Source organism: Oncorhynchus masou, chromosome 14 (genome assembly GCF_036934945.1).
Source record: "Oncorhynchus masou masou isolate Uvic2021 chromosome 14, UVic_Omas_1.1, whole genome shotgun sequence".
Lineage (NCBI taxonomy): Eukaryota > Metazoa > Chordata > Actinopteri > Salmoniformes > Salmonidae > Oncorhynchus > Oncorhynchus masou.
The window spans coordinates 803,718-875,806 of NC_088225.1; the positions used below are offsets into that span (position 1 = coordinate 803,718).

Genomic DNA, 72,089 nt, shown 5'->3' on the forward strand with positions numbered 1-72,089 from the left:
GCTATGTGGCGATGCCTCAGGTCAGTGGTGGCCTGTCCAGATCAACAACAGACGACAATAAGAACATTGGTAACAACAACGGCAACAATGTCGTCATCATGGTATGGCCCAAGTCAGAGCTCCTCCCACCCCAACCTAGCTCTATGTCCACCTGCTCACCACTCAGTGAGAATGAAGACCCTCCTCCAGCGTACATGCCCACCACCACCACCCCCTTCACCTTGCCCCCAGTGGACCCTACCCTACATACCTCTGGGTACTGCTTCCTCCCGGCTCTACAGGCACTTGGGGGCTGGGGCCATGTGCAGTCTTCTGGGCCACCTAAAGGGGGCAGTCAAGAGCAGCAGGCAGGAAGGAGAGAGAGGAGGCAGGAGGAGCAGTGCAAGGAGGATCCCTATGTCAGACTGTCCCAGCTAGCCACTTAGCTAACCCCATCTAATGCTGGAATACATGCTCAGGACATGAGGGCCTCTATAGGCCACTGTTCTCAATATTTGATCCATTCTAACACTAACACACCTGACTCAACTATTCACAAGAGCTTGATTATTAGTTGGGCTAGTTCAATCAGGTGTGTTAGTGTTGGAATGGACCACGTGTAAAACTAGTGATTTGTGGTCACCGAAGACTGTGGCGCCTCATACAGTAGCCTCCCTTGATTACTCACAATGCCCAGCAGATGGCAGCACTGTACTTAGGGGACTGTACTTGTGTATCTGTTGAACTCAGAGGTGGCCTATGGATTCTACTGTAAGGACTAACTACAAACACAGAAGCATAGTGCAGTAAGCCATTCCTCTCTGGGTGGTAAGGTGACTCAGGGCCAGAATCCCAGGTTTCCACCACATCACATGGATGGTACATGTGTAACAGGGTGGCACTGTTGAGTTGGTGAGCGCAGCCTTAAGCCTCTGTCAGTGCCGGTGGCTGTTCCTGTCGTTCTACAGCAGGGGTCGGTCCACGGGCTGCAAAGTGTTGTGTTACAGAATTAAATCAAATGTAATTTGTCACAAGCTCCATAAACAACAGGTGTAGACTTACAGTGAAATGCTTAATTTACAGGTCCTTCCCAACAATGCAGAGAGAAAAATATAGAAAGAAAATAACACAAGGAATAAATACACAATGAGTAACGATAACTTGACTATATACACAGGGTACCAGCACTGAGTTGATGTGCAAGGGTATGAGGTAATTGAGGTAGATATGTACATATATGTAGGGGTAAAGTGACAAGGCAACAGGATAGATAATAAACAGTAGCAACAGTGTTAGTGCAAAGAGGGTGAATGCAGATAGTCTGGTTAGCTATTTGGTTAACTATTTAGTATGGCTTGGGGGTAGAAGCTGTTCAGGGTCCTGTTGGTTCCAGACCTGGTGCATTGGTACCGCTTGCCATGCGGTAGCAGAGAGAACAGTCTGTGACTTGGGTGGATGGAGTCTTTGACAAATGTTTTCCTCTGACACCGCCTGGTATAGAGGTCCTGGATGGCAGGACCATACGCACTACCCTCTGTAGCGCCTTGCAGTCTGATGCCAAGCATTTGCCATACCAAGCAGTGATGCTACCAGTCAAGATGCCTTTAATGGTGCATCTGAAGAACATTGAGGATCTGAGGGCCCATGCCAAATATTTTCAGCCTCCGGAGGGGGAAGAGACATTGTCGTACCTGTAGTCCACGATCAGCTCCTTTGTCTTGTTGATGTTAAGAGAGAGGTTGTTGTCCTGGCACCACACTGCTACATCACTGACCTCCTCTCTATAGGTGGTCTAAGCAGCCTTAATGATGGTGTTGGACTTGTGCACAGCCAAGCAGTCGTGTGTGAACAGGGAGTACAGGAGGGGACTAAGCATGCACCCCTGAGGGGCTCACATGTTGACGGTCAGTGTGGCAAACTTTTTGCTTCCTTGGTTAAACGTGAGGACACATTTCAAAAATCGAGGGGAAAGATATGACAGGGTGGAACTGTTGAGTTGGTGAATGCAGCCTTGTGCCTCTGTTGATTGTAATTACGGGTGTGGCCTTCAGTATTTAACATGGCTGTTCTTGTTGTTCTACATAGTCGCATTACCATGAGAAGGTTGGCATGCGCAGGGAGGATGGGAGTGGCAACATTGGGCTAGTCCAAATTCTGAAGTATATCCGGGGATTTTGTAAGTGTGTATGGCAAGAGTACCCATATGCCAATTTGACCCACTCTCCTTCTCCCCTTGGCATTCCTTCGTGAGAGTATTGTGCAACATGTTCTGTGAACACGAGTAATTGATCTGATCTGTGTTATGCCATAGCTCAGGCATATATTGAATAGAATTGAGGAGTTGTCTGTCCCCTAAAGTTTTTTTATGTCCTGTGATAGGGAATCAGTACGAGCTAGAGCTTCCAAGGAACATGTATGCCTGGAGCTGAAGATGAAATTATGGTGTCAAATATTTGTGGGTTGTTCACTATACCTCTGTCTATTATTCCCATGCTCCACCCCCTGATGTTGGAGAACCTGTGTGTTTCAGATTAGTTCCGAGGACCTCCCCTCGTGTATAGAAATGTGCCGTACTACCGACTACAGGAATAGGTAGATATATGTAAATCCCTTGTGTTACACATCAGAAGAGGGCACACAGTAGTGAAGGCTGAGTCCCAAATGCCTCCTTATTCACTATGTAGGGAATAGGGTGCCATTTGGGACTCAGACTTAGTGTATCCTCCTCTGAAAGGTTATCATAGCGGGGATAGTTAGGAGAGACCGGGGATGGTTGTAACACAGGACAGTTGTAACACTCTCAATATCTCTAATCAGGAACAAGCTAGAATCATGTGACTCACTGTGCACTATTTATTATGAAGAAGCAAGACCCTGTGATAGACTGGCGATTTTATTGGAAAAAATATGATTTTGAGGTAGGAAATGAAACAAATTGACCAAATGTAACGGTTTTCTTGAGGTGAAGGAGAGGCGGACCAAAATGCAGCGTGGTGGTTATTCATGTTTAATTTAAAAAGACACTATACATGAATAAACTAACAAAACAAGAAACGTGAAACCTCAAACCAGCGCTAACTGGTGCAAACACAGAGACAGGAACAATCACCCACCAACACGGTGGCTACCTAAGTATGATTCTCAATCAGAGACAACTAATGACACCTGCCTCTGATTGAGAACCATACGAGGCCGAAACATAGAAATACCCAAATCATAGAAAAACAAACATAGACTGCCCACCCCAACTCACGCCCTGACCATACTAAATAATGACAAAACAAAGGAAATAAAGGTCAGAACGTGACACCAAATGTATTTTGCAGATAGCATCACCTGCTTTGTCGTTCACCAAACTTATCAGGTTTATAACCAGTGTGTTATTATATTATATATTATATGTACGCTATCAATGCTAAAGTTTGATCATGTGGCTAAAAATTGAAGATAGCTCATGGCTGCAAGGGTCAGGGTTAGCCTAAGGAGGTCTGGGTGCTGGGCATGCAAATTGCCCCAGGAGGAATGCTGCCAGACATTTTGGTGCTGCAGAAAGATCACACCTCAAATCCAGTGGTTATGAGGTCAAATCCCAGGTGGAGTTATATTTTAGATGAACAGCTTACCATTTATTTTAAAACCACCATACCATTACTTTATTATAATGGTTTGGGATCATCTGGGACCATCGTGACGTCCTGACGACTGGTAGAACAAGTGTCTTGAGAACATCCACTTGCTTAATCTATAGTATGTCACTTTTGTTTTGAGCCAACTTCGCCGTGGGCGTTGAGCGGGGCACCTGGTTCACGCCCGGGAGGCAGCCCGGTTCTAAACCAAATGCAATGACTTTTTACCCAGTGCAAACTCCTGCCGGGGCAACCTGTGTCAGATAATCAAATGTCCCTTCAATATCTCACATGCTCACGTTGTCACATTTTATCACATTAACATCACAGAAAATGACACGTGATCACACAAGATCACACGTGTTCACTTGTGGAATTCATGAGGTGTTTTTTTACATAAGGGACACCACATTCAGTTGTTTAGTCCAGATGTTGTTGTTTAGTCCGGATGTGGTTGTAGTGGTTGAAAAGGGCCAGTTAATGGAACGTAAAAAATAGTAAACATTTTATGATTTTTATTATTATTTTATTATTTCTGCTGCACAAAATGTTACCCTCTATGGGATCGGTGTCCCCCCCCACAGGACGGTTGAGCTAATGTGCGCTAATGTGATTAGCATGACATTTTAAGTAGCAAGAACATTTCCCAGGACATAGACATATCTGATATGGGCAGAAAGTTTAAATTATTGTTAATCTAACTGCACTGTCCAATTTACAGTAGCTGTTACAGTGAAATGTTTTTTTTCATTGTATTATCTTTTACCAGACCTAATGTGTTATATTCTCCTACATTAATTTCACATTTCCACAAACTTCAAAGTGTTTAGTTTCAAATGGTATCAAGAATATACATATCTTGCTTCAGGTCCTGAGCTACAGGCAGTTAGATTTGGGTATGTCATTTTAGGCAAAAAAATAATAATTTAAGGGTCTGATCCTTAAGAGGACGTGGCAATGTTGTTCTCATGGTCTCAGTTAGCCTTTCAATATTTCGTTGCATATCATGATTTCTGCATTTTTTTAACTGTTACATTTCACCCCAGGCCCTGTTACAACTGACCTGGGAGTTGACATAAATTGTAGCATTTCACTCCTTGTTTGTTTGATTTAGAGAGATAACACCTATACCTATTGGTAGCAGACCAAGCCGTTCTTATCACGTGTTTAATGTAGCGTAGCAGCTCAAACAATCTCTGAGAAATTGACAAAAATGCTAAAAGTGTTAGAACCATCCCCAGTCTCCCCAAAGTTATGAATTCTTCACCAGCACAGAGCAAATGTTAGTCTTTGGCACACTATATATGCCCTGTTGGATCATCTGGTGCCCTTAACTTTGTGTTAATGATTTGTCAGTCCTATTTATTTCTGAAATATTCAATATAATATACATTTTATATTATGCTTTTTTGAGATATGATAAGTAGTTTGATATATGAAAAATTGTGCCAATTGTTTTCCTGTTTTTGTGCTGATTTTTCCTGATTTTGTGCTGTAGGCCTATTTCTAGGCGATCATACAAATAGATTATGTTGTGAAACAAGCTTTCTGTCACACCTTCCTTCCCCAAATGCTCCATTCAAGTAAAGAAAAATGTCACCAGATGGATGTGCTATGATGAACCCCCCCTCTGTGTTTTTTCTGTATAGTGATTCTCATTGTGCCTATCCTAATATTATCAGGTTAATATCAGAGGTTAATGTACACATTTATTATTATTTAAGAATAAAATGACTATGGCTTTGGATATGACCTATATGTCACATACAGTACCTTCAGAGAGTATATACATTTTTCCACATTTTGTTACGTTACAGCCTTATTCTAAAATGGATTAAATAAATACAAATCGTCATCAATCTCCACACAATACTCCATCATGACAAAGTGAAAAAAATAAAAAATTTAAAATTTAGCTCATTTATAAAATATCTAAAACAGAAATCTTATTTACATAAGTATTCAGACCCTTTGCTATGAAACTTGAAATTGAACTCAGGTGCATCCTGTTTCTATTGATCACCCTTGAGCTGTTTCTACCACTTGATTGGAGTCCACCTGCGGTAAATTCATGATTTGGAAAAGCACAAACCTGTCTATAAAAGTTCTCACAGTTGACAGTGCATGTTAGAACAAAAACCAAGGAATTGTCCATAGAGCTCCGAGACCGGATTGTGTCGAGGCACAGATATGGGGAAGGGTACCAAAAAATGTCTGCAGCATTGAAGGTCACCAAGAACACAGTGGCCTCCATCATTCTTAAATGGAAGAAGTTCAGAACCACCAAGACTCTTCCAAGAGCTGGCTGCCCTGCCAAACTGAGCAAATGGGGAAGTGCCTTGGTGAGAGAGGTGACCAAGAACCTGATGGTCACTCTGACAGAGCTTCAGAGTTCCTCTGTGGAGATGGGAGAACCTTCCAGAAGGACCACCATCTCTGCTGCACTCCACCAATCAAGCCTTTATGGTTGCATGGCCAGACGGAAGCCACTCCTCAGTAAAAGGCACGACAGTCCGCTTGGAGTTTGCCAAAAGGCCCCTAAAGGACTCACAGTCCATTAGAAACAAGATTCTCTGGTCTGACGAAACTAAGATTAAACTCTTTGGCCTGAATGCCAAACGTCACGTCTGGAGGAATCCTGTCACCATCCCTAAGGTGAAGCATGGTGGAGGCAGCATCATGCTGTGGGAATGTTTTTCAGTGGCAGGGACTGGGAGACAAGTCAGGATCGCTGCCAAAGATGCTTCAACAAAGTACTGAGCAAAGGTTCTGAATACTTATGTAAATGTGACATTTCCATTTTTAATTGTTTATACATTTTAAAAAATGTATTAAAAACCTGTTTTTGCTTTGTCATTATGGGGTACTCTGTATAGATTGAGGGGGAAAATAACTATTTAATCAATTTTAGAATAAGGCTGTAACGTAACAAAATGTGGAAAAAGTCAAGGGGTCTGAATACTTTCTGAATGCACTGTATAAGCCTACAGACCCGCTAGGGGAGGATGGATCATGATAATGGCCGAAATGCATTGAATGAAATGGTACCAAACACATGGCTATCATCCATTCACTCCATTCCAGTGGAGCAGCCTCCACTGCTACAGACACATATCATAGAAAATATACATAACGTACAGTACATGCTTGGATAATTCAAGCCTCTTGTGTGCCCTTGTCTCTGTGGCCACTCTCTCTGACATACATCTGGAGTGAGAGAGAAACAGCTGTTCATACACCCCATCAGAGATTTATAATCACTCTAGTCAGGGCACTCAGCACTACCTCTTTCCTCCCTTCCCTTTTCCCCCCTTTCTTTTTCAACCATTTACTTATGTTTTATGATGTGCTTAACCCACCTTCATGCTAGAGTAAGAGTATCTAACTTTCGCTCACTCTCTTGTCACCTTCCTTTCTCTGAATTATGCAGTCTCTTTAGAACCTTGCTCTTTTGGGAACTTGATCCTACCCATTACACCTTATATCATGGCTGGATTCGAGCCTAACCAATAAAGTTGGCACCTTACTTTACTTCTTCCTTTTAGCTCCTATTGAAGCAAAGGGCCTCAACAATGCTACTCGATTGGACCCGTTTTTTGCTTTTCTTGGCATCATTCCAGAAAACCTGAAAAAGTGGAGTAGAGATGAGGGCTACATCATGTAGTTTACAGAACATCAAAAATATTGAGCACTATAGGGAATAGGGTTCAATTTCGGCCGCACATTGAAGATAGGTTTTCCGTCCAATTTGCGACAGATTTTCATGCAAATCTTCTAAAAATCTGGATAAAATAATATGCTCATTTTCCCACCAGAGATGTTTCCATCAAACGGACTTATTGCAGATAAAAGTAGTGCACATCAAAATAAGGTTTACGTTTTAATTCCCATGTACCTCCGAATGAAAAGCACAAGTTAAACGGTTCCCATCACATGTTCATCTCTACTGATGGTTTCGTCACAAAAACTGTTGAGCGATATTCTTTTTATTTGTCAAATGGCAGCCACATCGATCATCATGTCACCAGAATAAGTATTATATCAATATTTTGCGCATAAATGCGTTTCCACGCAACTTCCCGTATAATACATAATACAATACCGACACAAATAGATCTCAATGTCCAACGAAAAAATCCGTCGTCACTTTTTTCATGCGTCAGGCAGCGTGTATTCATGTCTGTCAAGGGAAATCTGTGTTTCATAATTTTCCTTCAACTCGCAAAAGGATATGTGTATTTTACAGGAGAATGCATGCGAGCCCTTGACAACAAAAAAATAATAAAAAAGTCGTCAATCAGCGTTGACAGAAAAACTTGAATTGTTGTCCGCCGGTGGTTAGCTAGCTAACTAAAAGTGGCCCTTTCCGAAATTTAACATAGATGGAGATAGGGTTTTGAACTTTTTAAATGTTTTAAAACTTAATTCTCAGTGCTGGCCAATGATTATAATGGCGATTCTGATCAAACCATTAATTCATACATTGTTGTGCCCTCTGGCCCGAGAGGATGTTAGGCTAGCGAGATAACATTTTAGCCAAGGTATCCAAGGACAAGTAGTAGCCAAGGACAACAACAAATAAAAGTGTGTACTGTATGACAGAGTGACAGACTGTTTCGTCAACATGAAAGGGAGGAGGATGGCATTGGCGTTTCTCTACAAGTTGGGTGAATCAACATATTTGCCTACTTGCACGACTGCACGCACACACATGCACACATAAATCAGAACCATGGACAGCCACATCACATTCAGTTTACTTTGATTGGACTAAATAGTTGTTTGTATATTTTAATTGTCACTGTATTAGACTAAGCAGAAGAGATTTGATGATGTTGAAATGGTGATGGAATGGTGGAGGCAGCTCCTGTTTTCTTTGCGACTCTCTGTGGTCCTAAAACAATAGTTGTTAATAAGTGCTCCGAAAATGTCGAAATCATTAACTTGGCTGACCATGTTGTAGGTCATGTAACTTTTATGATGTTACTGTACATACAATATGCTTTGTGGACTTCACTGGACATTGGTTGCTATCAGTCAAGAAATTAATCTGCATTAAATGGTTTGGATGTAAACCTGGTTATAGAGAATTCATTTTACTGAAGTATAGTTGAATTGAAATTGGGCAGTGTCACTTACTCGGTTTTGCGAGAAGTTATGAAAAACATATTGGTATGAACATATTTAGATTTTTTTTAAATGTAAATCTTGGTTGCTCTCCAGCCCGTGCCTTTTTCTGCTTATAAGTGCTATGTCTCCAGTTATTTGAATATTGTAATTTGGCTGACTGTCTGTTGGCAGCTAAAGCCTGGCTCGTGGGAAATATTCCTGTGTCTGCAGTTCTGAATTACTTATCTTCAAATGTATGACCGTGTGTATCTGCTCATCCAACTAACCATTTTTTGAACTGTTGTCAGTATATGAGAATTACTGTACCATGTAGTCATGGTTAATATCTCAGTGGCCCTTAGTGTGGGTGTCGTCATTTGTCATTTGTGTTGTGTGTGTGTGTGTACTTGTGCGTGTCTTGGTCTGCGCAGAGAACACAATGCAAAAATTTCAGGCATGATGATATGAACTTCCTGTGTTTTCAACCCATCACAAGGTACTACTTCCTGTTTGCAAGGTACAGCATCCTGTCTTCTGGGGTTTAGTTTAGAGACGTTTGTGTATGTTTGTGTGCATGCGTGTCGGTCAAACTGCCCCCAAATTTGCTCATGTAGTGTATATTTTTTTTAGTATTGAGATAACGGCCTTGACCGTGGCTTGGAGGTAAAGAGGTGATTCATTTTTTCCAAACATTCCAGACTGGTTCAGATGCTGAAATGAAACTGCCCCAAAACACTCACATTCCCCCGTCCCACATTCCTCTGTCACCACCACAGTTCTATTGTTCGCAGAGAGAGGGGGGGGGGATAAAGGGAAATAGACAGAGAGAAAGAGAGAGAGAGAAGGCGGCTTGGGTTGACGTAGAGTCGGTGATGTTTGGGGTGGGGATTTGGGGGCTTTTCTGTGTACAGTCTGTCCCCATCCTTTGTCGTAAATAAGAACAGGAAAAAAGTGAAGAAGGTGTAGGGGGTGCGTGGCGCCACACAGATACTTATGCAAGGGCTTGATCAAAATATTTTGTTCTATTTTCGACAGGATCAATTCGTCTAGGTCACCCTCACCGCTGACAGGTGGGAGCCACCAGGTAGTGCCACAGAGGACACCCCTCACCCCCTCGAAGACTTTATACAAATTAAAAAAGGATCACAATTGAGGAGCGTTAGGCTTGAATATTCCAAACAACACTTTCAAGTTACAAAGCCTACCGAAAACATAAAACGAGAAGAGCCAAGACCGGACATGTTTCAACACATAATTTACCCACCATAGCAACTACAGGAAAACCCAAGCACAGTATGCTACCTCTGTCTTTAGATCAGTTCTGAAGCTTAGGCCTACACATACCTACACTGCAGTGGCGGTCAGTGCTGTTCAAGATTATGGAGGGTGATATTTTTTTTTAATGAGCATGACCTGATTTCTATTACAGCATATGACTGGAACGAACTACAAAAAGCACTGAAACTGGAAACACTTATCTCCCTCACTAGCTTTAAGCACCAACTGTCAGAGCAGCTCACAGATTACTGCTCCTGTACATAGCCCACTTATATTTTAGCCCAAACAACTACCTCTTTCCCTACTGTATTTAATTTATTTATTTTGCTCCTTTGCACCCCATTATTTTTATTTCTACTTTGCACATTCTTCCATTGCAAATCTACCATTCCAGTGTTTTACTTGCTGTATTGTATTTACTTTGCCACCATGGCCTTTTTTTGCCTTTACCTCCCTTATCTCACCTCATTTGCTCACATCGTATATAGACTTGTTTATACTGTATTATTGACTGTATGTTTGTTTTGCTCCATGTGTAACTCTGTGTCGTTGTATGTGTATGCTTTGCTTTATCTTGGCCAGGTCGCAATTGTAAATGAGAACTTGTTCTCAACTTGCCTACCTGGTTAAATAAAGGTGAAATAAATATTGGATGATTTTAATTTATTTTCCATTCACCCAGCTCAATTGAACATCAATAGGTTTAGGCTACTACATGATACTCAAATGTTCCCTATACCCATCATGAGGTTGCTACCACCTAGCCTACAAATGAACTTTTACAACATAGGTCGAGAGAAACATTTGAGTAATCGAGGTGACAGACAGTGACACATTCAATAATGCCTTGCACGCTCTTGCCTGCATCTAGCTGATCTAGGGTTTAATCATTAGTCCAAACAGTTGCAAATGAGAGTTTCTATTGGACAAATTCAGGTATGTTCATCCCCGTTTCATTCCATTTGCTTCTGTTTAAGAAACAATTTTCAACAGAATCAGAGGAATGAATACACCCCTGATCATCCCCAAATATAGTTCACTTTCATAGCAGCCACATACAAACAGCATGATCACTCTGCTCATTTTCTGATTACTTCTCGCATCTGTGAGCTATTTTGCGACCTGCCGAAAAAACCAAAGCCAAAATGTTATACCATAACCGCTAACCGCTAGACAAAACAGGGCACCTGCTCATCGAGAATCTCATTCCAAAATCATAGGCTTTAATTTGGAGTTGGTCCCCCTTTTGCTGTCATAACAGCCTCCACTCTTCTGGGAAGGCTTTCCACTAGATGTTGGAATTTTGAGACTTGCTTCCATTCAGCCACAAGAGCATTAGTCAGGCACTGATGTTGGGCGATTAGGCCTGGCTCGCAATTGGCATTCCAATTAATCGCAAAGGTGTTCGATGGGGTTGAGGTCAGGGTTCTGTGCAAGCCAGCCAAGTTCTTCCACACCGATCTCGACAAACCATTTCTGTATGGACCTCGCTTTGTGCACGGGGGCATTGTCATGCTGAAACAGGTAAGGGCCTTCCCCAAACTGTTGGCACAAAGTTGAAGGCACAGAATCATCTAGAATGTAATTGTATGATGTAGTGTTAAGATTTCCCTTCAACGGAACTAAGGGGCCTAGCCCGAACCATGAAAAACAACCCTGGACCTTTATTCCTCCTCCACCAAACTTTATAGTTGGCACTAAGTATTCGGGCATGTAACGTTCTCCTGGCATCTGTTAAACCAGATTCGTCCGTCGGACTGCCAGATGTTGAAGCGTGATTCATCCCTCCAGAGAATGCTTTTCCTCTGCTCCAGAGTCCAACGGCGCTGAGCTTTACACCACTCCAGCTAACGCTTGGCATTGCGCATTGTGATCTTAGGCTTGTGTGCCGCTGCTCGGCCATGGAAACCTATATTATTAAGTTCCCAATGAACAGTTCTTGTGCTGACTTTGCTTCCAGAGGCAGTTTGGTATTCGGTAGTGAGTGTTGCAACCGAAACCAGACAATTTTTACTCGCTACGCGCTTCTGCCCTCGGCGGTCCTGTTCTGTAAGCTTCTATAGCCTATCACTTCACAGCTGAGCCGTTGTTCCTCATAGATGTTTCCACTTCACAATAACAGCACTTACAGTTGACCCGGGCAGCTCTAGCAGGGCAGAAATTTTACATCCTACTGTTTCATGTTGAAAGTCACTGAGCTCTTCAGTAAGGTCATTCTACTGCCAATATTTGTCTATGGAGATTTCATGGTTGTGTGCTCAATTTTATACTCCTGTTACCTGTAATAGCCAAATACAGTCATTTGAAAAAGTGTAATATTGTAGCTACTAGAACTAATGCGTGTACAGCAAACAGTGTACAGCAAGCAGTGTAGCAGTTACATTGGAGGGCCCCGGTGGCAATAAATTAATAAAACCTTACCTTGACTTGGAAGAGCCATATCTAGCTAGCTATCGTAGCATCCCTCTCTGTTTGAGCTGGGTGTTGAGTAGGATAAACTAGCTAACTGTAATCTCTATCTCGCTGTAATATGTAACTTTCACATAGAATTGCATGATATAGATCTGTCAATATCATTAAAAACAAGTCTAAGGAGCGGTAGATCTGTTCTAGATGCGCTATTTCTATTCTTCCCGTTCTTATGTTTCGTTTTTGCGTCTTTTACTTTTGATTTGTACACCAGCTTCAACCAGTTGAAAATACAATATTTTTGATTTAGAAGGTACAATGATTCTCTTTACTATACCTGCTTGTTTTGTCACATAAACTGAAATTAAGCAAACTATTAGAATTTTAGCAACCAGGAAATGTTTGTGTATTTTTAAGTGAAAGTGTAAAAAATATTCATTATAGCTAGCTCTCTAGCTGCAGTCCAAACATGTTATTTTTTCCCTCAGCCCTCGCACTAGACACTTTCCCGAAACCGGATGTAGTTTAATTGTCATCTTAATCGGAGGTCCAATTTACTAACGTTGTACCCAATTTAGTTTAAGGGTTAAGAACTTTGATCACTTGTGGGGTTGATATGACCCACAATTCAATGCAAACTGTACTCACGTGTCATACTCCAGTGGCTGCGAAGTGTCAAATTTAATCAACAAGGACTGCCTTATCGGCATGTCAGATTATGAAGCTAGCTTGCAAAAAATATATATAGATGACATTGATTTTAGTGTTGGCAAATTGGCTTAATTTAGTAGTGAGGACCCTATAAAACGTAGCTAGCTTCAAAACAAGTTAAATAAAAAATAAATGTAAAAAACATATTGGGGAATTCTGAAACATATTGGAAAAAATGACCAAGCTATAAAACTATCTAGTCAGCTGTAGCTGGCTAGGTACCTGACAGGAGTGCTAGCTAGCTACGTGAGCTTGCAGGGTACATTAATAACTTTAGGTTGATTGTTTTTAAGCTCAATTTCAAGATTTCCACCAAGGATGTTGTGCCTCTGATCATCACTCTCCCTTGCTTGGGCAAGGGACATTTAAGGTACACTTGGATGTGACGATGTAAAATGTAATTCAAGGGCTGAGGGTTTAGGCCCGAGGGCTGTCGACTTTGAATTGGGACTGCAGCCTCTCACTCTTGCTTCTCCTTCATTTTTTCAAGAAATGTATTTGTTCAAAACTGTTCAACTATTGTCTTTCCCTACTCACCACATTTTATGCAGTGCAGTGCTAGCTAGCTGTAGCTTATGCTTTCAGTATGATATTCATTCTCTGAGCCTTTGATTGGGTGTACAACATGTTAGTTAATGCTGCAAGAGCTCTGATAGGTTGGAGGGTGTCCTTCGGAAGTTGTCATAATTACTGTGTAAGTCTATGGAAGGTGGTGAGAACCATGAGCCTCCTAGGTTTTGACACAAGTTTTGTCAATGCGACATTGGGAACTCTCCCAATTAAGTAAGCAACAGTAGGCTACAGGTCATCTGTAGTCTTCATTTAGTACTGGGACACACGACTCACACAGTCGCACAGGGGCAGACACACCCACACAATGGATATGATCCTTATCTTTCCCTGCAGCACAAGGGCTCTTCCTGTTATCTTATTCAGGCATGATTTCTTCCTCGTGTGTGTGTGTGTGCAGAGAAACAACTTTCACTGGGGATGGGGGAAACATGACCCCTCCCCCACATTCTGAAATTGCATTTTTGTCACCCCCCAGTTTTATAATTGCACTGTGATACAAAAAGAGGCATTGGTGTGATTTAGGACATGCGGACGCCTCACGTTAGCAAGGTAGCTAGCTCACTAACTGTAGCTATTATTTTTGCCTCAATCACACGAGTCTAGACCTGAATCAAATGATGAAACCAGCGGTCAAATGATTGAAGACTGATATTCTGATGTTTTTTGACAGCGCAATGTGATTTTTGTTGTTGTTGTCAGTATAACAATGTAATGTTATTGATAATGTTATTGATATGTCCGTTCCCCTAGCTAATTCCCTACTTTTCATAGTAACATGCTTCTACAGGCTTCATTGTCATGGTGTACAGTCGGTACACAACACTATGCTCATCATGTCTTAGCAGGATCAGATGATGATAGGTGTCCCAGCAGGGTCAAACAGCCAGGTAAGACCAGTCTTCAAAGCTCAGGTGAATGTTGCAGTATATTATAACAACCAGTGAATGGGATACAAAGTTTGATCTTGAGTTGATGGGTGGGCTACTGTCTCGGGTCTGGGATCTGGGAATAATGGTAATTTTGATTATTGAAGCATTTATTCTATTCTTGGATAATTTCATGCATAAATGTACACCAAGGTAATTCTTTGTCATGCCTCATCTGAGAATGATCAGATGGTGACTGGAGTCTCAGCAGGGTCAGGCAACCAGGGAAGTCCAGTCTGTGATGGAGCTGAGATTAACTTTTGCAGATGCAACACTTGATTCACTTTGTGCAGCAAACACTGGCAAAGCCAGAAGCTTCAAAGATTGAAACTATATTAAGGCAGTCTGACAAACCTCTAAAGTTGATTTCCAAACTGTATGAAGGGTTGATAGAGGCTTTTCCCGATGACACAAAACATGTTAAACAAAAATTTATGGAAGACCTGGGAGACACTCTTGATGAAGATGAATGGATACAGATGTGTTTGAATGCCCAGTCATGTTCATATAATCATAAATTACTGCAGTTTAAGACCATCCATAGAACGTACTAGATGCCAGTGAAACGGAATATCATGGACTCTGAAATGTAATGTCTCTGCTGGAGGTATAAAACACAAGAGGACATATTTGCATATATCATGCTCTTGTGAAGATTGGCTGTATTCTGGCAAAGAGTATGTTCTTTTATCTCAGCATTTTTACAGATTCTTCCTTGACTGTTTTTGTTTGCTTGGAAATGTTGATCCTGGAGACTTATCTGAAGAAACTGTGTAATCTAGCATTTATAGTGGCTAAGAAATGCATTGCCATTAATTGTAATGTTGGTTAGCCTTCCACTATGTCACAATGGATGTCAGAAATGTCAAGTTATGTATCACTAGATTTGAGTTTTACAAGAGTAAAGGTATACAGTGTAACTTTCATAAGGTCTGGATGCGTTGCATGGGATACTGTACGACAAAAGGATTCTGTATTGCAAACATGCCCACGTCAGGGGAGATACCTATTTAGGCAATCCCTAGCTGCTGGGCTGCCCAGTCCCGGCCCTGGGGTTCTGCCGTACTAGTTGTCACTCTAGACAGAGGCCTAACACACCTGAAACCAATAATGAATGTTTCACTAAAATCCTAAAGCTGAGTGAGGTGTGTTGCGGGGCTGAAGGGTGGTGGAACCCTAGGGGCAGGACGGGTTGATCCAGCTATATTGTGTGCAAGTAAAAAGAGCTCTACAGTATGATAGAGCTCTAGGCCTATGATATGAATTACAGTGCCCTCTGTAGTTATTGAGACAGTGAAGCATGTTTTTATACACCAAAAGTGTGGATTTAAAACCAAACAATGACTATGAGGTTAAAGTGCAGACTGTCAGCTTTAATTTGAGCGTATTTTCATCCATATCGGGTGGACATTTTAGAAATTAGACCACTTTTTGTACATTGTCCCTTCATTTTAGGGGAGCAGAAGTATTTGGACAAATTCACTTGTATGTGTAGTAACAAGTATTTGGTCCCACATTCATAGCACACAACAACTACATCAAGCTTGTGACTCTACAAATTTGTTGGATGCGTTTTAGATTGTGTTTTAGATTATTTTGTGCCAAATAGAAATTACATATTGTCATTTTGGAGTCACTTTTATAAGAATAGAATGTTTCTAAACACTTCTACATTAATGTGGATGCTACCATGGTTACAGATAATCCTGAATGAATCGTGAATAAGGATAAGTGAGAAAGTTAGACGCACAAATACCATATCCCCAAGACATGCTAACCTCTCACCATTACAATAACAGGGGAAGATAGTATTTTTGGGGGGGGGTATGCTATTTGTGTGTCTATAACTTTCTCACTCATCATTATTCACGATTCATTTAGGATTATCCAGAATCATGGTAGCATCCACATTCACGTAGAAGTGTTTAGAAACATATTCTATTCTTATTTACGATAAAAGTGCCCCCAAAATGGTTTAGCTTTAGGGAGGACACCCAGGCCGCAAGGTTATGTCCCTCACACTTCTAAAACAAATGTTGCGCCACTGTGTGTGTGTGTTTGCTTGCAGAATACTGTATATATCATGCCCAAACATAGAAAACTGTGAAGACACCAGGAGATGTCTAAGAGTGCTATCACCAGCAGAACCATGGGATCTATCACCTATCCTGTCTATGCCACAATCACCTGCTCCACTCAAGTCACCATTGAATAGCAATGGAGAAAGGGCAGAAGAGAAACAGAGTTAGAAGGTTGAACCGTCCCCACAAACTGAGAAAGAGGATAAGATATCTCACATGGCACAGGAAGTGAATGTTCAGAGTCGGGATGGTTGTTGCTCTGATCCGATGACCCAGATCAGTGTAGTCATCTGCGAACCATGTCTCCTTAGTCATGGTCCCTGGTCCCACACAGACACCCATTGCCATGGTGGATGAACCGAATCTACTGGGGGACTATGGGGGCAGTCAACAGGCCCACCTCTGTGCTATCCCCATTGTTGTTTGATGTTTGTGGGGGTTGGACAACTTCACCATCCTTTCCTTGAATATATCCTCCCACCTCTGTGCTGAATGTTGAGATGGTGTGCTGTTTAAAAGTAGTATGGGGATGTGAGGTTGATGGTAGGGCCATGGGCCTTGTGTATACGATTCTGGGGCCTGCTGTATGATGTCTTAAGAAGAACATAAAGCTATGTTTTGTGTGCCCAAGCCCAATATACAAGAGGGACAGCTGTTGTGTTCAAATGCCATAATCAGTCACGATGAAGTGGAACATTTTGAGATAATATGAAAAATGAGTTTTGTATTATCATGGGGACCATTTTCTAATTGAATTGATAGCTTAGACTACTTGACAGCTTTGGAATTGTTGTCCACATGCATGTGTTTGCAGGGGCAGCAATAGTTTATGTGCTGTGTGCCAATGCAGGCCTGCACTGCTGCATGTGGCAGAGGCTGAGATGCAGTTTTACAGCTGAGTTTGTGAGTTCCAGAAGTCGAGCATAGGGTAAGTGTGCAGAGTAAACCACAGAATGAAGAGGTGTCCCAGAGTTCATGTGTGTCCCCACCGCAGTTGCTTGGAATGAGCACCTGCTGCGTTTCCGCCTCAGCACTGCATCAGCGAGAGACTCCCGCGCCAAAACACTGTCAAGAGAATCAAAGTGCAGTTTACATAGCGTGCTGCTCGTCGTGTGTAAATCCTTGTAGCAGTTTTTCCCCGGCTGGTTCATACTCACCTGTTTGTTGATGACACGCTGTGAGAAAAAACACGAGTTGCTTTTCGAATCCGTAAGTCTGTTTTCCTCTCACTTCTCTGTAAGACATTCTGATCGCTCTGCCTCACCTTGTTTGCCTTATTGTTGGCTCACAGACAAAAATGTCTTGTTTCGTTTAAGGGAACTCTCGTCAACTCTCAAAAACCGAAGTTCTAAAAAAATGTATGGAACTGATTGGTTTAGAATGTGACAGTGGAAAATTGGAGTGACTTCCACTGGTTCTGGTCTATCAGCTTGTTCTATTCTATATTGGAAACGGATAGATATGACTTCACAAAATTATTTAAAGTATCCTACTGCGCAAAAACTGGTTAAATCAATTTTGTTTCCACGTCATTTCAACCCAAAAGATCTATGTGATGACATTGAATCAACATGGAAAACGAATGGGATTTGTGAAAAATCATCAAACAAAGAGACAATATTTCTTCTATGTTTTTGTTCTACTTTATGTTATTTTTAGTGCTACGCTAACCACGTTTCTAACCACGTTTCCACAGTTTCTATATGAGTAAAGTGGTGGTTTCTATATTAGGAGCTATAGGAGGACGAGCTCATTGTAATGTCTGGAATGGAATATGGTTTCTATATTTTTTCCTTATTTAAACTTTATTTAACTAGGCAAGTCAGTTAAGAACACATTCTTATTTACAATGATATGTTTGATGTGTTTGATATGCCTTCCATTTATTCCATTCCAGCCACACAATGAGACAATCCTCCTATAGCTCCTCCCACCAGCCTCCTCTGGAGTAAAGTCATACCATATAAAAAAAATAATCATGACAGCTGTGATGGAAACAGGTCGTTTTGGTACAGTTTTATAAATATCGACATATCATTTGTCCGTTCGATAGGGTGGGATATTTTTTGTGTCGGTAAAATTAATTATTTGAGAAATGGTGGTGGAAACGCCTTTATACACTAATAATAATCAAATAACCATCATATCGAAGTGAACTTGGAGTCACGCGATGATATGGTGTGTGGTCCTCCCAATACGATTTGGGAAACCATGCAGTTTATTAGGCTTCAGATTAAACAAGTTATGACGAACTTCACAGGGTGGTGAATGTGTACAGTGATTTTGATGCTCCTTTCCAATAAATATCGACGGTCTTATTCTGGTGACAAGGGGATTGATGCTTGACTGCCGTTTAAAAATGTTTAAATAGTCTCGCTCATATCCATAATAACCTCATCATGTAGACTAGCTTACCCACACAGCCTACCCACATTGTATCTGCAAGTTTTTAGCTAGAGCGCACGTGCCAAGACCCGATTGCACACATTTGCTATTTTAAAGCAACAGTTTTTGTGACAAAACTATCGGGAGAGTTGAAATGTGATGGAAACACATTGAACTTTAAATTGTTATTCAGTACATGAAAATCTGTCGCCAAATTGGATGGAAACCTAGCTATTGTAACGATGTGCGCTGAGCGTTGGGAAGCAAGTTCAGGGAGTGAATACATATAATAAATAAGTGAACAAAACAAGAAACACGAACAGCGCACCGACATGAAATAGGAACAATGACTACTGGGGAAGACACCAAAGGGAGTGACATGCAGTTGAAGTCGGAAGTTTACATACACTTTGTTGGAGTCATGTTGGAGTCATTAAAACTCGTTATTCGCCTCCCGGGTGGCGCAGTGGTTAATGGCGCTGTGCCATCAGAGACTCTGGGTTCGCGCACAGGCTCTGTCGTAAACGACCGGGGTGGCACAATTGGCCCAGCGTCGTCCGGGTTAGGGAGGGCTTGGTCGGTAGGGATGTCCTTGTCTCATCGCGCACCTATAGAGATTCCTGTGGCGGGACGAGCGCAGTGCTAAACAAGGTTGCCAGGTACATGGTGTTTCCTTCCGGGTTGGATGTGCGCTGTGATAAGAAGCAGTTGGGTTGTGTATCGGAGGACGCATGACTTTCAACCTTCGTCTCTCTACGGGAGTTGTAGCGATGAGACAAGATAGTAGCTACAACAACAATTGGATACCACGAAAAAGGAGTAATAAATAAAAAATATTAAAAAAAAACGTGTTATTCAATCACTCCACAAATGTCTTGTTAACAAACATCAACTTTGTGCCTGACATTTTCCAACAATTGTTTACAGACAGATTATTTCACTTATTGTATTTCTTTATCACAATTGTATCACTGTATCACAATTCCAGTGGTTCAGAAGTTTATATACATTTAGTTGACTGTGCCTTTAAACAGCTTTAAACAGCTTGGAAAAGCTTTAGAAGCTTTTGATTGGCTAATTGACATCATTTGAGTCACTTGGAGGTGTACCTATGGATGTATTTCAAGGCCTACCTTCAAACACAGTGCCTCTTTGCTTGACATCATGAGAAAATCAAAAGAAATCAGCCAAGACCTGCGATTCTTTTTGTAGAACTCCACAAGTCTGATTCATCCTTGGGAGCAATTTCCAAATACCTGAAAGTACCACGTTCATCTGTACAAACAATACTACGCAAGTATAAACACCATGGGACCACACAGCCGTCATACCTCTCAGGAAGGAGATGTGTTCTGTCTCCTAGAGATTAACATACTTTGATGTGAAAAGTGCAAATCAGTCCCAGAAAAAGAACAACGGATCTTGTGAAAATGCTGGAGGAAACAGGTACAAAAGTGTCTATATCCACAGTAAAATGAGTGTTATATCGACATAACCTGAAAGGCCACTCAGCAAGGAAGAAGCCACTGCTCCAAAACCGCCATATCCTTTTGGAGAAATGTCCTCTGGTCTGATGAAACAAAAATAGAACTGTTTGAACTGTAATGACCATCATGTTTGGAGGACAAAGGAGGAGGCTTGCAAGCCGAAGAACAACATCCCAACCGTGAAGCACGGAGGTGGCAGCATCATGTTGTGGGGGTGCTTTGCTGCAGGAGGGACTGGTGCACTGTACAAAATAGATGGCATCATGAGGCAGGAAAATGATGTGGATATATTGAAACAACATCTCAAGACATCAATCAGGAAGTTAAAGCTTGGTCGCAAATGGATCTTCCAAATGGACAATGACCCCAAGCATACTTCCAAAGTTGTTGCAAAATGGCTTAAGGATAACAAAGTCAAGGTATTGGAATGGCCATCACAAAGCCCTGACCTCAACCCGATAGAAAATGTGTGGGTAGAATTGAAAAAGCGTTTGCAAGCAAGGAGGCCTACAAACCTGACTCAGTTACACCCGCTCTGTCAGGAGGAATGGGCTAAAATTCACCCAACTTATTGTGGGAAGCTTGTGGAATGCTACCCAAAAGGTTTGACCCAAGTTAAACCATTTAAAAACAATGCTACCAAATACTAATTGAGTGTATGTAAACTTCTGACCCACTGGGAATGTGATGAAAGAAATAAAAGATTAAATAAATCATTCTCTCTACTATTGTTCTGACATTTCACATTCTTAAAATAAAGTGGTGACCCTAACTGACCTAAAACAGGGAATATTTACTAGGATTAAATGTCAGACATTTTGAAACTGAGTTTAAATGTATTTGGCTAAGGTGTATGTAAACCTCTGACTTCAACTGTATATAGGGCAGGTTATCAAGGACGTGATAGAGTCCAGGTGAGTGTCATAATGCACGTAACGATGATGACAGGTGTGCGCCATAACGAGCAGCCTGGTGACCTAGAGGCCGGAGAGGGAGCACACGTGACAACTATGGATATTGATTACTGCATTGTTGGGCTTGGAGCTTGTAAGATATGCATTTCACTGTACTTGTGCACGTGACATTTAAACATTCTAACTTGAATTCACCTTAGTGGACAACTCAACCAAAATGTAAATCAAAACTAGACGTTGAACTGACGTCTGTGCCCAGTGGGTAGCTTCTCTTACTTCACAACACAAAAAGCAGGATATAAGCTCACAGCCAAGTACACTTTCTCACATATGTTTTTTTATAATCATATCAAAATAGAATTAAGTGGCAATTATCACAACATTCATTTTTTGATAACTCAAAACAAAACAGACAATAACTAATTACAGTTGAAAGAAGGCATTATGGAATATGCCACATTTTTTGTATTTGGCTGGTAGTTTGGTTATTTGAAGTGAGCAAACTATACCAAGGTGACCTGCAGTGGCCCACACACAAGCACTGAGCTTCTTTGCTTGACACATCTAACCCATGAAGATTTTATTATCTGAAACTGTTATCAGGACACTTCTTCTCCTCAAATTGTAGTGTTAGATTGTTCACCAAATAGTTTTACTAAACTTCCCTGTAAAATCCATAGGATACTAAAAAAACAAAGCTTGAACCCTTTTTTTAGGACAACTTACTGTTAATCAATATTAAATGTCAACATTTTGTAGCAAAGGGGTGTTAAAACTAGGATTACTGTCACACTGTATGATTTCTCCACAATCCCTGCTTTATCTGGGTCACGATACTGCGGTCTCTGTCTTGGGCGTGTTTGTGTGTGCTGTCACAAACTGACAGAGAGAGTGCATAGTGCATAATTCTCTGTGTTAAAAATGAAAATGGCGCCTATTTCAGTACCCTTGCTGTGTCTGTCTGCCTTTATTAAATAAAGTAACACAGACTCAGGATACACAAGGTCTGATTCTCTACTGTTCCCTATGCAGACAAGGACTGGTTAGCAATGAGCATTGTGAATAAGGGACTACCTGCCTTATGGATTCATGAGTGTTTGTGATCAAACACATAAATATGATTCTGTTCACATACTTACAATTACTCTAACACTCAAACGGGCATACACACGCTTGAGCACAGACATGCACATACACATGCACATGCACACCAACATTGACACACAAAGTAAAACAACGACACAAAGTCATTACCATAACTTGTCTATCATACAGACAGTGAATGACAGGCAACAGACAACACCTTTTCCCTTTTCAAAGCTTTTCATTGTAGTTACATTGGGCTCAATTCAATCAGATCCATGTTCGCTTTAGCCGGTTGTTTTGGCGATTTAGGGCTGTCAAATCCGTACGTGGCTCCCGGCATTATACCTAAAGTCTCATTAACAGAAATGCTTTGCATCCTTGTTTACAAGTTGGAACACTGAGTTGTAATCTACACCTTGATTAGGATGATAGAAATCCTAATGTTTAATTTGTTTTTAATTTGAGTGTAATTATTTCTATATAGACTACACTTTATTTTCTGACTTTGAGCCAATTTGACGGCTCAAATCCTCCTCTAAAACCGCCAAAACATCCGCTATGCGGCTGTCTGCTATCGTCAGATAATGCTTGATCTAATTGAATCTAGACTATGGCCTGTGTGCACAAAGGCTGACAGCTCAAATTATATTGAGACCGGAAGAGGGGTCAATATTCAACCCCCAAAATGCTTCATATGTAGTAATCCTATTGATAATGAACACAGGAGACCTATGTGATATAAGGAATAAATCATGTTAAAGGCGGACATAAAGGTGTAATGCAACCCCTGTAATAGCACCTTGCGTCTTTAACCACACTCCGAAAGAAGTGCGGAAGCCCCAGCTGAACATGAGAATGCAAACCTGTGCATTAATTGTTGATGGAGTTCCAGTGTTTCAGATCAAATTAAATACAATTAAATATCTTTATAGAAAACGAGATTCGACATTGACGAGATGAGACATGTAATATCTTTGCTGTGTAGTTCTATGGCCCTCCCTTAGTGTGTGAATGGCAAATATAGAGTGGTGTAAGTACAATGTAGGGATACTGCTCGCATCAGTCAAGATGACCAGTCATTCCAACAGTCCTAGCTCATATAAATGTCATCATTTCTTTCCCATTGTCCCTGTAATATCTGCCCGCCATGGTATTTTCCTGGTTCTCTACCAGTGTATCCTTTCTAGTCGGAAAAAGAAAATGTATTCTTCCATGTCGGAACCCAGTGAGCAACATTTTTGAAATATGTACTTTTGAAATATATTTTCAAACAAAAACACGTATTTTCAGCATCTCCTGCTCATAGAAAAATGGGAGATTTGGACGGACATTTAAAAAAAAAAGCTCTCTCTCCTCTCGTTGACAAGCGTGATCTTCTTGGGAGTTATAATGAACCATGTCTCGGAAGAGCATACAAAGAGTTTTTAACCGACTTGATCTCTACGGACCAGAGTGGTTTTACTACGCCGTCATTGAAAAGTCATGAGGGAGGTCCAATAGCACTGTCCAGCAACAGTCCGACATCCTTGTGAACGTTCCAGTGTTCCAATGATATCTCCCAAAGTCCTAATGTTGTTTGAATGTTCTGTTCCAACGTTCCACTGTTATTGATCCGACTGGGGGAACATCTTGTTGTTAAAAAGGAGATCATATTTTGACGGATCAGACAAATGTTGATGGATCACCTCAGCCTTGTATGTATTTACATCCCATTCTTCTTGTCCCATATTTCTTTCTGTCCAAGGGTTGTTTTGGGTTCACTAGACAATCATTAGTACTATTAGGGAATACCTCACGGTCACAGGATGGGCAGGTTACTGACACATGAATATAAACTCAGAAGAAATGAATTAACTGCTCGATGTCGCCACCTGGATTGTCCAGAACAAAGACCGAGCGCCTCACTCCCTGGATGAGAAGGAGAAACAGATATATATTTTTAAATGGTTACATTCTAGACCAGGCTCGTAGTTTTTGTATATGAATATACACTTTTCTTTGGAAAGTATTTGAAAGGATTAGGAAAGGATTTGAAAACTGTGTGTAAATACTTTCCCCAAAAAAGTATTTTAAAGTGTTGGTATTTGAAAGTACTTGGAAAGTATTTGAATGGGTTCGGAAGTATTTATTTTAGAACGGATAGAAACTCTCTTACCTGCAGAGAGATTGTAGGTTCTACATTAGCATTGCTCTCATTGCAGCCTTGCTGATGCGCTTGCGGTTGTTCTTCCTCATTCTCTTCCTAGGTGGGCCAGGCCGAGCAGGTGGCCGGGGACCAGCCAGGTCTGAGGGCGCTCGCGTTGAAGTGGTCGACACTGTGTCTGGGAGAACAAGAATGCAGTTTGGAATACAATTTAAACTGAGAAACATAAGTCCAAAAGACATGCTAGCTCACAATGTTCTCTGCCTACCTGTTCTTTGTGTGGCGGATTGAGTTTGATGATGTTTATGATTAGGCCGAGGGTACTTCTGCTCCTCTTCTTCTTGCTGTTGTTTCTGTTGCTCCCGTCTCAGGTGCAGTCTCACCTTCTCATCGTCCAGTCTCCTGTGGAGTAACAACAGCTCCTTCCTCTCCTCCTCCAGCTTCTCCTGTTCCAGTTGGAGAGCGTGCTGGAGCCTCCTCTCTGAATCGGGGGTCTCATTGTCTTTACGTCTTTGATCGGCTTCCTCAAGGGGAGGGAATCTGCTCTCGGGCCTCTGATTGGTTTCCTCCGTAGGATAGAATCGCTGTTCCATTCTTTGATTGGCTCTCTCTCTGCTTTTGGTTTCTTCTGAGGAGGAGTTGGTCCCATGTCGCTGTTGCTTTGATGTGTTGGTGCGTAGCGAGGGACTCTGTGTTTCTGTGGGTTGTCTATGTGTCTCCTGGTCTCCCTCCTCACTGAGACTCAGACTTCCCTGCTGCCTATCTCCCCTACTGACATTACCCTCAGTAATGTTAAATAGTGTGTCTCCTCGTGTCTCGACCCCGTCTCTCTTCTCGTGGTCAAGTTGTACCATGTCGATGTCCATTGCGGTTGTAGTGCCGTTGACACTACTACTGTCGTTCCCCTCCTCCATGTCATCGTGATGTCGACGTTCGGTCCACTCCTTAGCTCCCAGCTGGCTGGTGGCGTTAAGTACCCACTGAGGATCCATCTTGTCATGGTCTAGCCCATAGCCCCCTTTCCCCGCCCCTGCGTCTGAGGAGGTGTCCTTGGGGTTCCAGTGCTGGTCCAGCAGGTCTTCCAGCTGGATCCTCTGGTTGTGCTTCAGCTCATCTCTGCGGTGCAGCTCCTCCTTGGATCTGGCCTTGGCTGGATGCCCCTCTCCTTTGTTGTCTTTCTGCTGTCTGCGGGGCGTGGATTTCTTCTTGGGGACGGCCGGGGGGCGAGGGGCAGGCTGGCAGCGACACTCCACATGGTCGTGGACCGAGACGACGGCCTTGGAGTAGTTGGGACGCTTCTCCACGTACTGGATCTTCATCACCTAGTGAGGAGGTGGTGGAGGAGATTAGCTCCGCGGAAGTGCAGAATTCAAAATGACTAAACCGCTTAAAAAAAAAAAAAAATGTAATGACTAACCTTTTATTTGACCAGGTAGGCCTAAGTTAGCTGTGAACATTCTCTACAGAAACAACCTGGGCAAAAGTTTCAGGGTAGGGGACATGGGTTGAGATGGGGGTGGTGTATATGTACCTGTAGGTGCCTGGTGTGCGTCAGCACGGGGACACACTGCAGGCTCTTGGTGTTGCAGCAGCCAGAGCATCGCTGTACCTCTACACAGGGAGGCCACAACATGAAGTTGGCGTTGCTGCGGTCCAACATGGCACGGGTCACCTCCATCACCTCTGTCCTCACCTTACATAGCGCCTGCTGAGCTGGCTGGGCGTCTGAGACAATAAAGACAAACAGACCATATAACTTAAAGGTTTCATAAGATGGGACAGTGTACGTTAATCAACATATCAGACACATAATTGTAAATGTGCTGGAGTTAGCCTCAGGCTTAATGTTAAAAGCATACCCTCTACACTGCTCAGTGCCTACAAAATGGCCAGCACATAGGCCTCAAAATGTATAAAACATTTAGTTTACACTAATTATACTTACACTGTTTATATTACTTATGCTGTTTAAAGAAATCACATGCTATTGAAACATTGAAACAGTGTATGCATGAGTCTCCATACTGTACTTGCTGCAGCTGAACTATTTGGAGTGTAACTTGGAGTTGCATGTCGTATTAGTGTTTGTTCAGCAAATAACTAATGAATCGGTGACATACTTTAGATGTTTCTTTGCTAAAACATGCATTGCGCAACTCAGTTTGGATTAGATACAGCTGTCCAAAACCACCCAAGTCAACATGAGTGACGGAAATATGTGGAATTATAGCCTAGTGTCAGAGAAATATGAGGAAGGTGCAAACTCACCCAGACTCCTTGGTAGTCGGTTGCTAGTGTTGTTGGAGTGTTGTCCACTGGGCAAAAAATCTTCTGAAATATCCTCATCTGAGAAAAAAAACAATACACTCCAATATTAGTTTACAGATCGAATCAACTCATTACTTCAATTGTTTATTGTTATGACTTTTACTCTGTGTGTGTGCATGTGTGCGTGTGTGTGCTCGCACACGTCTGTGTAGGGTGCATGTGTGTGTTTATGAGAGAGTTTGAAGCATTGTTTATGTTTAACTTCCCTGTAATATATGTCTGTGTGGGAATTTGTTTCTGTCATAACCTCATGTTTGGATGTTTTTGTACCTTGAGACGTTGAATACTTCACTCTTTGTTTCTCTTATCTCGTTGAGTTTGTATATACTGTTTACTGTGTGTGATGTTCGCTATTCAATGATGGGAATAAAATCCGGGCAATATGTGTATCTATTTAAGAAGTCTTTCTGCCCTCTGTGCCCCTGTGGGTCTGACGGTTTGTCTGTTAGTCAGTCTGAGATTCTGTTTGTAGTATTTTACTGTGTGTGACTTTCGCATGTCCCTGTTGGGAATGAAATCTGGGCATCATGTGACAACGTTTTCATTATTTTTCCCTCAGTCTCTGTTGGTCGGGTTAGTTAGTCTGAGAGAGCCTCCATCTCTTGGCGTGACCAGTGTGTCTGGTCGGCTTGTGGTCCTGTACGGCTCAGTTGATAGAGTATTAGGCTTCGGAAACCAGGATGTGGGTTTGAATCCCGGGGCAACCCATACGTTAAAATATATGCACCTATGACAGTAGGTCTCTTTTTGAAAACAAATTCTGCTAAATGGCATAGGCATGTTGATGAGTATCAGTATAGTACAACTTTAGAGATATTTACCTACGGAGTCACTGAGCAGCAGCAGCTGCAGGTCCTCTATGGAAGAGATAGGGTTGCTCCTAACCAGCTCCACCAAACTTGGAGGGAGAGGATCCCCCTGAGAGAAAGAGATAAGACAGGAATAAAACTAGATTCTCCCAAATCCGGTATTGTCTCAGCTTCCCAATTTATTCTGTGTAGATACGGAAGCAAAGGTACAACAGCAGTGGTACATGTAAGCTCCCAAGTGGCGCAGCAGTCTAAAGCACTGCATCTAAAGTGCTAAAGGCAGTGCTAAAGGCATCACTACAGACACCCTGGTTTGAATAATATAGGCTGTATCACAACCGGCCGTGATTGGGAGTACCATTGTCGTCCGGGTTTGGCCGGTGTAGGCTGTCATTGTAAATAAGAATTTGTTCTTAACTGACTTTTTTTAATTTAAATTTTACTAGGCAAGTCAGTTAAGAACAAATTCTTATTTTCAATGACAGCCTAGGAACAGTGGGCCTGTTCAGTGGCAGAACGACAGATTTGTACCTTGTCAGCTCAGGGATTCGAACTTGCAACCTTTCGGTTACTAGTCCAACACTCTAACCACTAGGCCACCCTGCCTCGTTAAATAAGTACTCTTTTTATTTCTACATTTTTTTAAAGTAAAAATACTTTAAAATACAACTTAAGTAATTTGTGGGGGTATCTGTATTTTACTTTACTATTTCTGAAATGATTTACTTTTACTTCACTACATTCCTAAAGAAAATAATGTGCTTTTTACTCCATACATTTTCTCTGGGTAGGGGGTAACCCGACTTACCCCTCCCTAATCATAAATGAAACAAGAGGATGAAGGAAATGGCTGCTTGGATTCACAATGTCCACTAAGAGGGGGTGAATGACTATTGGCCTTGTGTCACCTCATCTGCTAATACTTAGGGGTCACAGGAGTCAGGAAGGGTTCAGGAAGTAGTGGGGGATGGAGTGATTGAGAGGAGGAGGAGGAGAGGTGGATCAGAACAGAGAGATGGATATCAGGGGGAATAATGGAGGGGTGGATGAAGAAAGGAGAAGAAGTTGCATCGATGGAGATATTAACTCTTGCTAGCTGGGTCTACCACTGTTTGACCTATTGGGTTTGAATCCTGGGTCTCCTGCACACCACGAAATGGGTTAGCCTGTTGAGCTAATGTCTAGGTATTAATTCAGGGAGCTAACACAAGCCGAACGACCTCTGTCTGTTGCATTAATTCATTCAGTTTCTTGTGAGAATAAGCCGAAGCCCTTTGGGGAGCGCTTTGAGGAGGAAGAAGCCATCCGTGAACGGCATTCACACACTATTCATGTACATACCATTGACTTTTCCCCATTGTTGTTAGGCACTGTACAAAGTCAAGTCATACAAAAGGAAAATGCCATGAGTTAAATTAACATCTCTATTTATGTAGTGATGCCCCTGAGGAGCCATCCCAGTGATTTCCTCTCCTTGGCCCCAGTCTAAGGCTGAGGCCCTAAAAGCACCTACTTCCTTAATGTACGACTTTTGACCAGAGCCATATGGGCCCTGGTCAAAAGTAGTGCCCTCGAAAGTGAATAGGGTGGCATTTGGGGCGCATTCAAATTGTGCTGGCTGCACACTATGGTCTGGGCCTTTGTTCATAGGGTGGCCACTGCCATGGCGATTTGTGTCTGAGCAGGAAAAATGAAATAAACACTTTATCCCGTGCAACTGCTAAACAAACCTGACGTAAACAGAAAATCATAACATTTACCCTATAATACCATAGGAGTCACTCTGGTCCTAATCTGGTGAAATCTAAATCAAAACTCTAAATCACACACACACACACACACACACACACAAATAAGCATCTGACTGAGTCACATGTGGAAGTTCTGGAACAGTCAGTGTCTTCTAAAATCTACGGTCATTCTGCTGATCACACAGGCTGAGACAGGCACTTATTTTAGAGCGTTCATAAGTAGATCTGCATCTCTCTGAACAGAGACAGGCCCAGGTTGCATCTCAACTTGTATCATACATACTGTAGTGCACTAATTTTGACCAGACCCCTATCGGACTTAAGTAGTGCACGAAACAGTAAATACAGTGCCATCTGGGAAAAGCCCTAGTGATGTTTCATGGGAAGTGGGTTGAGCTGAGGAATGCCAGGTACAGGCTATAGGAGTAGAGAGGTAAGGAGTAATGATACATAATTATGGGTCTAGTTTTTCTGCCTGCCAGCATGCAAGTGTATATACACACACACACATACAAATGCACAAATGCACAAACGCATGCACACACACACGGGTGAACATGTGCACACTGCACATTCTCCCATGCAATCCCTAAAACCATGCCTATGAGCACATGGTTTATGCATATGTTTATAGGAACACACACAAACATATTCAGACATTACATTATACAGCTAGACTCCATTCTGTGGGATATATATACATGACTGAGCGGTTTCCTTTCTCTCCGGCAAGTGAGTTAGCACGCATGAATCTATTTCATTTCCGGGACACACTTGTGGACTTGTTTACGTGCTGCTATGCGGTTAGTTGTTTTTACTTTTTAATTCTTGTTTAATACTTTTTTTTTTCCCTCGCTGGACTTTTTTCAATCAACTTTTTCACCCCGGATGCTTTATCTGGACATGGTTCTATACGACCTCCACTAGCCAAAGCTAAGTAGTAACATTAACATTATGCCTTCTAATTGTAGTCGCTGTGTTCATAATATACAGGAGAACTATCGCCTTATGGTGAGGATAGCTGTGCTGCAAGCCCAGCTTCAGACACAAATCGTAAGGCAAGGGTAATTTCAGTGTAGGAAAGGATGAAACAGCATCTGTGCCACCAGTAAGAACAGATAGTAACGTTAGTATAAATCCCCTCGCATAGTCCCTGCAGCTGGACAATTATCTCATGACTTCTGGAGGGAAATGCTGTAGGAATGCTCAACCGGTGTCGCTCATTCAGCCGACAGAAACTTTCAACTGGTCCTCCCTATTAAACAACGAGTCGGAGTCATAGGCCGAGCCTTCTCTGGTCTCTCCTCCACCTGTTACAGGGTCTGAGACGCCAAAGCATCCAACCATTTAGCTCTGACAAATTGAAAACCCTAGTCATTGGAGACTCCATTATAACCCGCAGTATTAGATATAAAAAGCATCATCCAACTATCATACACTGTTTACCAGGGGGCAGGGCTACCAACGTTAAGGCTAATCTGAAGATTGGTGCTGGCTAAGGCTAAAACTGGTGAGTGTAGAGAGTATAGGGATATTGTTATTCACATCGGCACCAACGATGTTAGGATGAAACAGTCAGAGGTCACCAAGCGCAACATAGTTTCAGCGTGTAAATCAGATAGAAAGATGTGTTGGCATCGAGTAATTGTCTCAGGCCCTCTCCCAGTTAGGGGGAGTGATGCGCTCTACAGCAGTCTCACAACTCAATCGCTGGTTGAAAACTGTTTTCTGCCCCTCCCAAAATATAGAATTTGTAGATAATTGGCCCTCTTTCTGGGACTCACCCACAAACAGGACCAAGCCTGGCCTGCTGAGGAGTGACGGACAACATCCTAGCTGGAGGGGTGCTCTCATCTTATCTATGAACATAGGAAGGGCTCTAACTCCTCAAGCTCCACAATGAGAGAGTGCAGGTCAGGCTGTTAGCCAGCCTGCCAGCTTAGTGGAGTCTGCCAATAGCACAGTCAGTGTAGTCAGCTCAGCTATCCCCATTGAGACTGTGTCTGTGCCTCAATCTAGGATGGGCAAAACTAAACATGGCGGTGTTCGCTCTAGCAATCTCACTGGAACAAAGACCTCCTCCATTCCTCTCATTATTGAAAGAGATAGGGCTACTTAATGTTAGATCCCTCACTTCCAAGGCAGTTATAGTCAATGAACTAATCACTGATCATAATCTTGATGTGATTGGCCTGACTGAAACATGGCTTAAGACTGATGAATTTACTGTGTTAAATGAGGCCTCTAATCCTGGTTACACTAGTGACCATATCCCCTGCGCATCCTTCAAATGCTGAGGTGTTGCTAACATTTACGATAGTAAATTTCAATTTACAAAAACAAAATTACAGCATTTTTGTCTTTTGAGCTTCTAGTCATGAAATCTTTGCAGCCTACTCAATCACTTTTTATAGCTACTGTTTCCAGGGCTCCTGAGCCATATACAGAGTTCCTCACTGAGTTCCCTGAATTCCTATCGGACCTTGTAGTCATGGCAGATAACATTTACATTTTTGGTGACTTTAATATTCACGTGGAAATGTCCACAGACCCACTCCAAAATGCTTTGGTTTTGTCCAACATGTCTAGAGACCTACTCACTGCCACAGTTATACTCTGGACCTAGTTTTGTCCCGTGGAATAAATATTGTGGATCTTAATGTTGTTCCTCGTAATCCTGGGCTATCAGACCACCATTTTATTACGTTTGCAATCGCAAGAAATATTCTGCTCAGACCCCAGCCAAGGATCATCAAAAGCCGTGCTATAAATTCTCAGACAACCTAAAGATTCCTAGATGCCCTTCCAGACTCCCTCCACCTACCCAAGGAGTACAAAAATCGGTTAACCACCTGACTGAGGAACTCAATTTAACCTTGCGTAATACCCTAGATGCAGTCGCACTCCTAAAAACAAAACACATTTGTCATAAGAAACTAGCTCCCTGGTATACAGAAAATACCCTAGCCCTGAAGCTAGCTTCCAGAAAATTGTAAGGGAAATGGCGCTACAACAAACTGGAAGTCTTCTGATAGCTTGGAAAGAGAGTACCGTGCAGTATCAAAAAAAGAGCCTTCACTGCTGCTCAATCATCCTATTTTTCCAACTTAATTGAGGAGAATAATAATAATCCAAAATGTATTTTTGATACTGTTGCAAAGCTAACTAAAAAGCAGCATTCCCCAAGAGAGGATGGCTTTCACTTCAGCAGTGATTAAATTCATGAACTTCTTTGACAAAAATATCATGATCATTAGAAAGCAAATTACGGACTCTTCTTTAAATTTGCGTATTTCTCCAACGCTCAGTTGTCCTGAGTCTGCACAACACTGCCAGGACCTAGGAACAAGACACTCAAGTTTTTTAATATTATATCTCTTGACACATTGATGAAAATAGTCATGGCCTCAAATCCTGCATACTGGACCCTATTCCAACTAAACTACTGAAAGAGATGCTTCCTGTGCTTGGCCCTCCTATGTTGAACATAATAAACGCCTCCCTATCAGATGTGTACCAAACTCACTAAAAGTGGCAGTAATAAAGCCTCTCTTGAAAAAGCCAAATCTTGACCAAGAAAATATAAAAACCTATTGGCCTATATCAAATCTCCCATTCCTCTCAATTTTTTTTGAAAAAGCTGTTGTGCAGCAAGTCACTGCCTTCCTGAAGACAAACAATGTTTACGGAATGCTTCAGTCTGGTTTTAGATCCCATCATAGCACTGAGATTGCATTCGTGAAGGTGGTAAATTACCTTTTAATGGTGTCAGATCAAGGTTCTGCATCTGTCCTCATGCTCCTAGACCTTAGTGCTGCTTTTGATACCATTGATCACCACATTGTTTTGGAGAGACTGGAAACCCAAATGGGTCAACATGGACAAGTTCTGGCTTGGTTTAGATCTTATCTGTCGGAAAGATATCAGTTTGTCTCTTTGGATGGTTTGTCCTCTGACAAATCAACTGTAAATGTTGGTGTTCCTCAAGGTTTTGTTTTAGGACCACTATTGTTTTCACTATATATTTTACCTCCTGGTGAAGTCATTCGGAAACATAATGTTAACATTCACTGCTATGCAGACAATACACAGCTGTACATTTTGATGAAACATGGTGGAGCCCCAAAATTGCCCTCCCTGGAAGCCTGTGTTTCAGACATAAGGAAGTGGATGGCGGCAAATTACTTTTAAACTCGGACAAAACAGAGATGCTAGTTCTAAGTCCCAAGAAACAAAGAGATCTTCTGTTGGATCTGACAATTAATAATATTACCGGGGCTGAGTCTCAAATGAAACGGTGAAGGACCTTGGCGTTACTCTGGACGCTGATCTCTCTTTTGACGAACATATCAAGACATATCTGAACATATCCATCTACGTAACATTGCAAAAATCTGAAACTATCTGTCCAAAAATTATGCTGAAAAATTCATCCATGCTTTTGTCACTTCTAGATTAGACTACTGCAATGCTCTACTTTCCAGCTACATGGATGAAGCACTAAATAACCTTCAGTTCGTGCTTAACACGGCTGCTAGAATCTTAACTAGAATCCAAAAATGTGATTATATTACTCCAGTGCTAGTCGCTCTACACTGGCTTCCTGTTAAGGCTCGGGCTGATTTCAAGATTTTACTGCTAAACTACAAAGCATTACATGATCTAGCTCCTACCTATCTTTCCGATTTGGTCCTGCGATACATACCTACATGTACGCTGCAGTCACAAGATGCAGACCTCCTTACTGTCCCTAGAATTTCTGAGCAAGAGGATAAATAACAATATGGGGATGAGGTAATTGGGTGTGCTATTTACAGATTGGCTGTGTACAGGTACAAGCTGCTCTGACAGCTGATGCTTAAAGTTAGAGGGAGATATAAGACTCCAGTTTCAGTGATTTTTGCAATTCGTTCCAGTCATTGGCAGCAGGAAACTGTAAGGAAAGGCGGCCAAAGGAAGTGTTGGCTTTGGGGATGACCAGTGAAATATACCTGCTGGAACGGGTGGGTGTTGCTATAGTGACCATTGAGCTGAGATAGGGTGGGGCTTTACCTAGCAAAGACTTATAGATGACCTGGAGCCAGTGGGTTTGGCGACGAATATGTAATGAGAGCCAGCCAACGAAAGCACACTGGTCGCAGTGGTGGATAGTAACCCATTTGAGTGGTGGATGGTAACCCACTCAACTCACTTGAGTGTCCGGGTCGACGCCCCCCTCAAATTTGTGCCGTGGGGGAGATCTTTGTGGATTATACTATCCCTTGTCTCAGGGTAGTAAGTTGGTGGTTTGAAGATATCCCTCTAGTGGTGTGGGGTGTGGCGGCTGTGCTTTGGCAAAGTGGGTGGGGTTATATCCTGTCTGGTTGGCCCTGTCCGGGTGTATTTTCGGACGGGGCCACAGTGTCTCCCGAGCCCTCCTGTCTCAGCCTCCAGTATTTATGCTGCAATAGTTTGTGTTGGGTGGCTAAGATCAGTCTGTTATACCTGGAGTATTTCTCCTGTCTTATCCGGTGTCCTGTGTGAATTTAAGTATGTTCCCTCTTTCTCTCTTCTCTCAGAGGACAGTGCCTCAGGACTACCTGGCCTGATGACTCCTTGCTGTCCACAGTCCACCTGCTGCTGCTCCTGTTTCAACTGTTCTGCCTGCGACTATGGAACCCTGACCTGTTCACCGGACTTGCTACTATGTCCCAGGCCTGCTGTTTTCGACTCTCTCTCAACCGCACCTGCTGTCTCTAACTCTGAATGATCGGTTATGAAAAGCCAACAGACATTTACTCCTGAGGTGCTGACCTGTTGCACCCTCTACAACCACTGTGAGTATTATTATTTGACCCTGCTGTACTGTTATAATCTCCACCCGGCACAGCCAGAAGAGGACTGGCCACCCCTCAGAGCCTGGTTCCTCTCTAAGTTTCTTCCTAGGTTCCTACCTTTCTAGGGAGTTTTTCCTAGCAACCGTGCTTCTACATCTGCATTGCTTGCTGTTTGGGGTTTTAGCCTGGGTTTCTGTATATCACTTTGTGACATTGGCTGATGTAAAAAGGGCTTCAAAAATACATTTGATTGATATAGATGATGGTATACCTCAAAGACACCTCATATGATAACGAGCTATAGGCATGTACTCTAATACACTACTGGATGGGAGGATGTATAGATGACAGAGAACTACTTCAACTCTACGTAACAATACCTTCTAATCAATCCTTACTGACACCTCCAACAACCTGTCCTCTGGGCAATTCATATGATTTGGGATGTTTTTTTGCGTCCCTCCCATGCTGCCTCCAAAAGCCTAGTCTTTGACATGACAAATGTGGTGGACACCACACACCACTGGCAGCTCTGGGAAAAAGACACACTAGAGGAAGTCATAGATCTGATAGCATGAAAGCAACTGAATTGCATTCAAGGAAACCCAGCAAAGGAGGGGTGCGCCGAATTTCACCCTGTTTAAACATTAATTTCCCATAACTGAAGACTGTGTGTGTATATTGTCATAGTCAGAGCTTCGTTTCACTACAGTCCCTTCCCACAGCCACTACTACCAATTCCTGTGAATGTCCCAAAGATGGTCCAATGTAGCTCAGCTGGTAGAGTATAGTGCTTGCAATGCCAGGATAGTCGGTTAAATTCTTGGGACCAGTAGTATGTCAAATGTATGCACGCATGACTGTAAGTTGTTTTGGATAAAGGTGTCCACAAAATGGCATATATATATACTGGGTGTTCAAAACATTAAGAACACCTTCCTAACATTGAGTTGCACCCCCCACCCCCTCCCGTCTTTTGCTCTCGGAACAGCCTCAATTTGGTGGGACATGGACTCTACAATGTGTTGAAAGCGTTCCACGGGGATAATGGCCCATGTTGACTCCAATGCTTCCCACTGTTGTGAAGTTGGCTGGATGTCCTTGGGTGGGGGACCATTATTGATACACACTCTAAACTTGTGAAAAACCCAGCAGAGTTGCAGTTCTTGACACAAACCAGTGCTCCTGGCACCTACTAACATACCCTGTTCAAAGGCACTTAAATATTTTGTATTGTCCATTCACCCTCTGAATGGCACATATATACAATCCAGGTCTCAATTGTCTCAAGGCTTAAAAATCCTCCTTTAACCTGTTTCCTCCCCTTCATCGACACTGATTGAAATCGATTTAACAAAGTGACATCAATAAGGGATTATAGCTTTCACCTGGATTCGCCTGGTCAGTCTATGTCATGGAAAGAGCAGGTGTCCTTAGTGTTTTGTACACTCAGTATATATTATTATATTAAAGTTAAGGCCTCTTTGGCCTCTTCTCAAGCCTATCAAAATGAGACCCTCATACTTTAATTATATCGCCTCTCTTAAAGATAACCATAAGGGGACAGGACTCACCATGGTATAATTCACCATGCACTTGACATGTGTCATATGCAGGATGTATCCTGGGAAAGGAACTTTTAGGATACTTGTTGTGTATGCTACGATACAAAGTACATAGAATCGACTCTAGCAGTCGAGACGAAGCCCCTCTCTCCCTGAGTTAAAAAATGTTTTCCTATTCTTTTTAATGACTCAAGACAATAGTCAGCCATAGCATGATTAGAATGATTTATAGTTGTGTTGCTATGACAAGCGCTCATCCTATTGCTAGCCTGTCGAATATCCCGTGGACACACACACACAAACACACACAATTGGTCTTGCTTAGCTCCCAGGCATGCTTCAGGATGGGTCTGGTGAGATTTTACATGGCCTCCACCTTCCACTCATATGATGTTTATCGACAGGTTTATGAGTTTAGACATCTGGAGAGGGGCCCATGTTGATCATGAGCATGTGGACAAGCGTTGGGGAGTTATGGGGCCCAACGAATGAGTGCATCATCAGAGCATGTGCCCCAAGCGTACCACAGAAAATGCAGGTTAATGGAGAAAGATTGTTATTTTCACTTTGGGATTCTTGACGATAAAGAAGTTTATGTTCTGTAGATGGGTCTGCCATGTGCTGTAACTGTTCTATGGTTACCTTGCCAAGCAGGGCCCAATCGGATGTCCTCGCCACGAGGCCCTCACAGCCTGAAGTGAAACTCAGGACCGTTTCAAAATATATTTTATATAGAAGCATTAAAGCCATGAGATGAGCTGGCATAAGGTGTGGTTTAGATGATGAGCAGTTTAACTTACAAGACGCAGCTTAATTGTTATATACTTCATAATTACTCAATAATTACAAGTGCACATCAATAATAATTACAAGTGCACATGTATGGCCACAGCCATACACTAAGTGGAGGGGTGAGGGGCCTGGTTCACATTTATTTTGTACAAAACAATATTGAATGAATGTAACACTTTTTTTTCTTTTTTTTCACACCTTTTGTTTAGAGAGCACACAAGCCCCAGTACAAACGTTGTTAAAATACAATGATCCTGAAATTCAACAATGGTCAATAATTGGGCCCTGGTATCAAATATGCTCAATAATGGTCCCTAATGTTAGCATTCACAGTGAAATGAAACAAAGAAAATGAACTAAACAGAAAAACATATATTTGACAACAAACCGTTGAATGGGCAATTAGACCTACATTTTGAATTAATTGACTCCGTCACATACCTCTGCGCTGCCCGACCGCAGACATGTCGCAAACAACGCGAGCAGCTGAACCCAAACCCACGAGCTCATCTTGCTGCCCAGGCTGGATTCTCCGCGATAGACCAAGCATTTATGGAAACAACACGAGTCTCTCCCTCAGCACTAAGCGCAGGGACAGCGGCTCGCTCTGTGGAATTGGAACTCCTGGCGTTGCGAGCAGACGGACGCCCACGCTTGTCTCAGCAAAGTATATCCAGTCAATTAGCAATTGTTGCCTACTCAATTATACGCGTCCCACTTAGAACGTCCACCGAGCTCGAAATTCCACTGTCAGGGGACTAGGGGAGTAAGGCGACTTTTTTAAAGATGATTTGGTCCATCTTGAATTGATGTGTTAAATCTCCAATGAACTTTTTTGTGGTGTGTTCCAAACACAATCTCCTGCGATCGGATGATAGTCTCAGATAGTTTGGTATCACACAATTCGAGTCAGTAAAAGTCCTAGTGTGAAATTAAAACATCAAATGTTATGGCTTTAAAATAAACCTCTTACATTATCAAAAAAAATAATCAATGTAATGAGGAAAACATCTTCTGACCAATTTCAATGACTTGCATACATAAAACAAAGCTTCCAAACAATATTATAGACTAGATCAGTCAAATGTTATTTACACATTAGTATAGGCTAATGCTAGGTTATCCCTCGAGACATCAACACTTTTCAAGTTGATTAAAATCCCTTGTTATGTTCCTTTTCCACGCGTTGTAGCATTACATGAGGTTATTCTCTCCTTATAACGCACGGTGCGCCTCTAAGTGCAGCACAAGTGTGGTAGCATACAATGGGAGTTTGCTGTCCGCTCCTTCGTCACAGGCTTATCAATAGCCAAAGCTCTCTGTGGCGCGGTGCGCGTCAGCCCTGTTCCCTCCTGATTACGCAGCTACCACATGGGACAGGAGAGCTGATTTCATAGAGTTTGTACAGTATCTCTCCCGCCCCCTGAAGGCAGGGCCTGTATAAAAAGGACTGACTGGGCTACTGCGTCTTGAGGGAAAGGTCTTAAAGGAGAAGTCTCGTATGAGTTATTGCAAGAGGTTATGTCTGCAATCATGTGCTAAAAGCTGCAATATGTATTTTTTTGGGCGACCCAACCAAATTCACACAGAAATGTGTGTTATAGATCTGTAATTCTCATTGAAAGCAAGTTTAAGAAGCGGTAGATATGTTCAACATGCCCTATTTCTAAGCTTTCCGTTCTTAAGTTTCGTTTTTGCATCATTTACTTTCGGTTTTGTACACCAGCTTCAAACAGCTGAAAATATAATATTTTTGGTTATGGAAAGTATGTTTCACAGCGGTTTTGATGGTACAAAGATTATCTACACTACTCTACACTAGCTTGTTTGTCAAATAAACTGAAATTAGGTGAACTATTACAATTTTAGCAACCAGGAAATGGCGATTTCAGCATACTTTTAATAGCCTATTAGCACAGATGTTTGTAAGTACTGTAAAACAAATCCTGTTAATGTCATGGTTAATTACTGTATAATCAGCAGTACATATTTATAAACTGAATATAGTATATTACCATAAATTACATTGCATTGTGGGAAAAATGTATACTTCGGGGAAATATTTTGTGTATTTTGGAATATTACCATAAAAAAAGCTGCATAACATACAGTAGCAGTTCACTTACTGTATTTGTGAATATTCAAATAAATAGGCCAGACTTAAAGCATACAGGCAACAAAATCAAAGCAAATCCTCTGAAGCAAGAGAGAACGTTTTTTCTAATTATTATTATAAATGCAATATTTATTTTTAGTTAATCGGTACAACTCTGGCAGACTAAATATCCTGAAGCTTCTGCACATGTGCAGATCATGTTCTGCACATGTGTATGTTCTCTACTTTATGCTGTGAGAACAGGCTACTCAGGCATATGATGCTTGTTTAATAAAGTTAGATCAAAGCTGAATCCATGTCTGCACGATCACATAATGATAGTATTCTGCATAACAGAACCGAATGTAATAGCACAGTATAACTTTGCTGTAAGACAAAAACACCACCTCATTCAAAAGATGTGAAAGTTAATTCTTCAAGTTTTACCATTAAACATCCATGCAGAATCTGCATACCAATCATTTGATCTCTATCAGTTTCATGGGGATATGAACTTAGAACTTCTTGAGTTATACACTGTTGTTTCAAAGTAGCCTACAATGTTGTTCGGAATCATGTACTGTACAGTGGGTGAATTTTAGAGCTGGTGGTGTTAACAAACTGCAGTGGTGGAAAAATTACCCAATTGTCATACTTGAGTAAAAGTAAAGATTCCTTTAACAGAAAATGACTCAAGTAAAAGTGAAAGTCACACAGTAAAATGCTACTTGAATATTTGATTTTAAATATACTTAGGTATAAAAAATATATAAAATATATATTAGACAAACCAGATGCATGATTTTCGGATAGTCAGAGGCACACTCCAACACTGACATAATTTACAAATTAAGCATTTGTGTTTAGTGAGTCCGCCAAATCAGAGGCAGTAGGGATGAGCAGGGGTGTTCTCTTGATAAGTGCATGCATTTGACACTTTTCCTGTCCAGCTAAGCATTCAAAATGTAACTAGTACTTTTGGGTGTCAGGGAAAGTGTAAAGAGTAAAAAGTACATTATTTTCTTTATGAATGTATTAAAGTAAAAGCAATCTAAAATATAAATAGTAAAGTAAAGTAGAGATACCCCCAAAAACTACTTAAGTAGTACTCCAAAGTATTTTTACTTAAGTACTTTACACCACTGACAAACTGTAGCATAGCCTACTTTTGGCGACATGAAAGAAAATTGCGGTGGTGTTTTTGTCTTACAGTAACGTTATACTATTCTATTATATTTGGTTATGTTATGTAGAATACTATCATTATGTGACCTTGCATACATTGATTCAACTTTGGTCTAACTTCATTAAATGAGCACCATTCATCATTCTCTACGGGTAAAAGTTTTCCTCAACGATTTTCATGTGCCTAACTCTTTTCCGTTCATTTTTATCCTAAAATCCTCCCTAGACCTTGTCGATGACAAGCATATCCATAACATGATGCAGCATCCAATATGCTTGAAAATATGAAGAGTGGTACTCAGGGATGTGTTGCCTTTGGATTTTCCCCAAACATAACGCTTTGTATTCAGGACATAAAGATAAGTTCTTTGCCACATTTTTTGCAGTTCTACTTTAGTGCTTTATTGCAACAGGATGCATGTTTTGGAATATTTTTATTCCGTACAGGATTCCTTCTTTTCACTTTGTCATTTCCGTTCATATTGTGGAGTAACTACAATGTTGTTGATACATCCTCAGTTTTATCCACAGAGTAGTAAAGTCACCATTGCCCTCATGATGAAATCCCTGAGTAGTGTCCTTCCTCGCAGGCAACTGAGTTAGGAAGGACACCTGTATCTTTGTAGTGACTGCGTGTATTGATTCACAATCCAAAGTGTAATTAATAACTTTTACCATGCTCAAAGGGATATTCAATGTCTGCTTTTTATTTTATTTTTACCCATCTACCAATAGGTGCCATTCTTTGTGAGCCATTGGAAAACCTCCCTGGTCTTTGTGGTTGAATCTGTGTTTGAAATGCACTGCTTGACTAAGGGACCTTACAGATAATTGTATATGTGGGGTACAGAGATGAGGTAGTCATTCAAAAATAATGTTAAACACTATTATGGCATAGAGAGTGAGTCCATGCAACTTATTATGTGACTTGTTAAGTACATTTTTACTCCTGAACTTATTTAGGCTTGCTATAACAAAGGGGTTGAATTGACTCAAATTGACTCAAGACATTTCATCTTTTAATTTAAAATAATTTGTAAAAAATGTCTAAAAACACAACTCCATTTTGACATTATGGGCTATATTATGGGGTGTCTCAGATATTATAACCTTTCCTACAGTATCTGCTCATGTTTATGGAACATTGCTGGGCAATACTGTCTGTGACTCAGCAAACGTAGACTCACTTAGACTTAAACACCAAAATAGCGAGCCAACATTATGGACTGGATGCAATGCTTACAAGTTGATGAGATTTGTTGATACATCTCTATTATTGCAAATTAAAACATGTGTCACTTGTTTTATGGTTTTCGTTATACTGTAGAAAGGGAAAGCGGAAAAAAGAGGAGAGAAAAAGAAAAAGGAGAAAAGAGAGAGGAAGAAGTCACAGCCAAATGAACTAGCTCACAGAGTGAGCTTCAGCAACGGTGTTGAGAAACACCACATCACTTGTTAGCAGATAAGTATGTCATTAATATAATGGGAAAATAATACAGTGCTTTGCTGTAAATTGCCAGGGGCAAAACCACATTGCGGTCAGGGAGGAAATGTTCATTGCTCAAAGACAGAGATGTGACTGTTTGGAATTTTGCACTGAGGCTCATAGAAGCTGTGTGGGTGTTAGAGGAATCGGTCCCGATTTGAAAAACTATTCAGTGAAACATTGTGGTTTTAAAGAGAGGGCCAGAGGTGAAGTTTGGATGAGCTAGTTTGGATGAGCTCGTTTGGATGAGCTAGTTTGGATGAGCTCATTTGGATGAGCTAAACTGTGTCAAGGCTGAACTCTATTCCCTATCCAGCCTCTTTCAGGCTCTCTGCCTTTATGGACATTTGCTCTCGTATCACATCGTGATCATTGTCCTTAAACATGAGCTCAGGACAAACTTATATGAGCTTTATAATTATGTTATATGTAAATTCAGTTTCATACAGTATGTAGGGAGTCACCTTATACTTCCTCAGAAAGAAAGCATGCCAAACTCCAGACAGCACCACACTCCATAATTACAATGGAAACACACTCCACAATATGTGTTGCCTGCAGTTATGGCCAAGTTCTCCATTTGCTTTGGAGGTTGTGTTGAAAGAATATAGACTAGTTCCATAGTCTCTGCTGACCACATATGACCACCAGTAGGGCTGCTGCCGGAAGGTGCCTAATTAAAGCCTGATGAATAATATGAAGCCATTGTTTCTGTTCTCCCTGCAATCGATGGAGGAAACTGAGCTATATATATATATATATATGTGTGTATGTAGTCCTATGTACATAACGTTCACACATTTATCCAAGGCCACAAGCTGTATGGCATATCCATTATGAGTCAAGTCACTGGTGGAAGTATTAGTCATGATAATGACGGAACGAACGCAAGAGAAAGAGAGAGAGAGAGAGAAGACAAGTGAGTTAGAGAGAGCGAGGGAGGGAGAGAGAGAAAGAAGAGTGTAAAATAGAGAGAGAAATAAGAGAGACAAGATAACCACGATAGTCATTTAATTACTGAACCGTATCATACAGTAACAGCTGTAACATCTGTTAACATCTGTTTGTGTAGACCATCTCGTCTGAGAGGGAGGACATCATCCTTTGACCCTCAAAAGTCTCCGTCGGGGAAGAAGTAGTATTTGGGTTCTAGTGGGGGGTCAGAGTAGAGGTTTAAGAGGGGAATGGGGGGACTGAAGTGGAATACGAGTCGAGGCCTATGTTAGGGCTGGAGGTAAGAACAACACCAAAGGTTAATGGACCATAATTAGGCAGGAGGACTGACCTTAACTCAACTCTGAACTGACCCGAGGCTCCACTGCCAACAACAATCTATACCAACCTCCCCACTCTGACAGAAAAAAGTAAACAAACCCAAAACAGGGTAGCTTTAAATGCTTAGCAACATTCATATTTATGTTGATATTAAGGACATTTATATTGAGGTGTTTTAATACAGTGTGCTAGCTATTTAACCACTCTAGCCACGATGGGAAAAAGGGAATCAAAGTAAATACCAAGAGCAATGAAAAGTTAGCCTGGGAACCCTTGACCTCCTTTGGATCTTGGAAAAAGCCCTCAAATATTTTAGCGAGTGCTGTCATTTCTCAATGGCCGATAAAGCTCTCTCTGTTTGGAGGAAATGGGATCTAGACAAGACCAGTGAGTGTGAGTGTGTAAAGGTGTTCAACATTGCAGATTTAATGTAGCTGAATGCTGTTCATTTATCTGCTGTGTATAAAACTATCCCTCTTATAAAATGATCCATCGTTGTGTGTATGCGTGCATAAAACGTTCACCTTTCTGTTTTATGTCATGTAGGTTACGTATCTGTATGTGGCAAGAGGTATAAGAATGTACTGTACGTGTATGTTGGTATGTGTGTGTGTGTTTTTTGTAGGAATATGTGTGTCCATGCTCCATACAGTATGAATGTGATGTGGTTATTAAGTTGTCATTTCTGTAGAGGATGATTTATGCCTCTCTCTCCCCTTCATGGTTTTGATGTGAGTTTTTATGGTCCCAGGTGTCTCTGTGAGGTGGGCAGATGTAGGATCCTCTGTTTGATCTGAGTGCTGGTCTTGTCTGTGGGGAAATCCCTGTCTCATCAGATGCATACTATATTGTACCTGCTCCTCCATTTCCATGTCTATCCCTCCCTGGAAACCAAATACAGGCACACACTCCACTCAAGCTGCAAGATGAGAGGCTATAGCTTAAGATTTGTCTCATCAGGATTGTACAGTATGATTATTTTCTGTATTGCCAGCATTGCAACCATCTACTAAGTATTCTACTAAACCCTGGCCTACAGTTTATGTACTCCCCCTCATCTACAATATTCCCCCCTAAAGAGATGAAAGATATACAGTGGGGCAAAAAAGTATTTAGTCAGCCACCAATTGTGCAAGTTCTCCCACTTAAAAAGATGAGAGAGGCCTGTAATTTTCATCATAGGTACACTTCAACTATGACGGACAAAATGAGAAAAAAATCCAGAAAATCACATTGTAGGATTTTTAATGAATTTATTTGCAAATTATGGTGTATAATAAGTATTTGGTCACCTACAAACAAGCAAGATTTCTGGCTCTCACAGACCTGTAACTTCTTCTTTAAGAGGCTCCTCTGTCCTCCACTCGTTACCTGTATTAATGGCACCTGTTTGAACTTGTTATCAGTATAAAAGACACCTGTCCACAACCTCAAACAGTCACACTCCAAACTCCACTATGGCCAAGACCAAAGAGCTGTCAAAGGACACCAGAAACAAAATTGTAGACCTGCACCAGGCTGGGAAGACTGAATCTGCAATAGGTAAGCAGCTTGGTTTGAAGAAATCAACTGTGGGAGCAATTATTAGGAAATGGAAGACATACAAGACCACTGATAATCTCCCTCGATCTGGGGCTCCACACAAGATCTCACCCCGTGGGGTCAAAATGATCACAAGAACGGTGAGCAAAAATCCCACAACCACACGGAGGGAGTTGAAAGTCTGTGTTGCCCAGCAACAGCCCCAAAACATCACTGCTCTAGAAGAGATCTGCATGGAGGAATGGGCCAAAATACCAGCAACAGTGTGTGAAAACCTTGTGAAGACTTAAAGAAAACATTTGACCTCTGTCATTGCCAACAAAGGGTATATAACAAAGCATTGAGATAAACTTTTGTTATTCACAAAATACTTATTTTCCACCATAATTTGCAAATAAATAAATTAAAAATCCTACAATGTGATTTCCTGGATTTTTTTCTCTCATTTTGTCTGTTATAGTTGAAGTGTACCTATGATGAAAATGACAGGCCTCTCTCATCTTTTTAAGTGGGAGAACTTGCACAATTGGTGGCTGACTAAATACTTTTTTGCCCCACTGTACCTTTCCACATTGTAAATTATCCAGTGTTAAATCAAAACTGAGTGTTAAATTTAACACTGATCCAGTGTCTATACAGGTCCACACTTTTTATTGTTAAATTAACACACTGCTCGGTGTATAGCCTAATTTTCATATTTCCCAAGAGTGCCTGGCCTTTCGAGTGAACTGTAGATTTAACACCATGACTGTATTTGTTAGTGACAAAGACAATGTTTTCATTTGCAGGCCTGTGTCCACCAATTGAGATCCTAAGTGAATATGTTATCATTAAAAGTGTATTATTTAATACAATAAAACACATATTTAATTAGGCCTTATTTTGAGGGCCTAGTTTTACCCAAATACAGTTGCCTGAAACTCATGGTTTATAGGCAATATCAGGCCTGCAAGTCACATTATGCTGGCTTGCAAAGTGATGTATAATTCCTATTGGATTCCAGAGTGGGGATATTCAACATTTGGAATTTGTATTCACCCACAACCTGCATTTAGAATGACTGAATATATGAGACTACCTAAAGCATTTAAAATAAGTCCAAGTAACAGATTGGATTAGTTTAGAAAAATGTATGTTATTTATATTTGTGTAGCATACGATTAATTAATCAATCAATGTGCATGCAAAAACATAGATACGGAAACAAACAATTCTAAAAATCAAACTGCAACAGAGCATGCTGGGAAATAGTAGCACTTGTTATGAACAGTATAAAAAAACACATTAGTGTTAATTTAACACATTCAGAATTAATTTAACACCCGAATCAACACTAGAAATGCTGCACTGAGCTCAGATGAATATAAAGGACAGGGTGTGAAGTCTGTGGCACTGTTCACAAATTGGAGCCTATTTTCGATGTTGGTGTAAAAAATGAAGCAGTTCACTGACACAAGTATCAGCAGCACCTGACCCCTTCAATATATTCAGAAATGTGGACTACACTGCCACTTTGGGATATCGCCTTGTTCCATGTGTTATCTATATCCACATGGAAAACTTGTTCATATCTTTTTTATTCCATCCCTATTCCAGGCCATATCATTCATTTTAGGGCTCCCGAGTGGTGCAGCAGTCTCAGGCACTTCATCTCAGTGCTAGAGGTGTCACTACAGACCCTGGTTCGATTCCAGGCTATGACCACTGGCCTTGATTGGGAGTCCCATAGGGCGGCGCACAATTGGCCCAGCATCACCCGGGTTAGGGTTTGGCCGGGGTAAGCCGTCATTGTAAATAAGAATTTGTTCTTAACTGACTTGCCTAGTTAAATAAAGCATTTTAAAATCGATTCTAGGTGATATCTGGCCTATTCCATGCTTATGCTGTTCCATCTTGCCCTTGATCCACGACCAGTCCAGCTCCAACTGACAGAATGTCTCAGTAGGGAGCCTTGTGGACCTCCACAGACGGATCCTCCATTAATTTTGGGGCTAGGTTTACCACAGCACGTGCCTAGCCTGCTGACAACAGAGTATCACATACACCAAATGGAAGGCGGGGATTCATTAGCTCATCCTTTTATGTTAGTACCACCATTACCGTTCACATGGCTCAGGTTCCTTCGCTGGATGGAGGAATGTGGCTATCTTGATAAAACAAGAATAAAAAATTATTTGGCTAGAATCCCCGGCTGAGACAAAACCAATTCTTATGTGGATGTGTTTTCTGTATACGTTGAGAGAAGATGGGCAGGTTGTCAAGTGAACCCAAGCCAAAGCCTTATTTGCATCCAAGTAGAAATATTCCAAGTCTAGAGCTCTTTAGGATAGTGCACAGATTACTTTGGCAGGCAATAGTTTGCGTCTCGCCCCAGGTGAGTTAACTACTGCTATAGACGAATGTGGTCTACGTGCATGATTCTTATGAAACAGACAAAATGCTCATATGATTAAGTATTACTGCACAGCAGCAGTAGGCAGCCAACAGCAGAACTACAGTTCCTTCATAAAGTATTCATAGCCCTTGATTTACTCCACATTTTGTTGTGTTACAGCCTAAATTCAAAATGGATTAACTGGATTTTTTTTGTCTTACCCATCTACACACGATACCCCATAATGACAATGTGAAAACATGTTTTTAGACATTTTTGCAAATGTAATGAAAATGAAATACAGAATACAGTGCATCCGGAAAGTATTCAGACCCCTGGACTTTTTCCACATTATTTAATCAATTGATTAAATAAAAATGTTTCCTCAGCGATCTATACACACTGACAAAGCTCTAGAGTTCCTCTGTGGAGATGGGAGATCCTTCCAGAAGGACAACCATCTCTGCAGCACTCCACCAATCAGGCCTTTATGGTAGAGTGGCCAGACAGACAGAAGCCACTCCTCAGTAAAAGGCACAGCCTGCTTGGAGTTTGCCAAAAGGCACCTAAAGACTCTCAGAAACAAGATTCTCTGGTCTGATGAAACCAACTCTTTGGCCTGAATGCAAAACGTCTGGAGGAAACCTGGCACCACCCCTTCGGTGAAGCATGGTGCTGGCAGCATCATGCTGTGGGGATGTTTTTCAGCGGCAGGTACTGAAAGACTAGTCAGGATTGAGGCAAAGATGAACGGAGATCCTTAATTCAGTTAATAAGTCCTGTGTGGCTCAGTCGGTAGAGCATGGCGCTTGCAACGCCAAGCGTCGTGGGTTCGATTCCCGCTGGGGCCACCCATATGTAAAAGTAGTGGCCCCAGCCGACTTGTAAGTCGCTTTGGACAAAAGCGTCTGCTAAATGGGATATATTATTAATGAAAACCTGCTCCAGAGCGCTCAGAACCTCAGACTGGGACAATTTTGTATTTCACCTTTATTGAACTAGGCAAGTCAGTTAAGAACAAAATCTTATTTTCAATGACAGCCTAGGAACAGTGTGTTAACTGCTTTGTTCAGGGGCAGAACGACAGATTTTTACCTTGTCAGCTCAGGGATTCGATATTGCAACCTTCTGGTTACTAGTCCAACGCTCTAACCACTAGGCTACCTGCCACCCCTACAATGATCCTAAGGACACAGCCAAGACAACGCAGGAGAAACTCCCCAAATACAGGTGTGCCCACTTGTACCGTCATACCCAAGATGACTCAAGGCTGTAATCGCTGTCAAAGGTGCTTCAACAAAGTACTGAGTAAAGGGTCTGAATACTTATGTACTAGTGATATTTCAGGTTTTTATAAATTAGCAAAAAATTCTAAAAACCTGTTTTTGCTTTGTTATTATGGGGTAATGTGTAGATTGATGAGGGAAAAAAACTATTTAATACACTTTAGAATAAGGCTGTAACGTAACAAAATGTGGAAACGTTAAAGGGGTCTGAATGCACTGTATCTAATTTACATAAGTATTCACACCACTGAGTCAATACATGTTAGCATCACTTTTGGCAGTGATTACTGCTGTGTGTCATTCTAGGTAAGTCTCTAAGAGCATTGCACACCTGGATTGTGCAATATTTGCACATTATTCTTTAAAAAAGTCTTCAAGCTCTGTCAAGTTGGTTGTTGATAGACAGCCATTTTCAGGTCTTGTTTTTTAGGTTATTGTCCTGCTGAAAGGGAAATTTGTCTCCCAGTGTCTGTTGGAAAGCAGCCTGAACCAGGTTTCCCCTAGGATTTTGCCAATGCACTAGCTCTACTCCGTTCCTTTTTTCTATTCCGTTCCTTTTTATCCTTGCCGATGACAAGCATTCCCACAACATGATTTAGCCACCAATATGCTTGAATATCTGAAGAGTGGTACTCAGTGATGTGTTGCATTGGATTTGCCTCAAACATAACACTTTGTATTCAGGACATAAAGGTAATTTGTTTCCAACATTTTTTGCAGCTTTACTTTAGTGCCTTATTGCAAACAGGATGCATGTTTTGGAATATTTTTTATTCTGTACAGGCTTCCTCCTTTTCTTTCACTTTGTTTCCTTCCTTACCGGCAACTGAGTAAGGAAGGATGCCTGTATCTTTGTAGTGACTAGGTGCATTGATACACCATCCAAAGTCTAGTTAATTACTGCTCAAAGGGATATTAAATGTCTGCTTTTGAAATGTTTACCCATTTACTTATAGGCGCCTTTCTCTGCGAGGCATTGGAAAACCTTTCTGGTCTTTGTGGGTGAATCTGTGTTTGAAATTCACTGCTCGATTGAGGAACCTTACAGATAGTTGAGGTACAGAGATGAGATAGTCACTCCAAAATCACTTAAACACTCTTATTACACACAGAGTGAGTCCACGCAACTTATTATGTGACTTGTTAAGCACATTTTTTACTCCTGCACTTATTTAGGATTGCCATTTTAAAGAGGTTGAATACATATGGACTCAAGACACTTCAGCTTTAACCGTTTGATTCATTTCAAAAACTTTTCTCAAAACATAATTCCACTTTGACATTGTGGGGTATTGTGTGTATGCCAGTGACACAACATCTACATGTGTAATCCATTTTAAATGAATGCTGTAATTCAACAACATGTGGAAAAGTCAAGGGGTGTGAATACTTTCTGAAGACACTGTATATGTATTCCGTCACTCTTCAGAGGCCTTGGCAAACTGAACTTTACATTATGGTGAATTCACTTGTCCATGACTTGTCCATTTACGTTAAACATGGATGCACCTGCATGTACTGTAGTTTACAGAAATGTTTAGCACTACTAAATAGCAAAACATTCAGATACTATTTTTCTTTAAAAAGCACCAGTAAAGGATTTCAGGGTGTCTACCAGTAATTCATTTGACTGAGTATGTTCTCCTGGTCAGCGAAAGAGAGGTGAAGTTGCTGTGTGTGCTGATGTGAAGAGTGTGACGGAGCGGGTAGACTACCGAGTTAATGTGGCACACATGACATGTTTGACGGTCCAGGAAGTCATGTTTCTGCAGAACACTGTAAAATAGAGCCAAGAGAACGACTGAGTCTAGGAGAGGGAGTGAGAGAAAGGGAAAGAGAGGGAGAAAGAGAAAGAGAGTGAGAAAGAAAGAGCGCGAAAGAGGGGGGATGAGAGATAGAGAGTGGGGGAAGGGAGAGAGAGAGAGAGAGAGAGAGAAGAGAGGCAGGCATTACTGGAATGTACAGTGTCTGTAGTAATGCATAGAGGAGAAGGAGTGAAGGAGTGAAGGATTAGGCTACCCAGACAGGCAAATAGAGAGGGATAATAAGAACTAAAAAAAGACAAAGAGAGAGAGACAGTAAAGGATATATTTGCAGAAATGAGACAGGAACTCAAACAGATGCTCGCAGACCGGAAGGTATGTATGTTATTTCGACACAAGTCTCCCCTTTCCAAATTCATTATTCTGGATAAGAACCAAGAGTCAAGCTCCTCTAATATTTGCAGGCTTAATTGCCCAAAGTAATTTGCAACTTTTTAATCTCCTGAACGTTTTTCTATCTTCATGCCTCCCTGTAAGTATTTGGTCACCTACAAACAAGCAAGATTTCTGGCTCTCACAGACCTGTAACTTCTTCTTTAAGAGGCTATTCTGTCCTCCACTCGTTACAAGTATTAATGGCACCTGTTTGAACTTGTTATCAGTATAAAAGACACCTGTCCACAACCTCAAACAGTCACACTCCAAACTCCACTATGGCCAAGATCAAAGAGCTGTCAAAGGACACCAGAAACAAAATTGTAGACCTGCACCAGGCTGGGAAGACTGAATCTGCAATAGGTAAGCAGCTTGGTTTGAAGAAATCAACTTTGGGAGCAATTATTAGGAAATGGAAGACATTGTATTTAAACAAGACCACTGTGTTCTGTGTATAATCTCCTGTTTTTGTTTTTGAGGATCTCGATCTGGGGCTCCATTAAATACACCGTCTTAAGTAATCTTCTGGGTTCTGCTGACTATTCGATCTCACCCCCCAGGTTCGGGGTCAAAATGATCACAAGAACTGATAATCTCCCTCGAGCAAAAATTCCAGAAAATGATCACACAGCAAAAATTCCAGGGGGAACTAGTGAATAACCTGCAGATAGCTGGGACCAAAGTAACAAAGCCTACCATCAGTAACACACTACGCCGCCAGGGACTCAAATCCTGCAGTGCCACTTGTGTCCCCCTGCTTAAGCCAGTACATGTCCAGGCCCGTCTGAAGTTTGCTAGAAAGCATTTGGATGATCCAGAAGAAGATTGGGAGAATGTCATGTGGTCAGATGAAACCAAAATAGAACTTTTTGGTAAAAACTCAACTCGTCGTGTTTGGAGGACAAAGAATTCTGAATTGCATCCAAAGAACACCATACCTACTGTGAAGCATGGGGGTGGAAACATCATGCTTTGGGGCTGTTTTTCTGCAAAGGGACCAGGACGACTGATCCGTGTAAAGGAAAGAATGAATGGGGCCATGTATCGTGAGATTTTGAGTGAAAACCTCCTTCCATCAGCAAGGGCATTGAAGATGAAACGTGGCTGGGTCTTTCAGCATGACAATGATCCCAAACACATCGCCCGGGCAACGAAGGAGTGGCTTCGTAAGAAGCATTTCAAGGTCCTGGAGTGGCCTAGCCAGTCTCCAGATCTCAACCACATAGAAAATCTTTGGAGGGAGTTGAAAATCCGTGTTGCCCAGCAACAGCCCCAAAACATCACTGCTCTAAATGAGATCTGCATGGAGGAATGGGCCAAAATACCAGCAACAGTGTGTGAAAACCTTGTGAAGACTTACAGAAAACATTTGACCTCTGTCATTGCCAACACAGGGTATATAACAAAGTATTGAGATAACCTTTTGTTATTGACCAAATACTTATTTTCCACCATGATTTGCAAATAAATTCATTAAAAATCCTACAATGTGATTTTTCTGGATTTTTTTTCTCATTTTGTCTGTCATAGTTGAAGTGTACCTATGATGAAAATTATACAGGCCTCTCTCATCTTTTTAAGTGGGAGAACTTGCACAGTTGGGGGCTGACTAAATAGTTTTTTGCGCCACTGTAAATGGTCCTGTGGTCTTGCACATGCCGCACTCCACCCACCATCCATTGAACTGATCATTGGGTCCTTGGGAAAGGAAGGAAATGACAAGAAAATGATGCTAATACTTGTTATCCACATTTTCCTGCTCAACATATTAAGCCTCAATGATCTGCAGGGTAAATGACAGTCATGGCTGTCTCAGGATGTCAACGTGCTCTGTTTGCTGATGGTGTCCACTTTCCTCCCTATACTGATGTCAACACTGGTTTTGGATTAGATCATGCCTTACTACGGACTGACATTTAATCTGTTCAATAGGGACTGTTACTGTATTGGGTTTCTAAATACAGAATTATACAGAAATACAGAATGGACCACAACAATGTAATAATTTTATATTGTACATATATTAACCCTCCTTTGACTACATGTCCTCAGTACTTGTACAGTATGCAGTCGTGGCCAAAAGTTTTGAGAATGACACAAATATTAATTTCCACAAAGTTTGCAGCTTCAGTGTCTTTAGATATTTTTGTCAGATGTTACTATGGAATACTGAAGTATAATTACAAGCATTTCATAAGTTTCAAGGCTTTTATTGACAATTTACTTGAAGTTGAAGTAAATAGTCAATATTTGTAGTGACCCTTCTTTTTCAAGACCTCTGCAATCCGCCCTGGCATGCTGTCAATTAACTTCTGGGCAGCCCATTCTTGCATAATCAACGCTTGGAGTTTGTCAGAATTTGTGGGAATTTTTTTGTCCACCCGCCTCTTGAGGATTGATCACAAGTTCTCAATGGGATTAAAGGTCTGGGGAATTTCCTGGCCATGGACCCAAAATATTGATGTTTTGTTCCCCAAGCCACTTTGTTATCAATTTTGCCTTATGGCAAGGTGCTCCATCAAGCTGGAAAAGGCATGTTCGTCACCAAACATTTCCTGGATGGTTGGGAGAAGTTGTTCTCGGAGGATGTGTTGGTACCATTCTTTATTTCTTTGCTGTGTACTTAGGTAAAATTGTGAGTGAGCCCACTCCCTTGGCTGAGAAGCAACCCCACACATGAATGGTCTCAGGATGCTTTACTGTTGGCATGACACAGGACTGATGGTAGCGCTGACCTTGTCTTCTCTGGACAAGCTTTTTTCCGGATGCCCCAAACAATCGGAAAGGGGATTCATCAGAGAAAATTACTTTAACCCAGTCTTCAGCAGTCCAATCCCTGTAATTTTCTGCAGAATATCAGTTGGTCCCTGATGTTTTTCGTGGAGAGAAGTGGCTTCTTTGCTGCCCTTCTTGACACCAGGCCATCCTCCAAAAGTCTTTGCCTCACTGTGCGTGCAGATGCACTCACACCTGCCTGATGCTATTCCTGAGCAAACTCTGTACTGGTGGTGCCCCGATCCCGCAGCTGAATCGACTTTCTTGGGCACCCTGAAGCCTTCTTCACAACAATTGAACCGCTCTCCTTGAAATTCTTGATGATCCGATAAATGGTTGATTTAGGTGCAATCTTACTGGCAGCAATATCCTTGCCTGTGAAGCCCTTTTTGTGCAAAGCAATGATGACGGCACTTATTTCCTTGTCGTAACCATGATTGACAAAGGAAGAACAATGATTCCAAGCACCACCCTCCTTCTGAAGCTTCCAGTCTGTTATTCAAACTCAATCAGAATGACAGAGTGATCTCCAGCCTTGTCCTCATCAACACTCACACCTGTGTTAAACGAGAGAATCACTGACATGATGTCAGCTGGTCCTTTTGTGGCAGGGCTGTAATGCAGTGGAAATGTTTTTTGGTGAGTCAGTTCATTTGCATGGCAAAGAGGGACTTTGCAATTAATTTCAATTCACCTGATCACTCTTCATAACATTCGGGAGTATATGCAAATTGCCATCATACAAACTGAGGCAGCAGACTTTGTGAAAATTAATATTTGTGTCATTCTCAAAACTTGACTGCCTCTCCCCCCTATCCTGGTCGAGGGGGGGGGGGCTTCCACAATGTACCACAGTATATTAATATCCTGCACAGACTTTTCCTTTGACAGGAAACACATTACCTCACTGCACCCCCCCCATCTCCCAAACAAAATCCCTCCAACATTATTTCAACCTATCATCAACCTCCTTTTCAACATTCCCTAAAACTCCACTCAACCTCCCATTGACCTCCTCCCAACCTTCCCCCTACTTACGATCAACCTTCACCCAACCTCCCAGGACTGAGCAACATACAGGCGTTGTCGGAGATAAACACAAACCTTAATAAATGTAAATGTTCATCAAAACTACCCAAACAGTTAAAGAGAAAGAGTGTGGAGAGGAGACCAGGAGACAGCCTGACTGGGAGGGACCGCCACATCCACCACAGAAATAGAAACAGGGATGGTCACAGGTGTGTATTCTACTGGTCAGTCTGAAAGCTCTTCCCTTACACCCCCCCCCCACCTCCACTCTCCCCACCGCTGTCCTTCCTGTTTAGAGTGCAGCTTCCTGATGACACTGTCAGTGTCATGGTCCCTCATCTGGTATTCCTTTCAGATGAGAGATCACTCTAAGACCGGAGGTCTCGGCATAGAAATATCATTATTAGAACGGACATTCTCACTTGAGTCAATGTTCTGTGGTGTACCGGTAATACTATTTCTATTGGTCTAGATTCCTGGAGGCCGGGTCTGTGATTACGTTGAAACCAATTTCAAACTGAAAGCCTACCAAGTTCCAATATATTGTTCAGTTTTATTTATAATTATAATCATTATAATCATATGCATTCCCAAGATAAAGCAAAGCAGTTCGACACATACAACAACACAGAGTTACAAATGGAGTAAAACAAACATACAGTCAATAATAGAGTAGAAAAATAAGTCTATATACGATGTGAGCAAATGAGGTGAGATAAGGGAGGTAAAGGCAAAAAAAGTCCATGGTGGCGAAGTAAATACAATATAGCATGTAAAACACTGGAATGGTAGATTTGCAGTGTAAAAATGTGCAAAGTAGAAATAAAAATAATAGGGTGCAAAGGAGCAAAATAAATAAGTACAGTAGGGGAAGGGGTAGATGGTTGGGCTAAATTATAGATGGGCTATGTACAGGTGCAGTAATCTGTGAGCTGCTCTGACAGCTGGTGCTTAAAGCAAGTGAGGGAGATAAGTGTTTCCAGTTTCAGAGATTTTTGTAGTTCGTTCCAGTCATTGGCAGCAGAGAACTGGAAGGAGAGGCGGCCAAAGGAAGAATTGGTTTTGGGGGTGACCAGAGAGATATACCTGCTGGAGCACGTGCTACAGGTGGGTGCTGCTATGGTGACCAGCGAGCTGAGATAAGGGCGACTTTACCTAGCAGGGTCTTGTAGATGACCTGGAGCCAGTGGGTTTGGCGACGAGTATGAAGCGAGGACCAGCCAACGAGAGCGTACAGGTCGCAGTGGTGGGTAGTATATGGGGCTTTGGTGACAAAACGGATGGCACTGTGATAGACTGCATCCAATTTATTGAGTAGGGTATTGGAGGCTATTTTGTAAATGACATCGCCAAAGTCGAGGATCGGTAGGATGGTCAGTTTTACGAGGGTATGTTTGGCAACATGAGTTTGCTTTGTTGCGAAGTAGGAAGCCAATGCTAGATTTAACTTTGGATTGGAGATGTTTGATGTGAGTCTGGAGGAGAGTTTACAGCCTAACCAGACACCTAGGTATTGTAGTTGTCCACATATTCTAAGTCAGAACCGTCCAGAGTAGTAATGCTGGACGGGCGGGCAGATGCAGGCAGCGATCGGTTGAAGAGCATGCATTTAGTTTTACTTGTATTTAAGAGCAGTTGGAGGCCACGGAAGGAGAGTTGTATGGGATTGAAGTTCGTCTGGAGGGTTGTTAATAACACAGTGTCCAAAGAAGGGCCAGAAGTATACAGAATGGTGTCGTCTGCGTAAAGGTGGATCAGAGATTTACCAGAGAGACTTGTTTTTAGAGAGATGGATTTTTAAAAGTAGAAGTTCAAATTGTTTGGGTACAGACCTGGATAGTAGGACAGAACTCTGCAGGCTATCTCTGCAGTAGATTGCAACACCGCCTCCTTTGGCTGTTCTATCTTGTCTGAAAATGTTGTAGTTAGGGATGGAGATTTCAGAGTTTTTGGTGGTCTTCCTAAGCCAGGATTTAGACATGGCTAGAACATCCGGGTTGGCAGAGTGTGCTAAAGCAGTGAATAAAACAAACTTAGGGAGGAGGCTTCTAATGTTAACATACATGAAACCAAGGCTATTACGGTTACAGAAGTCATCAAAAGAGAGCTCCTGTGGAATAGGAGTGGAGCTAGGCACTGCAGGGCCTGGATTCACCTCTACATCACCAGAGGAACAGAGGAGGAGTAGGATAAGGGTACGGCTAAAAGCCCTGAGAATTGGTCGTCTAGGACGTCCGGAACAGAGAGTAAAAGGAGGTTTCTGGGGGCGATATAAATAGCTTCAAGGTATAATGTACAGACAAAGGTATTGTAGGATGTGAATACAGTGGAGGTAAACCTAGGCATTGAGTGATGATGAGAGAGATATTGTCTCTTGAAACATCATTGAAACCAGGTGATGTCATCGCATGTGTGGGTAGTGGAACTGAAAGGTTGGATAAGGTATAATGAACAGGGCTAGAGGCTCTACAGTGAAATAAGCCAATAAACACTAACCAGAACAGCAATGGACAAGGCATATTGACATTAAGTAGAAACATGCTTAGCCGAGTGATCAAAAGGGTCCAGTGAGTAGTGAGGTTGGTTGGGGTCACGGCGATTCAGACAGCTAGCCGGGCCATCGGTAGCAAGCTAGCATAGGATGGAGGTCTGTTTTTAGCCACCTTGTGCGTTTCCGTCGGTAGATTAGTGGGGTTCCGTGTGGTAGAGGGGACCAATCCAATTGGAAAATAGATATAGTTATAGTGACCCAAGAAAATTGTCCGATAGACCTATTCAGATAGCAGCCGATAAGACAGCTAACGGTTAGCGGACCGCAGATGGGCGTTCAGGTAACGTCGTGACGGAGGGGCCAGTTGGATAACTCCCTCGGGCAGATAACATCGGTAGTCCAGTCGTAAAGGCCCGGTGGGGCTCCGCGTCTGCAGTAAAACGGGTCCGGATAGGTGATTGTAGCCCAGGAGTGGCTGATGGGAACTCTTCAGCTGGCTAGCTCCGGAAAAATTGATGTTTGCTCCGGGATTGATGTAAGCAATAGTCACTCGGATAGCAGCTAGCTAGCGGCAAGATCCAGGTGTAAATGTCCAGAGCTTGCGGTTGAAATCCGGGGATATGGAGAGAAAACAGGTCCGATATGCTCTGGTCTGAGTCGTGTTGTACAAAACTGGCGATAGCTTTTCAAGCTAAAGGATAGCCGATGACCACCAACCGTGGTTAGCTGAATACTAACGTTAGCCAGTAAACTGGCTAGCTTCTGGCTAGCTTCTATTGTGGATTTGAGGTGAATAATACTTTTTTTTATTTTTTATTGGTGAGACATGGTCAAGTGAGAAACAAGTAACATGGGCACAGGTAAGAGAGTAAGGAACACAAGACGGAGAAGGTTGAAAAACAGAGATAATTCATTTGTCCCAATGCCTAACCCAAAACCTTTATAGTGTTGCCATGCAGCTGCACAACTAAAGTGAAAATCCTTATAGGATCTCATAAATTCATAAAGACGTCAGATCAACTGGGATCCTTGGAAGACATTTATACACAGCAAGTCGCATCTGCACTTACATCAACACACACACACGTACTGTGTATACACACACCATGCAAACACACAGTGGAGAAGGAGGTGTTGACTGGTTTACCTCAGGACCCAACAATCAAAGCAAATAATCAGACAGGCCCAGACAGCACTGAGCCACTGCGGAATAATCACAAGAGACAAAAAGCAGTAACCGCATCCGAATATCTGCCATGTTTATACGCCTGTGTCTATATACACCTCATTATATATAAGTGAAATGATCCTTTATTAAATCGTTTTGGGGAGACAGCTGCCGGTAAAGAGATGATGATGATCATTGAGTGAGTTCCATGGGCAAGCCAGACCTGGGTTCAAATAATATTCAATATTTTTCAAATACTTTCTGTTTTGGTTGAGCCTCCCTGGAGTGCAGATACCACAGAGTCCCAGTGTTTGGGCTTGTGGGACCATTCCATTGGTCCCATTGCACTAAGATCAATCAAGGGCATCTTAAGTAGTTGAACACAAACACTTACACACAACACAGGTGTCTACACTGTAAAACGGTGACCTCCCTGCCAGTGACCTCCCTGCCTAGAGCAGAGGAATGGTAAAGAAGCAAGAGGAGGAAGAACCTCATGAAATAAAACACATGATGTTTTACCAGCGAGGGAAGGAAATGAGAGGGTAGGAGTGAGCGTTAGTGGTTAAAGAGGGAGAGAGGGAAAGAGAGAGAGAGAGAAAGAGGGGAAATCCACATCTCACCTAAAAGGAGGAGAGGGAGAGGGTGCGCCACCTGTTAGGTGTGAAGCCAAAAGGCTTGACTACATTCCGAGCCAGCTGCTCTCCTCTCCTGCAGGGCTTTCCATTGGGTTGCTCCCTCTTGGCACTCCAAATACAATGAAAATTGTGTCGGAAAACAATGTGAGCTCTCGGCATTGTGGAAAGAAAAGGTTTGGAGTGGCCTACTTTGACAGGGGTAGCAGAGAACTGTGTCAAGGATGTGATGCTTGACTGCATGCACAACAGAGCAGGGGACTGACTATGTTTTATAATGTAGGGCCTTGCTATTAAACCTCAGATCTTAAAGTTTCTTCATTCACAGTGGTAGCACCTCACCATAAAGTTAGCTGTCAATGCAACACCATGGCAAACTCACCTTGTGCATTTTGCTAGCCCGTACAAACGGAAACATTTGTGAAGTCAACATTTTCAGGTTGGTGTTCCGGGTTCATGAATCAATGCAGGCATGATGGGCTTGATTCCAAATTGACATTTGATCCCTGGATGATAGTCAAATCAACACGTTTGAGCTACGGTAAGAACTCTTTCCATCGTTGGTCTGCTTTCATACATTTACAGAGCAGCCAAATCCTGCCCCACCCTTCCGCGCTTACTCACAGCTCCATATGGCTTTCACATCAGCTCTCCTCTCGCCTCTTTCTCTCCTCTCGCCTCTCCTCCTTCAGCTTCCTCTCCTGTGTTTGTTTGTCCTCCGTTCAGGTCCCAGGTGTTTTCCTCTGCTGGCTCAGGATCTGCGTTCTGTAGCGGAAAGAGTTGGTTAAGCCCGTCATCCTCTGACTCAGGTACAAGTAGTTCCCCTCCATCTCCTTCGCTTCTCTTCTCCTCCTTCAACCGCTGTGGTCCTACACCTCCCGTATCCGCCCCGGGACCCTGCTCCCGGCTTCCTCACTCTTTCCCCGCATCCAACAATAACACAACAAACTCCACTTCCTGTCAGAACGGGAACAATAGTAGGATAGCTTTGGTGGCGTGTGGTAGGTGGTTGTAGGTGCTGGCTTATCAACCCTGAAATCACAACCTGAGTCATAGATCTGGAGTCAAACTCAATCTTGGTTGCTTTTATGTTCCTAATATCTTTGAAATAAATCGTTTTTTTCATATGATGTGGTCATTTTACTGTAGCTGACACTATTCTTCAGTCAACACATATATCCAGTGTATAAGGGATGAAACCCACAACTGTGCCCTAACAACAGCTGTACAGATTAGTTGGAGTTGTGTATGTGTTATGAAACAAACCCCAGCGAAGCACAAAGAGGTGTATGTGTTATGATGCAAACAGCAGCTAGGCAGGTGCTGCAGATGACAGAGGTAGTCATTAAGAAATGCATCAGGAGACTACTGTGTAAACACTGAATACTGCATCAGCTCTCTCCCTCTGCCATATGATGCCTTCAGCCTCCGGCCTCCAGTGCTGAGCCTTCAGCCTTCAGTCCCACTAGAGCCTGGACATTACCTCTCCTGGACTTTACCTAATAAAACAGCTATGCGTGTCTGAAATGGCACCCTATTCCCTATACAGTGAACCACTTTTGTCCAAAGCCCTAAGGGCCGTGGTAAAAAGTAGTGCACTACATAGGGAATAGGGTGCCATTTCAGACACAGGTCCTGGACAGCCAGTGGACTCAGCTCACTCATTGAGCCTCTCTGATGTGTTACATCTTTCTCTCTCTCTCTCTCTCTCTCTCTCTTTCTCCCTCCATCTCATTCTCTCTCTCTCTTTCTCCCTCCATCTCATTCTCTCTCTCTCTCTTTCTCCCTCCATCTCATTCTCTCTCTCTCTTTCTCTCTCTCTCTTTCTCCCTCCATCTCATTCTCTTTCTCTCTTTCTCCCTCCATCTCATTCTCTCTCTCTCTCTCTCTCTCTTTCTCCCTCCATCTCATTCTCTCTCTCTCTCTCTCTCTTCTCCCTCCATCTCATCTCTCTCTCTCTCCCTCCATCTCATTCTCTCCTCTTTCTCCTTCCATCTCATTCTCTCTCTCTCTTTCTCCCTCCATCTCATTCTCTCTCTCTCTCTCTCTCTCTCCTCTCCATCTCATTCTCTCCCTCTGTCTCTCTCTCTCTCTCTCTCTCTCTCTCTCTCTCTCTCTCTCTCTCTCCCTCCCTCCGACTCATTCTCTCCATCTATCAATGCCTCCATTTATTCGATTAGGCCCAAGTCCTCCCAGGGTCATCCTTGTGTTAGGATTCCGAGTTGCCCGTGGCAACAATTTGATCATCCCGCCTCCGCAACCAAGGGCCTGTCCCTTTTGTCCACACACACAGTGGACGGACGGAGGGAGTGGTGGTTTCGAGGGGTGTTTGGGAAGGTTAGAGAGGGGAGGGAGGCGATGACTCATGCCACATACCAACCTGCAGGGCACAACAGCACCCCCTGTTGATGGTTAGGGGAAACCCTGTGGCGTGGGTGTAGTGTCTCTAGAGAGTGCAGACATGTCATCACATAACAGGATATCTCCCACTCACCTCTTTGGTTTATGTGGCTGGGGTGGGAGTGGGGGGTGGCACAGGTGGGAACTAGTGTGTTGTTCTTTCTTTCCACTGTACCCACGGCGATAGGCTTCTCTTACTTGATCAATGCCCTCCATTGTTAAATTTCATGCGCATTTAGCAGGATTAACGTTGCACAGCATTGATGGATATATACTGTATAATTGCACAAACAGATATTCTGATAGACGGTACACATTGAGGAGTGTGAGGCCGCTACTGTAACATTCGCCTTGGAAATCAGAATCCTTGGCAGACTCATTATATAACTAGCTGTTCTGTGATGTGGCCGCATGTCTTGACGTTTTGACGACGTCATAATAATAATGGACTATTATCATCGCCATGTGTTACGATGTGTTGCTACGTGGTACTATGCACTACTTGTTGTTTTGTTATTTTTGTAACAGTTCTTAGGCATTGACGTCATCCCTCGGTATGACCATCTGTGCCCTCATACAGGAAACAGAGTGTTTATTGAGTTGTGAGAACGATGGATTGTCTTGTCAACAGGTGTACCTCGGGTCTCGTCTGAAACATGTGCTAAGTGAGTGTGAGTACCCTCCCTCTCTGCCGTCACACTAGCCCTGTCCTATCTTCCCTTAAACACACACACACATACACACGCATGTGCACAGACACACACACAAACACATGCCAGCATGCACATACACACACACACACACAAAGACACACACACACTCGCGGCGCGGCAGGGAGAGGAAACTGCAACACAATGATAAGGTCTCAGAACACAATGGGTCCAGCAGAGCTCACACAGAGCCAGGACCAGTTTAGCTCTGAAAGGTCAACAAGCCTCTCCAGGCTTTCATTCGGTTCCCAACGTTATTATTGTTCACGTTCTAATGATTACTCTGATGGTCTTTATTTTGCAAATGTGGAACCATCCGGAAATACCAATGAAATATGAAAATGCAGGCCAGAAAAAAAGAGACGGCGAATGTGTTTGACGTCGAGCTTCCCGTTGCCTGTGAGTTGTTCAGCTCTGTGGCTGCTGCTGCTGGGATCGCTGGTGAGCTGCCAGGTCAACAGCCCTTAGTCCTTTTGTCTTTGTCTGGGCAGCTAACGGAACAATACCCATCACTGGACAATGCATGGGGCAGTTTGGAGGTTTGGGTTGTGTTTTAGGAGTTTTCCACTATTCAGACTGAATACGGCACAGTAGAATGTCTTGTGTGGTGATGCTGAATGTCAGGAGAAGGTCATGAATTGTGTCCATATTTTAACCTCCGATGTTTTAGAGTATCTACAGTGCATCACAAAATCCAACTTTTTCAAGGTACTATATAAAGATACTATATATGGAGCGTTTGTGTCACGCCCTGGTCGAAGTATATTATGTTTGTCTTCATTTATTTGGTCAGGCCAGGGTGTGACATTGGTTATTGTGGTGTGTTTTTGTCTTGGGGTTTTGTGGGGTGTCTAGCATAGTCTATGGCTGCCTGAGGCGGTTCTCAATCAGAGTCAGGTGATTATCGTTGTTTTATGCACGTCAGCCTCCATTTTGCAGGTGCTGTATGGCCTACGGCCATATCTTCGCCTCGTGCAGCGCAAGAAAATGCAGATTTTGTGGATCTGGGGAGCACGAGGCGAGGGATTGTGACAAGCCTAAGGCGTGCCACGTGTGTGGCTCTTCAGCACACCTGTGGCGAGGGTGCCCGGCTCGTCAGAGGTCATAGTCTGCAAGAAGCCGCCAGAGCTGTCAGTCTACATGGAGCAGCCAGAGCCGCCAGTCAGCATGGAGCAGCCAGATCCGTCAGTCTGCCAGGATCCGACAGTCAGCCAGACACTTCCAGATCTGCCAGTCAGCCAGACTCTTCCAGATCCGCCAGTTATCCAGACTCTTCCAGATCCGCCAGTCAGCCAGACTCTTCCAGATCCGCCAGTCAGCCAGACTCTTCCAGATCTGCCAGTCAGCCAGACTCTTCCAGATCTGCCAGTCAGCCAGACACTTCCAGATCCGCCAGTCAGCCAGACTCTTCGAGATCCGCCAGTCAGCCAGACTCTTCGAGATCCGCCAGTCAGCCAGACTCTTCCAGATCTGCCAGTCAGCCAGACTCTTCCAGATCTGCCAGTCAACCAGACTCGTCCAGATCTGCCAGTCAACCAGACTCTTCCAGATCCGCCAGTCAACCAGACACTTCCAGATCCGCCAGTCAGCCAGGATCTGCCAGAACTGCCAGCCAGCCAGGATCTGCCAGATCCAACTACCTGCCTGAGCTTCCTCTCAGTGCTGGGCTTCCTCTCAGTGCTGGGCTTCCTCTCAGTGCTGGGCTTCCCCTCAGTGCTGAGCTTTCCGTCAGTCCCGAGCTGCCTCAGTCCCGAGCTGCCCCTCAGTCCCGAGCTGCCCTTCAGTCCAGTGGGGTTCTGGGTGAGGACTACTAGGCCATGGTCGGCGGCGAGGGTGGACTATCCTAGGACGCGAGGGGGAGGAACTAAGACATTGATAGAGTGGGGTCCACGTCCCGCGCCGGAGCCGCCACCATGGACAGACGCCCACCCGGACCCTCCCTATTGTTTTGATGTGCATCCGGGAGTCCGCACCTTAGGGGGGGGGTTCTGTCATGCCCTGGTCGAAGTATATTATGTTTGTCTTCATTTATTTGGTCAGGCCAGGGTGTGACATGGGTTATTGTGGTGTGTTTTTGTCTTGGGGTTTTCAGAGTCAGAGTCAGGTGATTATCGTTGTCTCTGACTGGGAACCATATTTAGGCAGCCATTTTCTTTGAGTATTTTGTGGGTGATTATTCCTGTCTCTGTGTTTGTTGTCACCAGATAGGCTTTATAGGTTTTCACGTTCCGTTTGTCGTTTCATTATTTTGTTAGTTATTTCATGTTTAGTTCCGTTTTATTAAAGAACATGAATAACCACCACGCTGCATTTTGGTCCGCTTTTCCTTCGACAGACGAACGCCGTTACAGTTTGCCTCTGGGGGTGCTCATGAGCCAAAAAGGGGTGCCTAAATAGAGGAGTGCAACTTTTCCTTTAGGTTAGTCATGAATCACCCTATAGACAGAACACAGGGAGAGGACCCGTCTTAACTTCGGTAAGACCGGATCGAGAAAGACAGCAATTCCTCTTGACAACAGTGGCCATGTAGCAGCATCTGTCTGCTCTATCCTCAAAGGAGAGGGGAGCAGAAGCACGTCAGCCCACCCAAATGTCATCCCCGGCTGTTACACAAGCCAGCACTGTATTCTGTTCTCCATTATGGCACATATGCAACTAACATTCTCCATTCTGAACACTCCCAATGCAGCGGAAAGGTCACGGTATAAAAAAAAGAAAAAAAGAAGAAGGTATTGTCGCTGACCACTGGCATCAGGCAAAGGTTATCGTGGAGAGATGACGACTGGGGGTGCGTAGTTGGAGGCTGTTTTCCCCGCTGGTGTTATGTCTGTGAATCATTAATTATGTTTTATCTGCAACAAATGGATTGCACTCATTTATCAATACCATAATACGGGTTAACCGTTAACGTGAGCCGTATGGACATAAGGCCATTGTTGACCATTATATCTCAATCATCGTTTATCTGTAATTAAAGGATAACTGCAATAGAATTTGTAAAACTACCCTCTGTGTTAGTTTGAAACGTTCCAGGTCCAAGAAGATGGCATTCTTTAGAACGCGGGTAATGACTGCAATTTCACATTGCACACAAAGACAGTGTGCTGTGCATCACAATAAAAACGTCAGAAGAACAAATATAACCCAACTGGTGGTTATGAATTCATCATTGTTTTTTTGTTGTTTTTTTTTTAATTTAAAGTCCGCTTTTGATGAGCCTCAGAAAATGACTGATCCTATACTCTTACTCCTGCTGCTACTGGGGAGGCTGGCACTCAGAGAAATCCGATCTAAAGACAGAGACGCTCTTTCTTGGAGCCTCTTTAGTTCTAATTACATGGTGATAAGACAACAACGATGACACATTACCAGAGGAATAAAATAAGAACAGTGGAGGAGATAAAGTGTTGGCTCCACTCTTTCTCATCTCCACCCTTTCTTTCTCTCATGATCTATCTCTCTCTCTCTCTCTCTCTCTCTCTCCCTCTGTCTGTCTCTTTCTCTCATGATCTATCTCACTCTCTCTCTCCCTCCCTCTCTCTGTCTGTCTGTCTGTGTGTCTGTCTGTCTGTCTGTCTGTCTGTCTCTCTCTCTCTCTCTCTCTGTCTGTCTCTCTCTCTTTCACTCATGATCTATCTCTCTCTCTCTCCCTCTCTCTCTTTCTCTCTCTCTCTCTCCCTCTCTCTCTCTGTCTGTCTGTCTGTCTCTCTCTCTCTCTCGCTCTCTCTCATGATCTCTCTCTCTCTTTCTCTCATGATCTCTCTCTCTCACGCACGTACACTCACACACACTCACACACACGCACTCATCAAGCTTCTCATTAGATCAAACAACTGTCTTTGTGTGAACTACGGTGAGGTGTGGAATTCAGCCTCTGTTTGACTGTCAGCTTGTCACAACAGAGCTAAGTCAAGACTGAGACGGAGAGGGAGATTTGTGTGAATGAGAAGAGAAGTAGAGAAATTGATACAGTATGATATCTGACCAGAGCAGAATATAGGATTATTAAAATGTCAGTGTTTCTTAATCCTGGTTGTTAATTTTGCCCTGGCACTACACACCTGATTCCACTAATCAAAGGTAGGATGATGAGTTGATTAGTGGAATCAGGTGTGTAGTGCTAGTGAAAAAACTAAAATGTGCACCCATTTGCGTCCCCAGGACCAGGACTAAGGAGCACTGGTTTAAATGCTTCCCCAGGTATTGGAAAGATTTGTCGATCTACTTACGCCTGCGAAGAATCTGTGCCTCTCAAACCCGCACATTGACAGTGGGTTGTGGGATGACAAGGGGAGGGGACAGAAGGTAGAGAGATGGTTGGGAGAGGTACATTGTCCAAATAGCAAGGTTGGCAAGAAGAAGAGGCAGTGAAGGAGTGAAGGACACAGAACGTGGACTTCAATATAGTACCCAGGGATGGACATGTGAATAACAGTGTCAGAGAAGAGAGTCAAGCCAATATATAGGAACAAGCACGTTCATTGTCTCTCCATTACTCTTACCTTCCGCTCTCCTCCTAATGCATCAGTGTGCAACCTGTGTGTGTGTGTGTTTGTGTTTGTTTTGCACACACTACAAGAAGGGGGAAGTTCTGCATTGTCTAAGATCTCCACTCAGTCAGCTCTCCCCACCATCATCAGCCTACCCCCTTCACCCCCACTCCCTGTCTTGTGCATATTAACAATAGTCTATTCTGTGGCGCCCCGTGCAAGAAGGGACACACCCAACCCAAGGCCGTGCTGCAGGGAGAGAGAGTTGGGAGGTGGCCAGTCATCAGGGACAGTGGCTCGATTCTCGTCTGGGAGCGGGGACAGGGGGCGGTGGTCTGTCTTAACTGTCACATGCTGATTCTCATGGTGTGTTTGAGTGAGAGAGCGAGCGAGAGAGATAGAGTGAGAGATAGTGTGTGTGTTTATGCGTGCGTGTGTGTGCGTCATTATTATGTCTCAGTCTGTTCATATCAGCCCAGTACATCTATAGCATGGGACATTTTTGATTCAATGTGAACTGACTTGGTTTCTCTCTCTCTCTTTCTCAATCCCTCCCTTTCTCTCTCTCACTCTCTCTCTCAGTTCAATTCAATTCAAAGGTATTTTTTGGCATGGGAAACACATGTTTACATTGCCAAAGCAAATGGAATAGGCAATAAACATAATGGAAATAAACAAGGGAAACACACACACACAAAAGTTAAAGAATATAGACATTTCAAATGTGCCACAAATCTTTCTGCTTTGATTGCACACTGTGGGATTTCGCCTAAAAGATATGGGAGTTCATCAATGTTTGATTTGTTTTCAAATTCTTTGTGGGTCTGTGTGATCTGTGGGTATTTTATGTCTCTAATGTGGTCTTTCTCAATCCCTTCCTTTCTCTCTTTTTGTACATTACATGGGCCCCCGTGTCCAGCAGCTAGTGCCGATTGGGCCGCTGACCCAAAAAAAGTCCCCACCCGCGTTACATAGAATCACAATGCACCCCATTACAGTGGGGGACAGACCAGACAGAAGGTCACTCCCTCGCCCTCATGCTCCGACACGACAATCTCCCTCCCTAACTATACAGACCACAGTCTTTTGAGCCAGACTTCCTCCATTGTCACATACGCAAATATACCGTTTCTGAGTGTCTGGGTCTGCACACTAGTGCAATTATATAATTATGTGATTGTCGCGGGGGGGGGGGGGGAGAGACGAGGGCTTTTGTGTGCCGGTGGATGGAATGTGGTGCGCATGGCATTTTTCTGCAAAAGGGCAGTTTTCTGGAACCTTGTGCCAAGGAGAGGAGGGTGAGATCACAGCTGGTAGTGCCCACTCTGTATCTCTCTCTCTCTTACTCTCCCGACCCCCCCATTCAGTTCTCTCTCTCTCTCTCTCTCTCTCTCTCTCTCTCTCTCTCTCTCCCACTCTCCCGACCCCCCCCCATTCCTTTTTTCTCTCTCTCTCTCTCTCTCTCTCTCTCTCTCTCTCTCTCTCTCTCTCTCTCTCTCTCTCTCTCTCTCTCCATATATACAGTATATCCCTCTATCTGTCCCGTAGAGTTCCAGGTTCAGAGCCGCTGCTCTTGGACAGATCTGGCCTTTCGCTGGGTCTGGAGCAGTATTTTGGGAGTCAGAAGATAAGGGTTAGGGCACACTGTGAGACCACGGTTCGAGGGCCTGGGGCGAGTGCTCCGTTCTGCGATAGTGGAGCAGCACTATTGTTGCTGGTCAAGAGCTGTTAGTGGGATAAGAGCAATTTGAGCCGAAGCAGGTGTTTATTGAGATTACAGTAGGCTGCAGCACTGCGGCCTATTGAATGAAAGTCGAGACTAACAAATCAGGCATTTCATCAACCGTTCTCTTTTCCTGGAAGAGAATGTCTCACTCTCAACCGTTGCAAGATTTTCATCGATGACCTCTCTATTTTAACTCAGTTTTTTTTATTAGGTGTTATTGCTTTATCAGGGGGCCTCCTTTGCCATTTAATGAAAACAGCAGGACCCAAGGTTCTGTGGCACCAGGACTAGTTTAGGAATTCCTCCTCATTAGATGTACCGTACACAATTTCAATCCCGTCTCGTGAAAATATCTATCAGCCTATGCTACTTAATCCAAGTTATGTTCCCACTCTACTTGCAATGGTTCACAGTACTAGGCCTGCAGTGGCCCCAATGTCTTACTTAGCACACTATAAACAATAAACCAAGTTTGAAACGAAACCAAAAAGAAAAAAAACGGGTACTTGGGGGAAAATTCCCATCAAATTCCAGCATGTCTGATCCCCTCGCCTCTCGTCAAAGGCCCCGTCTCGAGATCACACAGCGTGTAGTATGTGAAAGAATGTCAAAGGGGGACGGGGGGGAAAGAGCTAGGGGGCTTGAGATTCCCCGTCTAAAACCGATTACGCCGCATTCAAATGGACGCCAAAGGTATTTTATAGCGGCAGTAAAAGTTGTGAAGTACAAAGAAGTAGAATCAAAGGTCATTTAATATCATCCTCTTGTCCACACAGACTGAACTGCATAAATGTGGAGATGAGTCAAGGACTGGACCCCTGCGATCACCATGGCTGGCCCTGTAATCAGCCAAGATACTCAGTTCATCTTAAAATACCCCTAACACATTGTTTGCGAATGCAAAATGTCTGGCTCGACCAGGGGGTATCTTCCAAAATGTTTTGGCATGTCACCAGAATGACATTTTCCCATCAGTATGATCATGCAATGCAGCTCAATGGTGCTCCATAGTGCAGTGCCTCCGGTGGCCATGTCTGTCCCTACAGGGCTGACGGAGAACATCTATGGAGTGGAGTAGAAGGCGCTAAACTAACATTAGACGAGGGGGTGCAACCTAAAATCATGAGCGCATTTGAAGGGGATATGCGCAACCCTTTCTCACATTTTAAAAACGTTGTGTTTCATTAGCTGCTTGAAATAGCTCACAGAATATATTGTACCCACAGAAGTAAGTTGTGTGGCAGAGTAAGGCTGTAAAGGACATGGGAGATAGGACCACAACTCCGTGTTGTATTAAACTTAGAATTTTTGTAATACTTGATATAAACGTAACATTCTGTATTTCTACGTTATGACAAAATTGTCCCTTGCTGCTAAAGAAAATGTGACATTACATTTATTTAACAGTGACATTTCATCATTGTGAACTTTTCCTTTCCTGCAGGCTCAAGCCTCCCTCCATCCTCTCTTTCTCTCTCTCACTCTCTTATTCATTGTTAGCCAGCTGACAGGTGGAGAGACAGACAAAGGCCAGACTTTTCCTGATGTGGTGACAAAATGCTACTGCCACGGGTTCAATACACACGTAACACAACATTAGACAAACACACTATTGCTCCATAAATAAGATTGCAGAACATCCAAACCATCCAATCTGTAAGGCATGTTATATTTAATGAGTTTACTTGATTTTTGTGACACTGAAAGATATGTCGTATGCTGTGAAGCTTCAAAAGTGTTCAGTACGCTGAAGTGAGTATAGGTGAGTCGACGTAACTGGCTTGGTGGCGCCACCATGTGGTAGAATGAACTAAATACAGTCCAGCACCTCTACGTCATCCTCACATAATAAAATATGTAGATAAATAACACATGACACTCTCCATGATGTATCGTATATTCAACATTTTCCCCATTACCGTCCTGCTAGCTGTGCTACCATACATTCTTACCACAGGAGGCTGCTGAGGGGACGATGGCTCATAATAATGGCGTCCTCCCCTCAGAGTGTATAGAATGGAGTGAATAGAATGGGAAACCATGTGTTTGATGTGTTTGATAATATTCCATTTAATTCCATTCCAGCAATGAGACCGTCCTCCTCAATTAATGTGCCTCCGGCCACCTGCGACTCTGATGAGAACGTTGGTGCTCTGGGTCTTGCTGAGACCTTGCTTCTGCATAGTGAGCTGGTGACAGTCGATTGTGACGGAGCTCGGAGCAAAACAGGTCAAACAGGCCAAAGAAGGACATGACCAGAGCCCACTCAGAAATGGCCGCTCCAGAGCAGAAGGGCACATGAGAGAGTATGCCTACAGACACTAAAGAAGTGAAAGGGCAGTCAAGATATTGGTTTCCGTTGTGACAGTACGTGACCTTCCTCATTCTGTATAGACAGATTCTGATTTGATTATGCTGCCATGGAATCATATACAAAACAGCTAGGCAACAGCATGTTTAACTCAACAGAGTAAACAGTTGTCACATGCTCCGAATATGTTTACTTTACAAGCCCTTAACCAACAAAGCAGTTAAGAAAAATAATATTTACTAAATAAACCAAAGAAAACATTTAATCAAAGAGCAACAATAAAATAACAATAATGAGTCTAAATATAGGGGGTACCGGTACTGAGTCAATGTGTGGGGGTACATGTTAGTCGAGTTAATTGAGATAATATGTACATGTAGGTAGGGGTAAAGTGACTTTGCATAGATAATAAACAGCGAGTAGCAGCAGTATAAAAGGGGGGGATCAATGCAAATAGTCCTGGTAGCCATGGTGCTCCGGTACCGCTTGCCATGCGGTAGCAGAGAACAGTCTATGACTAGGGTGGCTTGAGTCTTTGACAATTTTCAGGGCCTTCCTCTGACACCGCCTGGTATAGAGGTCCTGGATGGCAGGAGGCTTGGCCCCAGTGATGTAATGGGCTGTACGCACTACCCTCTGTAGTGCCTTGCGTTCGGAGGCCGAGCAGTTGCCATACTAGGCGGTGATGCAACCAGTCAGGATGCTCTCGATGATCTGAGGACCCATGCCAAATCTGTTCCGTCTCCTGAGGGGGAATAGGCTTTGTCGTGCCCTTTTCACGACTGTCTTGGTGTGTTTTGACCATAATAGTTTGTTGGTGATGTGGGCACCAAGTAACATGAATCTCTCATCTTGCTCTACTACAGCCCGATGCGAATGGGGACGTGCGCCTCACAAGTCCTCAACTGGCAGTTTCATTAAATAGTACCCGCAAAACACCAGTCTCAACTTCAATAGTGAAGTGGCGACTCCGGGATGCTGGCCTTCTAGGCAGAGTTGCAAAGAAAAAGCCATATCTCAGACTGGCCAATAAAAAGAAAAGATGATGGGCAAAAGAACTCAGACACTAGAGGACCTCTGTCTAGAAGGCCAGCATCCCAGAGTCACCTCTTCACTGTTGACAGTGAGAGTGGTGTTTTCCAGGT

At 42.7% G+C, this 72,089-nt stretch overlaps 2 protein-coding genes across 8 annotated transcripts in view; one reads left to right on the forward strand and one right to left on the reverse strand.

Annotated features, from left to right (window-relative positions):
- Positions 1-10,643, forward strand: part of LOC135553922 (interleukin-3 receptor class 2 subunit beta-like) — a 30,372-nt gene extending 19,729 nt beyond the window's left edge. For 5 of the 6 annotated variants that reach the window (XM_064985862.1, XM_064985864.1, XM_064985865.1 and 2 more), the window contains one exon: positions 1-5,357. This exon is cut by the window's left edge and continues 332 nt beyond it. In XM_064985862.1, the coding sequence (XP_064841934.1) occupies positions 1-425 (425 nt within the window). In that variant the 3' untranslated portion in view covers positions 426-5,357. Of the gene's footprint in view, positions 5,358-9,749 lie in introns of those variants that run through there. The other variant, XM_064985867.1, reaches the window with a different exon arrangement.
- A 9,268-nt stretch (positions 10,644-19,911) lies between these two features.
- LOC135553926 (trichohyalin-like) lies at positions 19,912-59,918 on the reverse strand. 2 transcript variants are annotated; one of them, XM_064985869.1, is made up of 7 exons: positions 59,690-59,918; positions 27,857-27,953; positions 26,976-27,053; positions 26,239-26,432; positions 24,976-26,029; positions 24,720-24,885; positions 19,912-24,472 (listed from the first exon to the last, which is right to left on the reverse strand). In XM_064985869.1, exons 1-6 carry the CDS (start codon positions 59,738-59,740, stop codon positions 24,740-24,742), a joined length of 1,620 nt encoding a protein of 539 aa, XP_064841941.1. In that variant the 5' UTR covers positions 59,741-59,918; the 3' UTR covers positions 19,912-24,472; positions 24,720-24,739. The 2 variants fall into 2 exon arrangements, with proteins under 2 accessions (XP_064841941.1, XP_064841940.1); XM_064985868.1 differs by lacking the exon at positions 59,690-59,918 and adding an exon at positions 38,210-39,118.
- Positions 59,919-72,089: the final 12,171 nt, after the last annotated feature.

What these genes read in the sequence shown, in the direction of transcription:
- LOC135553926 (XM_064985868.1), bottom strand. Translation starts at nt 38,278, where the DNA reads ATGAGCTCGTGGGTTTGGGTTCAGCTGCTCGCGTTGTTTGCGACATGT. An exon ending in CCGACTACCAAGGAGTCTGG is followed by an intron (nt 26,433 to 26,975) that starts GTGAGTTTGCAC and finishes TTATTGTCTCAG; the next exon opens with ACGCCCAGCCAGCTCAGCAG. An exon ending in ATCCGCCACACAAAGAACAG is followed by an intron (nt 24,886 to 24,975) that starts GTAGGCAGAGAA and finishes TTGTTCTCCCAG; the next exon opens with ACACAGTGTCGACCACTTCA.